Source organism: Engraulis encrasicolus, chromosome 22 (genome assembly GCF_034702125.1).
Source record: "Engraulis encrasicolus isolate BLACKSEA-1 chromosome 22, IST_EnEncr_1.0, whole genome shotgun sequence".
NCBI lineage: Eukaryota > Metazoa > Chordata > Actinopteri > Clupeiformes > Engraulidae > Engraulis > Engraulis encrasicolus.
This window is the reverse complement of record NC_085878.1, coordinates 18772362-18844133: the sequence shown is the minus strand read 5'-3', so window position 1 is coordinate 18844133 and position 71772 is coordinate 18772362. Positions and strand designations below refer to the sequence as shown.

General features: G+C 40.8%; 5 protein-coding genes across 6 annotated transcripts in view; 2 read left to right on the top strand and 3 right to left on the bottom strand.

The window, feature by feature from the left end:
* Positions 1–15173: 15173 nt before the first annotated feature.
* LOC134438772 (uncharacterized) lies at positions 15174–23925 on the bottom strand. The gene is made up of 13 exons (XM_063188422.1): positions 23745–23925; positions 23370–23569; positions 21526–21663; positions 21293–21431; positions 20999–21197; positions 20449–20590; positions 20053–20208; positions 19900–19955; positions 19594–19769; positions 19098–19498; positions 18884–18980; positions 17792–17960; positions 15174–17536 (listed from the first exon to the last, which is right to left on the bottom strand). Exons 1-13 carry the CDS (start codon positions 23865–23867, stop codon positions 17367–17369), a joined length of 2166 nt encoding a protein of 721 aa, XP_063044492.1. The 5' UTR covers positions 23868–23925; the 3' UTR covers positions 15174–17366.
* A 2488-nt stretch (positions 23926–26413) lies between these two features.
* Positions 26414–36285, top strand: arfgap2 (ADP-ribosylation factor GTPase activating protein 2). 2 transcript variants are annotated; one of them, XM_063188397.1, is made up of 17 exons: positions 26414–26518; positions 27713–27831; positions 27992–28064; positions 28214–28345; positions 28973–29053; positions 29443–29554; positions 29670–29717; positions 30176–30220; positions 31010–31062; positions 31339–31475; positions 32426–32557; positions 32796–32924; positions 33049–33204; positions 33407–33533; positions 35248–35341; positions 35573–35697; positions 35901–36285. In XM_063188397.1, the coding sequence occupies exons 1-17, from the start codon at positions 26447–26449 to the stop codon at positions 35919–35921; spliced, it is 1656 nt and encodes a 551-aa protein (XP_063044467.1). In that variant the 5' UTR covers positions 26414–26446; the 3' UTR covers positions 35922–36285. The 2 variants fall into 2 exon arrangements, with proteins under 2 accessions (XP_063044467.1, XP_063044468.1); XM_063188398.1 differs by lacking the exon at positions 30176–30220.
* Positions 36286–37250: 965 nt separating this feature from the next.
* si:ch211-71n6.4 (para-nitrobenzyl esterase) lies at positions 37251–42957 on the bottom strand. The gene is made up of 9 exons (XM_063188396.1): positions 42704–42957; positions 41567–42318; positions 41100–41207; positions 40714–40910; positions 40223–40422; positions 40059–40117; positions 39667–39834; positions 38695–38913; positions 37251–38536 (listed from the first exon to the last, which is right to left on the bottom strand). The coding sequence occupies exons 2-9, from the start codon at positions 42261–42263 to the stop codon at positions 38394–38396; spliced, it is 1791 nt and encodes a 596-aa protein (XP_063044466.1). The 5' UTR covers positions 42264–42318; positions 42704–42957; the 3' UTR covers positions 37251–38393.
* Positions 42958–43463: 506 nt separating this feature from the next.
* On the bottom strand, positions 43464–49568 carry pex16 (peroxisomal biogenesis factor 16). The gene is made up of 11 exons (XM_063188804.1): positions 49343–49568; positions 48993–49028; positions 48751–48827; positions 47508–47641; positions 45919–46019; positions 45725–45805; positions 45388–45537; positions 45033–45105; positions 44380–44499; positions 44088–44152; positions 43464–43993 (listed from the first exon to the last, which is right to left on the bottom strand). The coding sequence occupies exons 1-11, from the start codon at positions 49467–49469 to the stop codon at positions 43935–43937; spliced, it is 1023 nt and encodes a 340-aa protein (XP_063044874.1). The 5' UTR covers positions 49470–49568; the 3' UTR covers positions 43464–43934.
* A 12261-nt stretch (positions 49569–61829) lies between these two features.
* large2 (LARGE xylosyl- and glucuronyltransferase 2) overlaps positions 61830–71772 on the top strand; it is a 104665-nt gene continuing 94722 nt past the window's right edge. Inside the window, exon 1 of the mRNA XM_063189116.1 lies at positions 61830–61945. The gene's annotated coding sequence lies outside the window, so the exon portion shown is untranslated. The remainder of the gene's footprint in view (positions 61946–71772) is intronic.

Sequence of the window (71772 nt, the reverse complement as noted above, 5' to 3'; positions counted from 1 at the left end):
CTTGGGCCCGAATGATTTTGCCTTGCGCAGGTTACTCCAAAAACCTGACCATAAACGGCTTATTGATGCGCATAAACGGGCTCAGTGAGAGTATGTGTTTGAAATAGGTTCGTCTATTTTCCTCATTTATGTGCGCTAAATGACTGCGCAATGTTGACAAACTTTGATGGAGATGGACGTTCTTTCAAAAAAAGTCTGTATGCTCAAAACGGTAGGCTATGCTATGCCCGTCATGATACTTTTTTTCTAGGTGTAGTGCGTAAATGTGGTCTGCATTGGAATAGCGGCTACCATTGCGACATGTCCAAATGACAATGGAATGCTTGGATCGCTAATGTTTGGCAAGCCTAGTTAGCCTACACCCCTTGTAGGCTAGTGTGAGCTGAGTTCGTGGATTTTGGTCTACTGTTGATTGAGGGATGGTGTTTTGCGTCATTCCTGACAAACCACGTGTCAAACTGATTTCAGGGAGATGTTTATATTAGTTATGCTGACTAAACCAACGCGCTCTGTGAAAACCCCCAAACAGCCTCGCACAGGTTCACACAGCCTTTCTCTCTCGCGCGCTCCCTGTCGTAGCCCTTCTGCGTAATCGAATTCCACGCACGATGCGCAGGTTGTATTGTCTGCACGCTCTGGGGCTACTTAATCCCTACTCTCGGGCAGGGGGCAATTATCAATATCAGACTCTCATGAACTTCAAATACTTGGTGTAATGATATAAACCTGTGATTGGTCATCCTGAATGGTATAATTCCCTATGAGCTAGATCGGTGGCGCCCGTGCATTGTATAAAAGCCTAGTGTTAGAACATACAGTGTTCAGAGTAGTACAATGTAATAGAAACACAGTTGTGTACGCCTGTAATATGAAGTGCAACCAATTTACTATAAAGACCGTTCTCTTCAAGTACCGGTGTGTTTATTGAAGAACCCACAATACAAACGAAACATGGTGTCAGAAGATGGACTTGGGGAGAAACTTCAAAATTAACGGCAAGTTGAAGAGGATTGACTGAAAACGTCTGATGCTAGTCCGGACAGAGAACATAGCCAGCTAAGTCAACCAAATTGTTAGCCTGTTTTCCGCGGGAGTAAAAGAGCATAACAAAAGCAAAGATGCAAGCGCTTCAACCACCACCTAATCTGCTGCTGACAGGTAATGTAGCTGAGAATTGGAGGAAGTTTAAGCAACGATTTCAATTGTATGTATCAGCTATTGGTGCCGACGATAAACCTCCAAAAGTGAAGGCATCCGTATTTTTACATGTAGTGGGCGAAGATGCACTTGAGGTCTATAACACCTTTAAGTTTGATAATGATGATGACAAAATGAAACTGGACAAAATACTACAGAAGTTTGAGGATTACTGTATTCCAAAAAGAAACGTCACGTTTGAGAGGCACAGATTCTTTACATGTGTTCAGAAAACGGGAGAAACCATTGATCAGTATGTAACCGAATTGAGGAACAGAAGCAAGACGTGTGAATTTGGAGGGCTGACAGACTCGTTGATAAAAGACAGGCTTGTTTGCGGAATTCCAGATAACGTTCTGCGAGAAAGGCTACTGAGAGAGGAAAATTTGGATCTAACTAAAGCACTAACTCTGTGTAGAGCAGCGGAAACAGTCAGAACGCAAGCAAAAGCACTGGTCAGCGAGAGTTGCAACGTTGATGCAGTGAGGAGAGAAGAACGAGGAGCAGTCAGGAAGAAAAGCGGCGCTCCCGACATAAATCGTGAAACGAAACCGGCGCGCAGAGACGTGCAAGCAAACGCATGTAGTCGATGTGGCACGCAGCATCCTCCCAAGAAATGCCCCGCGTATGGTAAAGTGTGTAATAATTGCAACAGAAAGAACCATTATGCAAGGCAGTGCAAGAGTCAGGCACAACCAAGCAAAGTGCATACAGTGAATGAGAGTGACTCTGAGGAATTCTATGTGGATGTAGTAACAGAAGAAAATACAGACAAAAATGATTGGATGCTGAACCTAAAAGTGAATGACACAAACATTGTGATGAAATTAGACACAGGAGCACAAGCAAATGTGATTTCAGAGACTGTGTTTAACAAAATCAGACCCAGACCAAAATTACATGCAACAAAAGTGAAAGTGAGTGGATATTCCGGCGCAGCAATACCTGTTAAAGGAAAATGCATGGTCAAAGTGACACACAAAGAGAAAGAGCATACACTGGCGTTCATAGTAGCGGCTGGAAATGTGCAGACCATATTAGGATTAGCTGCCTGTGAGAGACTGAATCTAGTAAAGAGAGTGCTAGCAGTGGAAAATGCAAATACAAAATATGATGAACTGATGGAAGATTACAAGGATCTGTTTCAGGGTCTAGGCTGTCTTCCCGGAGAGCACACGATCCAAGTTGACAAGACAGTGCCACCAGTCATAAATCCATGCCGAAAAGTGCCATTTGCTCTTCAAAAGCCCATGAAAGATGAATTGGACAGGATGGAAAGGCTGGAAGTGATCGAGAGAATAGACGAACCAACTGACTGGGTGAGTTCACTGGTCATTGTGAACAAAAAGAATGGCAAGCCGAGAGTATGCATGGACCCGAGAAATTTGAACAGAGCTATAAAGCGTGAACATTTCAAATTACCCACAAGAGAAGAAATAATGTCACAGTTCGCCAATGCACAATACTTTAGCAAGTTAGATGCATCTTCGGGATTTTGGCAACTGAAATTGGACAGTGCAAGCTCAAAATTGTGCACGTTTAACAGTCCTTTTGGCAGATACCGATTTTTGAGATTACCATTTGGCATAGCCTCAGCGCCTGAAGTGTATCACAAGACAATTCATATGATCTATGAGCACTTGGAAGGTGTAGACACCTCCATGGATGACATAATCGTGTGGGGAAGTACAAAAGCTGAGCACGATCAGAGGCTGAAAAGTGTCCTAGAGGCGACAAGAAAAGCAAACCTGAAATTGAACAAAGAGAAATGCCAGCTGGGCGTGAAAGAACTGACATTTGTTGGAGATATACTGAGCAGTGAGGGAGTTAGGCCTGATCCCCGAAAAGTGACAGCAATAGAAAACATGCCAAGGCCACAATGCAAAAAAGATGTGCAGAGATTCAATGGAATGGTAAACTACATGGGAAAGTTTATACCTAATCTATCTGAACGCATGGCACCATTGAGACAACTAACTGAAAAGAAAACAGAGTGGGAGTGGAGTCATGAACATGAAAAAGCATGGAAAGACCTGAAGACACAGCTTACACTTGAACCGGTACTGAGATTCTATGATCCAGCAAAGCCCATCAAGATCTCGTCCGATGCATCACAAAGTGGACTAGGAGCTGTTCTCCTGCAGCTGTATGATGAATGGCAACCCATTGCATATGCATCGCGCTCTATGACAGACGCGGAGACGCGTTATGCAAAAATTGAGAAGGAGCTTTTGAGCATAACTTACGCAAGCGAGAGATTTCACCAGTTCATATCAGGACAGGAAGTAAGTGTCGAAACTGATCATAAGCCATTAATTGCACTGTTTAAAAAAACACTCAATGACTGTCCACTGAGAATCCAGAGAATGATGATTCGCCTTCAACGCTACTCATTGACAGTGACGTATACACCAGGCAAGCTGATGTACACCGCCGACACCTTGTCAAGAGCAGTTGACCCAAAGGAACCGGTGAGCAGTAACGTGAATGATGATGTGAATGCTTATGTGGATATGATCACAAGTGCCTTACCTGTTTCTGATACCAAGATGGAACTGATAAAGACAGAGACAAACAAAGATGAAACATTGAAAAGATTACGCCAAATCATTAAAGATGGATGGCCCAACACAAAACAAAATTGTTCACCCGACATCACAGAATACTGGGATTGCAGAGCAGAGTTGTCTATAGTCGATGACCTCATCTACAAGGGCAGCAGGATTGTCATTCCAAAGAGTCTACGACATGACATGCTCAAGAGAATTCATGCAGGACATCTTGGAATTGAAAAGTGTCGTAAGAGAGCTCGTGAGGTGATGTACTGGCCACAGCTAAATCAACACATCTCAAATGAAGTGTCTGGTTGTAAAATATGTCTGAAATATCGACCACGCAATCCAGCTGAACCACTCAACAGTGCCCGACAGACCATACCAAAAAGTAGGTGCTGACCTGTTTGAATGTGCTGGAAAAGATTACATTGTCGTGACAGATTACTATTCTTTGTATCCAGAGGTTAGTAGGCTGAATTCTACAACAGCAGAGGCAGTAATAACAGCCATGAAAGCCGTATTTGCGAGGCATGGAGCGCCAAGCGAGGTCTTCTCTGATAACGGCCCGCAATTTTCCAGTGACAGCTTCAGACGCTTTGCAGAGGACTGGAACTTTGTGCACACAACATCGAGTCCGCATTACCCACAGTCGAATGGCCTAGTTGAAAAGTCAGTTCAGACTGTGAAAAGACTGTTGTACAAAGCCAAAGACAGTGGAACAGACTACTACCAAAGCCTGCTTGTGTACCGCACAACGCCACTGGAGTGTGGTATGTCACCTGCAAGACTCCTCATGGGACGCAGACTGAGATCAAACCTGCCGATTCAGGAAAAGCTGCTGAAAACGAAGGAGGGAGGAAAGGTAAAGCGATACAAAGAACAGCAGAAAACAAAACAAAAGTTCTACTACGACAGAGGAACACATGACTTACCTGAACTGCATACTGGCGACATGGTGAGACTCAAAGACAAAGCCAACACATGGTCACAGAAAGCAACTGTCCTGAAAGAAGTTCAACCAAGATCATACAACATTCAGACAGAAGATGGCGCTGTGCTGAGAAGGAATCGCCGTGACATCCTGGGGCCAGCAAAAGCAGATCAACCGCCTGATGAAGCAGCCGAGCAACATCAGCAACCAGAGAATCCATCATCTGAGGCAACAGTTCCGGAGCCGAGTCCAGATCCTGCTCCGAGTCCAGGACAACCCCTCAAGAGATCGTCAAGGGTTATACGACCACCAGAGAGACTGATTGAACAGATTTAGTATTGCAGTTCGGTCAGGATGAGGTAACATTTTGAAATAAAGTTTTATATAGTTGGATGGATTTTCAGATTAAAGTAAGTACATTTCAATAGATTAAAAGTTAAGTTAAAGTAAGTTCATAAGGTTTAAATGTACATGAGCTACCATTTTAAAAGTATAATACTTTTATCTAAAGAAGGGAGATGTAATGATATGAACCAGTGATTGGTCATCCTGAATGGTGTAATTCCCTATGTGCTAGATAGGTGGCGCCCGTGCATTGTATAAAAGCCTAGTGTTAGAACATACAGTGTTCAGAGCAGTACAATGTAGTAGTAACACAGTTGTGTACGCCTGTAATGTGAAGTGCAACCAATTTAGAACTACTATAAAGACCGTTCTCTTCAAGTACCGGTGTGTTTATTGAAGAACCCACAATACAAACGAAACACTTGGCTTGCGTTCATGTGGCCACCACGGTGTCACCTAGACATGCAGTGAATGTTCATCTTATCTTCACGCCCTGTGCTATTTTCATGTAGCTTAATTCGGTCATGTCTTTGTTTTTGTTGCTTTCTGTTATCTTTTCAACTCGTACATTGTAATGGGCGTGTGTACACGCGAGTGATTTTCATGTATTTTAATTGACTACAATGCGAAAGTCGCGCAGTAGTCACACAGGCTATATATACTGTCCTGTCCGTAATAACCACTGGTTCTGTCATCCGTGGAGTCGAAATATGCGATGTGAACGTGGGCCTGCATGTAGCCAATCATGCGCTTGTGCCCTAAATATCATGTACCGGTAATTAAAGGGCGTTTCCCTACAACGGAAAGGCAGGGGTTATAGCACAGCCCTTAAACAATCTGTGGTTATAGGTAGACCATGGGGCCACGAGTAGGCTATCTAAAAACGTATGTCCAGTAGCCTATACAAGTTATATGAGCAATGTCCCAATGAAAATGAAACTTATCAGCTTGCAGCAAATGTCATGTCATTTAAAAGTATTGCTCAATTAATTGGTAATCACCTCCTCTATTTTGGACAGAGTGTAGTTACTGTACTTTGGAGTAGTATTGCCTCCTACTGACCTGTCTTGGTATGGCTGCTACATATGTAGCTTTCAGTTAATTCAATGTGGTAAAATATGCACCATGTTTTCAGAAATGCATTCTGGTGTTGAAATGTTGCATTGGTTCAATACCCACCTCAATAACTTTAGTGCAACATCACAAGCCTAGAATGCATTTCTAACTGCATACGTTGGTATTCGTTTTTACAGCTAGAATTGAACGTGGTGGTCAGTTTCTTTCAGCCAAGTGCTGTAGCCTACCAACAGGGAAATTATCTGTGTTTTCGTGAATAACACTATAGAAATAATGCAAAAATGAAAACATTATCTTAAATGTTTGAATAATGTGTTTGAATAATAATAAGGCCTACATTACGTCTCATATGCAGTATGTCCCGTCGTCCCCCGGCCCCCCCTCCCCGACCAGGAAAAAAGTTCAGGCTCAGGATTTTTTTTCACTATCACCCCTGCACACCACACTACACTACCCAGTCTGTTTTACCATTTCTCCTAAAGTGAAACTTACCTCAGTGAATTCTTTGGGTGTGACATGATGTTAATTGTATTGCTTTCGAGAAGAGGAGGAGAATTCTCTTCTCAAAAGTCACCTGACACATACAGCACATCTGACCTTGAGTGACATTCTGGACGTAGTCTTGATGGAAAAATACTGCAGGTCATGATTTGCATAAAACAATCTGTCAAATTTGCTCCCCATCAATTGTTTCTGAGATGTTTACTTTCATATGTATACCATCAACATATCCAAATAATTTATCAGAGAGTATCTGGAAATGAATGCATTCCACATTTTCAATATCAGCTTTTTGTGCCTGGCTAGATGTAGATTGGACTGTTTCTTCATTTTTCTCCAACAAAAATGTAGTACAGCACACTTTAGACATGCATCATGCATTGCAAAAAAAAAAAAACAGAGGTGCAACATTTTCGAAAACCAACATGTGTCATGAACAGATGTCTTTGTACTTAAACACAGCACAGATACTGGTCTTTTCCCCCAACGGATAATATAAAGTGAGTCACAATATGTGAAAAAGAAATAAAAGACATAAAAGAAACCAGATACATCTGTCATTTGAGCCTCCACCGCAGAATTTTGTGCAGAGTCAAGCCAGTATGTCTTTCAAGGCATTTCAGAAATCCCACAGTGTGACACGCTTCTTCTCTGTCATGAAGAGAAACAAGGACATACCTTGTCAATCAAGCACTGTTATCTCAAACACTTTGTCAGATTATATCCGTTTCATTTATCAGGTCTTTGAATGACATGTTATTTTTCAGTCTGGAGATTCTGAGATCTTTTGCAACTATTTGGCAAACAGTACTTGGCTGTTGGCTCATTCAGAAAACAGAAAATTAACGAATAACAATCAATTGTGAAGAAAATAAAATGCCCCGACCTTGTTCATGTTTCAAGGGTGAAGCCAAAAAGTCATGTGTTACAGTGTTTATCAAATATACCGTAGGCCTATGTCTTCCTATTTGTTGCATTATTGACCATTGCCTTTTCACCTGAACCACAGTTAGGCCTACAGTAATATAGGCCTACTTAATATGTATGTGTGAAGTATATTATATTCTGATCACAAACCAATGCAAAATGACAAAATAAGTGTGTCTAAGCCACTGAGAGGGTTTTTCACTGTTGGAAAACAATAATGTTGAATTGCCCATATTGCTTCTGTTTCATACCAATGCTTGTTCGAAGCCTAATGGAATGGGGTTTTAAATGGCCAAGCAGTGTTTGTCTTTATTAGAATAATTAGGAAAAGGAGGAGAGGAGTCTTAATGAGGGTATTGTATATTTATTATTAACCATTGGAATGCAATGACCAGAGTGGTACGTGACTGAGCGAAGTCGTAATTTATCTGATCTGGGCATAGGGCGGTGTTTATCTATAATTTTCATCTGTTGTTTTGAGGTGTGTCATCTTGATGCTGGAGGTAGGATATCATAACCATCAGATGGAAACTTACTGTAAGCCTAGCAAACAGGATTACCAAGCTCTACCCTTCATAGCAGAACTCTTCTCTGCATTGTGAGGCTAATATCAGGTCCACAAATTTGAATTATTATTCCCGACACATTATCTGCAATTGTGAGCAGACCAGTGTCTGTGCATCATCTTTATAATACTGTTTTGCCAACATGTTCATCTTATGTTCTTATCTATGTATTGGAAAAAATACATATTTTAATTTCTCCAGATTCTTTTGTCTCATTTTAGCCTGATGCAGCATACTATTTGACCTTTGGTGCCTGGAGTGACATACAGTATGGTACGCCGTATTCAGGCTCTTGAGATTTGAGGTTTTTTAGTCCTAAAATGTGGATATGTTAGAGCTGAATGAACGCATTCTAATTAAAGATGAGGGTCCAGCTTTTAAATGCAAATTATTTCATGTTTTAATGTGCTTCGGAGGCTGAGATATTTAGGTTTTAATAGGCAGAGGGCACCTTTTCCCAAAAAGGGCTTAGGCATTCAGCAGGTGTTTTTTGCAGGTGCCTTAGGATAAAATGGGTTAACCGCTTCGGGGTATATTCACACAAATATTAGAATTTGTCGAAGACAAAAAAGTATTTGTCACCAGAAAATTCAGTGGGTGGCACAGGTTCAAGGCAGAGGTCAACAGGCAGTTTACAAAGGCCTAGCAGTGAGGCATGCGGAATAACATAAAAGATTTTATTTCCTCTTTATTTAACCTAGTTTTCGCTTTCATCATAAAAATGAACTAACTCAAATATACCACACAAAAATAAATAAGTGATTCCATACATATAGTTTACCATTTCTGCAAACATGCCAAAGAACTGGTATGTTGAGTGTTCCTGTAAAGCGTTCCTTCATTTCCTTCAGGCTTCATGCCTTTGGGTTCGATGGTTGACGGATTTATTAAGTTATTTGTCAGGTGACGCCCTTTGGTTATAAGATGACATTGACTTCTATTTTGACAACACGTGAGGTAATTCATCATGTCATGGAATTGTAACACCATCAAACTAGGTCAATGGCTTATTGTTGCTATCTTTTGAATGTCAATTGCTGGACATTCAAATATGTTCCTGAATATAGCCATCTGAAGTATGGTCTTCTGTTTGGGGAGTATAGTCCTGTATTCCGCATGCAGTATGCTGCTGCTACAGTGATCACTATTTTCATGGCATTTGAGTTCTTAGGATTGTCATGTTTAAATCCATGTGGATTTACCTCTTCCTGTTGCTGTTTATCAGATGGTTAACATTTGCTGTTGCAGAACAGAATGAACCAACAGAATGCAGCCCCATTTCCTATGTCACAGCAGTCCTCTCATAGTAGTAGTTGAGCATTCTCAGCTCCTTTCAGCTCCTTTTCATTCCTGTTATAGAACTGTAACTAGAAATGCACTCAGAGAGTGCAGACCCCCGTCAAGTAAGCTGTTTGATAGAACATTTGACTATGTTACACCCTCATTTTTCTTTCATCTTTTAAGCCTAAAAAAAATCCTGATTTAAATTCCCAAATGTAATCACTTATTCCTTTTGTCACTTCCAACAAATTTCGTTAAAATCTGTTCATAACTTTTTGAATTATCCTGCTGACAGACAAACTATACTGAACATAACCTCCTTGGCAGAGGTAATTAGACAAACAAAAGCTTATAGTTTGTTTACAGATCCACCATGCTGACACATCAGATGTCAGCTTTCCATCCATCTTTAGTATTTTAGTTTTACAATAGTTTAGATCAACCTCCCCTATTAGAAAAGGAATATGGTTCCCAGACTACAGTATGTTTTTCACCTGTGTGATATAGTCTGGCGCAGGCTATCATTTTCAGTTGTAACAACAAATTAAAGTGTCCTTGCATTGGACCTTTTTTGTAACATACCAAATTGATTAAACTCTGGATATGCAGGGTGATCTCTTTCTCTCTGTCTGCTGCTATGATTATGATCAATGATGTTTATCTGTCTGGTCTGTGTAAGAAACTCTCTCTCTCTCTCTCTCTCTCTCTCTCTCTCTCTCTCTCTCTCTCTCTCTCTCTCTCTCTCTCTGTGTGTGTGTGTGTGTGTGTGTGTGTGTGTGTGTGTGTGTGTGTGTGTGTGTGTGTGTGTGTGTGTGTGTGTGTGTGTGTGTGTGTGTGTGTGTGTGTGCAGGGCCGGTTATAAGCATAGGCCGGCTAGGCGGTCGCCTAGAGCGCAATGTGAAGAAGGAGCGCCGAAATGGCGCCCTCCGATGCGGAATTTTGCGATATGGAGGTTTTTTTTTTTTATGAAGTCGCAATCAACAAAGCGTGGTGAAAGCGCCCCTCAGCCAATAGTAATATCGCTTTCAACTGTCTCTGGGAAGTCTGTGAACCAATAAACAGACAGTCCTGAGAAAGGGGGCGGGACGAGTGACAGCGTCCGATCTATTTTGAATTTGGAGACTCATTCGAGAGACGGAGGGCAAGCGCGAACAGCAGTGCTACTCTGCTGGGTGGAGAATTGTCATTAAACCAGTCATTGCATGATGCAGGAGTTGCAGAGGGTGTTTTGGAAGTATGTGATTTAATCAGCAACCGTTTGTGATAATGTAAAGCCTAATAGTTATGAGGCTACTGTTTGGAATTAGAGGGAAAAAGAGCTTTGCTTTTGATCTGAGAAATCGCTAGTTAGCATGCTAACATTAGCCAAGTATGCCAAGCAATGAAATCCAGTAAAGTAGCTGTTAGTAGCCTACTCACTAACACCCACCTGACATCATAATACTTGCTTAGGTTGACCAATGTAAAGTAAGACTGGTGCCATGTTTTAAATAAGTTTAGCTGCCATATCTCCTTCCATCCACTTGAATGAATTACCTGCTTGTTGTAAGCTTTAAAAAAAAACATTGTTTCCAGACCAGAATGACATATAGGCCTACATTAATCATGTAACAGAACCATGCACAGCATGTTTTCATGCCGAGTGATGTAGTATTGCAGACAAGTGAGGCTATTTACTATATTTTGTATATTATGAAATTCAAAAGCGTGACAGCTTTTCTCCCTTTCTCTCACCCTGTATCTCCAGTTCAAACACATAGATAGCCCCCTTCTCATTATCCTACTCACAAATGCACCACTATTTCCAGTACAGAAATGAAATTGGTTTGGAATCATAGACAGCACAAATGTGTAGCTTATTAAAATTGTTATGCTGCCATGCTTTGTGATGCTGTAGGTAGTGTAGATAGGCTATCAATGCAGACCTCCTTGGTAGGCCTATTGTCTACACATGCATTTGACATGCAAATGTACTGTACCACTCTCCTGGCATTTCAATTCCATTTTACAATTCAAACACATTGATAACCTCCCTCTCATCTGGGGTTGGGGGCACCACCACCATTACATCCAAGACCCACACCACACAGTGAAGGTACTTTCATGCGACTCAATCTGTGTTGTTGTAAAGAACCAGAAATCCATTTGATGCAAAACAGTTATTGTTCTTGATGCTATTTAGTTAAGCTTACTACCGGTAGGCTATTACTCTTGTGTTCTGTAAGGTAGGCCTATAAAAAGGGGGGGCGGGGGGGGGGCGCCAGAACTCAAACTCGCCTAGGGCGCCAAATAAGCCAGAACCGGCCCTGTGTGTGTGTGTGTGTGTGTGTGTGTGTGTGTGTGTGTGTGTGTGTGTGTGTGTGTACTGCACAAATCTACCTTTGTGAGGCCACTGCTATTGGAGCACACCGACAGGGTAGGGCCCTCTCTCCATGTGGGCCCCAAATCCTGGACCCCACATGTTTTGACACCATTTGCTGGGGTAGTTTTGTTGCTATTGGTAAAAGAAAAAGTGTAAAAACATTTCCTCACTGACAGGTTAAGGTTATGGATTGTTTTGGTTTGGGCACAGTTTAGCATTCTTTAGCTATTATTAGAGTAAATATGAATGGAAGTCAATGGGAGTGTGTGTGTGTGTGTGTGTGTGTGTGTGTGTGTGTGTGTGTGTGTGTGTGTGTGTGTGTGTGTGTGTGTGTGTGTGTTTAAACCTTTTGATATTTTGTCACACCCCTTCCACTCAATTTGACAACTTCACACTTAGTCCTCTAAGAGGCTGTAACCTGATAGATTAATATGTAGCCAGGTCACATTTCTGAATTTTTGTGGGTTTTTATTTTGTGGTTTATGTGTATTGTGTAAGAACACAACTCCTCGGTGGTGGTGACACTCCTTTGAATTATTTGTGTGCTAGTTGTAGGCCTATTCGTTCCCTCACTCTGACAGCAATGTCATCTGCTACATACATAGATTATTGGTACGAGCAAGGAATGTCAACAATTAATAGATTAAAGATTAATTGTTGATTAAACCATTAATCGATGAAATAAACTCGATGAAATAAACTCTCTACTGGCGTGAGACCCAGTTGAAAGGTTAATCAACTAATTAATTAATCAATAATTTGCATAGTGAGCTCATCGTCTTATAGAAGATTTCTGTTTGACGATGCTTACATTTTTAAATGTAAAAATTTGCGGTGTGTGTGAGTTCTTGCTCACATGTGTAAACAGACATCAATCAACAAGATTTGGTTCATTACCACTCAAACAAGCCTAGGCATTTGTCTTGAGGGGGTGTGACAACAATTGCTCTTCACTCCTTGACATGTGACTTTTGCCAAGTGGAGAAGGGAGGGGTCTTAAGAAGTAGGCATGCCCTACATCAGGGGTTCTCAACCTTTTCCAACTTGAGGCCCACTTGAAAATTTCACAAATGTCCGGGGTCAATAAACAAGACAACTCAATAAACAAGACAACGCAAATACACACACACACACACACACACACACACACACACACACACACACACACACACACTAGGGCTGCACGATATTAGAAAAATATGCGATACACGATAACATGACTGTATCGCGATATCGATATAACTCACGATATTTAATATATACATACTGTACATTTTCCCCTACTTGCCATTCTACACTTTATCATGTAACAACTGAGAGCAATGTTTTATTCCCAACATTATGTTTTTATTCTGAAAAATGCATGGCTAATTTACAGCATCAACTTAAAATGTCAACCTTTTTAATACCTTTTTAAAACTTTTCACCAAATTGGCTGTTATTAAAAAAGAAAAAGTAGGTATCACGATATAGCCAACTTGTGTATCGCAAGCCGTGATTTTGCGATATCGATACATTTTCGATATATCGTGCAGCCCTAACACACACACACACACACACACACATTATATTTTGACTTTCAGAAGATGATTTCAGGGCCCACTTGGAATACCTTCAGGGCCCACAGTTTGAGAATCACAGCCCTGCATCAGCCAGATTGCTGTACTGAAGAAGTTCTGCGGATTAGGAATGAGATGTCTATCAAGCTGAAGGAGAAGTTCAGTTGCTTATAAAATGTTTGGATTGTCTATCTGTTAATGTTACACATAACATCAAAATAAATAACATGATAATAAGACCTTATTTTCAGTGAATGAGTTCTGCGGCATTTTGGTTAGTGTTGTGAGATTGGGAAAGCTGAATACCAAACAAAGCAGTGAACTGCATATATCTCAAGTGATATTCTGTGTCCTGGAGATTGCACACTGGTGGACCCAGGTATGTGAAGGGTTTGTACCACCACTTAGCATTGTCTGGGTTTATTACTAGTTTATTACAACTTGTTTTGTTGACCTACTGTTGTTGTTACTGATAGATTACTGAAGTGGGGGAGGGGGGGCATTCCCCCTACAAATCACTCCTGGTCTACAGCAAATATATGATTATCTTTACGTGTATGAAATGAAATGCTAACAGATGTGCTTTGAGATAAAACAATGAAATGTTGAATGTCTCTGGTTTAGCGTTAATCTTTTCATGTATGACTATATCTGCTGTATAGCGTTGAGTGAGGCGTGTCATTTTGATGCTGGACACAGTCTTTCAATGCCCAAGTCTATGCACCTAGGTCTTGACACCATCATGCAACATGGTCAACACCAAATAAACAGGATTGCAGATCTCTCCCCTTCTCAACAGAATACTGTAATCTATTCTGTGGAAGTGTGATCAGTTCCATGATTTGTTGCATGACTTTCATAGAGCTTTGCAATGGCATATTGCATGTGCAAATTGTCATTTGAAGAAGAGGCTGGTAAAAAAAATCCTTTTGGTTTTATTATTTTAGTCTTATTGTGATGGGGGGCAGCTCTATTCTTCCGAGCTACAAATGGCTTGGCTGTGCCCAAAATTTCTTTCCCATGGTCTAGCATTTCTCGTGATGGCCGTATTAAGTAGGCCTACTTTTGCCAATAAGGAGTCAGGCGAGAGTGACACTGTGGAGTCAACGCTGATGGCAATCTGTAACTTTATACATGATCAGTGTACCATTGCCATCCGATTCTACACTGGCATCTGGTTATGTCATGTTCCCATGGTAAACAACATAATTTCTGTAATCTCATGCCCTCATTGTCATTCACAATAGCCCAAAAATGCCATGCTTGGCTCCCTCTTTGTGGACCGGTTTTATGTAAGAGTATCAGATCATTCTTAAGAAGAAGAAGAATCTTGATCACCTGGTAGATCTGGTGTGACCCTGCTTATTGTGGGAACCGAAACCAAAACATCAGCAAATTAAATATTTGAAGAGTGTTGTTGCAAAATGGTGTCCTATCCACCATTTTTGACTTTTGCATTTTATTATTGGAAATGGCTGTTCAGGTGTCTGTTCATGTGTCTTGCCATTCAAATATTTTGAGAGCACACTTTTGCATTTTGCAATGTAATGCAATGTCCAATACAAAAATGCCAATTTCCCAAAATGTTCCAAAATGAACATACACAGTTTTGCAATGAAACTCTTCATTTGTATCATGTCGTTGTTCTATTAAATGCTGTGTTGTGAAAAGAAACAAATGATTAGTCACAGTAACAATGTGAGGATGTATGACAGAATCGCCAAATGCAAAATAGTGTAGCACACATATGAAAAGGTTTGGGCATCCTTTTGGAAAATCATTATATTGGTTTATGTCTTGTTGAGCTTTTGAAGCAGCAGCTGTGGTTTCCACAGAAACCATGTGGAAAGAAAGAGAAACAATTAAGTTGTGAAATCATTTTAATAGGTAAAATTGTATCCAAGAAAAAACAGGCATGTGCATAAATGGGAATCCTAAACAAGGTACAGTATTCCAATATGAAGAAGAGCTCACTTTTGCTGATCTAATGGCCTTTGGATGCTTTCTATAGAACTTCCAGCAGTCTGGTACTGCTGAATTATTCTATCCAGAATTCAATCGCCTTGTATAGACAGCCTGCTTCAAATTAATTTATACATGTTCCATGATGTTAAGCTCTCAAGATTGGTGTGGCTATTTCAAGACATTGTAATGTTCTTTTGCATAAACTCCTTGTTGAACTTTGATCAGTGCAATACAATCAGTGCACTACGGGAAACTCCAAACTCGGCACAGCTGACAGACAGACCCAGGATGCATCATTTGTCAAATTTCGTAGAATTTAGTGTATCGTGCACACCTCCCATTGTAATGGCCAAATAACTATAATCCAGTCTCACCTGACCACAGTATGATTTCCCAAAATGCTTTTATGTCCAGATGTATTTTTTGTTTTTAAGTCATTAAACATGTAAGTCATTCTACGATTCGTGTGCGCTTTTAAGTCGGTGAACATTATTTGCCAATTCCATTAACTATTAACTGCATCCAATGATGTTTTGGACATTAGCACACATTTATCTGTCATATAATACAAACAGTCAAAACATAACATTACTTCCCTCAGCAAGAATGAATATTTAATACTAGTTTTGGGCGTTTTCATGCCGTCCTGTTTTCCAAATGTCAGATTCAGTTTTCGTATTAGCATGTAAAGAAATATGTTTTGGCCAATGTTGATTCACAATAATCATCACAATATGACAAAGCTGTCAGAAAGACCATTGTGCTTTGCATTATACATGAAAATTGCCATTTTGTGTGAATCTGAATTAGAAATCACATGTAGAAAAACACTGATAAAGCATACAAATACATGAATTGATTAAGGTGTTGTCAAAGTCTGTACCCAGACTGTCTCTGGTGTTGTGGGGGAACTTCTGAGGTCCTCAGTTAGCACAACACAATGAAAATGGCTGAAATGTCAAGCCGTGTAACCGTCAATGGTGTTACGCATCAGCTATGACAGTTGAGGAGGAGTATGTTTTTGCCAATGTATCTCCATATTGATAGACAAACAAACAAAATAATTAGTGTTCTAGGGAGATGGGTTTGTCTGCTGTTTTTTCTCCTAAAAAAGTGCCGACTTGTTCCCCTGCACTGTTGACCGTAACACAGTTGAGTAACACGGTTGACTGTTTTGAAAGTATTTTTGTGCTATTGATCCCTTATGTGTTGGAAAAATCCTATGAACAGACACTAGGGATTATCTCTGGAGAGGGAAGTCTTGTGTAAGGAGGGTGACTAAATTCAAATCAGACGTTACAGGGATTTATAATGAAACATGTGTCAGTCTGTATCACAGTGAATCATAAAATCCTACTTATGAAGCTCAACAATCACATTTTCTATATCAGTTGCACAGATTAATGACAACATTATTGTTAAGGCACTTTCAAACGTATGTTGTTTCAACTCTGTAGTATTTTTTATATATGCTTGAAATGACATAGTATTTGTCCATAACACTGTTGACAAAATAATGAAGCAAATGTTTGCTTTCATAAGAGTATTTGTTCAAATGATTTAAGATTAAGCTTGGCAATTTGTATGGAAACATCTAGCTCATTTATTTGAAAAAAAAATACTGATAATTTACATTTTGCGTTTGCCAAAAGCGCACACGAAGCGTAGAATGACCCATATGTCTGAATGAAACTACAGCAATTTATGATGGAATCTCATAGGGGTGCCCACAAATTATTCATACTGTAAAAATGCTGTTTCCTATTTTCTTTGTAAATGTCTGTAAATTATAACATCATACACGTAAAAAAATGGTGTGCCAAATGTGTCAGATGTCTTTGAAAGAGAACAATACAACATTGTGTGAAATAATTTTCATTATTGTTTAATATAACCAAAAAAGCATGAAAGCCAGTGTCACTGCATAGCAAATTCATAACAGAAACCTAAACCCATACGGTCTTGTTCAGTAGTATTTAACCATTTGATTTGTTTTCCCTACACAAAAACAAAAACCTAAACTTGTACAGAAGTTTGCTTTGTGAACCCCAAGCTATTGTAATGTATGTCAGTCTGAGACTCATTGACAGCCAGTGTGCTTTAAAACAAAAGGTTTTGCTGGCTGAGGCTTCTGTATCTCTGACGGCGGTAGAATATGACCGCCACCAGAAGCACAAGAGTGACCGCCAGAAGACTGGCGAGAGCATAGGTGCCGACATTTGCTTTATCACTGGAACTGGAGGCAGCCCTCAAATCCTTATCGACCATCCCTACAAAAGAGAATGATAGTGAGCACCAGAAAGATGCATGAGACAAACTCTATTGTGTGTCTTGTGTCAAACTTGTTTTATTGTCTTCAACAAAAATAGAACCACATGCTACACAAAGAAGCAACATGCAGCACAATGAGCACATAAAAATGGTGTGTGTGTGTGTGTGTGTGTGTGTGTGTGTGTGTGTGTGTGTGTGTGTGTGTGTGTGTGTGTGCGCGCGTGAATGTGTGTGTGTTTGCAGGAATGACTTACCTGGACTCTCTCTGCGCACACGAAACGGACCTTGAGTCAGAAAGTGGCTGGCTGTCTCCATTGTGCCCTCTCGTTTGCGCCTGCGAGAAGCATCTTTTACACAGCCCTGAGCACATCTGGAATTTGGGTTGTTTGCCTCACACAAAATCACTGAGCAGGAAATAAAGACCTGTCCAAGGGTAGACGGACACAGACATACAGAAGAGACAGAGACATGGAGTTTAGATTGGGCCAGAGGCAGAGCCATCTGGAGTAGGCTACCGTCTGTGCCAGAGCCCTCTGGAGACTGCTGCACCAGTGGATCCTATTCTGTGTGTCGGGATTCCCTAAGGGATAGCACAAACATCCACAGGGGTCACAGAGCCCATTTGATTTTTTGATTTTTTTTCTTCACTTTTTGGCCTTTTAATCATGACAGGACAGTGAGATCGATAGGAAAGCAATTGGGGAGAGAGAGACGGGGAAGGGTCGGCAAAGGCTGGAGGCCGAGGCCGGAATCGAACCTGGTCACCGGTGTAGCAGTGCAGTACCCTATCACTTGAGCCACGGCAGGGCCAAGCCCACTTATTTTTTTAAGGGCTTTGATAATTTTAATATGAAGCTAAATAAATAAGAAAGCACTAACAAAACCAAAAACTTCGAGGACCACATGAAACATCTATTTGTATAGATAAATAAGCTACGGTAGTCACCATGAAGAACGGAGTGTGTAACATGAACGCCTGTCGTGCAGCATGCTGTGGGGAGGTCACCAAATGTTTACAATGGTAAAAATATGGGTCCCTTAAGAAAAAGGTTGTTAACCACTATGCTATTCTATTGATAGTCATACAGTAGATAGAGTGAGGTATTGAACACTCAGAAGGGTTCTCATTCTTATGTAGGTACAGTAGATACATTAGATCAGCAAACATGATAGATAGATAGATAGATAGATAGATAGATAGATAGATAGATAGATAGATAGATAGATAGATAGATAGATAGATAGATAGATACATACATACATACATACATACATACATACATACATACATACATACATACATACATACATACATACATACATACATAGATGTTGGTTGTGCATACCTCATCAAAATCTCCAGTGAACTTGAAGGCTTGGATCTCAAAATCAAAAGTAGTTGAACCCCCTGGATATGTTTTCACGGTTTCGTCTTCAAGGCACCTTCAGGTAGAATGATTATTTTAGTATACGAAAGGGAAACATGTGAGCATTGTAATTTAATAACATTAACATTGGAACATGAAGAAGTACAATAGAAGTTGGCTTAAGAAACCTTACCCATTTTTGATTAGGTCATAGTAGACAGTACTCTTTGGATTGGTAGTGGGCGTGGCTCTGCATGAGTCCACAAACAGCTTGGTATCAGGAAGTGCAGAGTGCGACTTGATCCCCATGTAGATCATCTGCATCATCTCGTACTCCACTGGGTACGTCTCAGGGGCTATGGCAGTGCTAAAGGTGCTGTCCGAGAAGATCTCGAAGTTGTAGCCAAAGCTTCCAAAGCTGCCCTCTGTGAAAATGTAGTCAGATTTGGTGTTCAAATAATGGCTGTGAACGCTGGCCACCTTGGGGTACTGGCACTGGAAGTCGATCGTGACCCGTCGCCTTCTTGTGATGACTGAATTGGGGTTATTGAATGAGGTGATCATGTTTTTGAAAACAAGGAAATCACCTTCCTCCTGTGAAGAAATCAATATCAAGATTGTTGTCATACCATGCATGAATTGACTTGATATTCAGAGAGGAAGAAAGTAAACCAGTACTTGAGCTGTACCTCCATAACTGTCCCACAGGTGTTAATGGATATTGTGGCCATAACATGGGTATCGTTTGATGCCAGGGAGCAGGAAGGGTCATTCAGGCGCAGCCATTCCTGGTCTATGCCTGGTATGGACGCTTTGCTCACACTTACGTCGATTATATTACCTTCGCAAGTCACCTTTCCTATACCTAAAATTGAACAATAAGAACAAAATGAACAATAAACAAAAAACAATTTCCAGTGTTAAATCTGTCCTCTTAAAGAGACATTTGTTTTAGTCGCATATCATTTTAATGGCTCCACAGTTTAAAAACTAACCTGACAGGGGCAGAGACTGTTTTACCGTCAGCACAACACACCTCATCTCTGACTGGCTACAATGACAAACACACACAAAGAGGCATAGTGAGATAAATAGAGAGAATAACTCAATTGGAGGAAAAGCTAGGGTAAGGAAGTGATCCTTGTCACCTGGCCTCTGTGTCTGCAGTGAAGCACACTGGGATGGAGTGATGCAGATCACTCTGATGAGGCATCCATTCCACTGTTGCCACAGCAACACCATTCTCCTCCATGAGCAGGGATTTGGACATATTGCAAGGTCCACTAATCTGGAAGTCCACTATTCTGTTGAGAGGACAGAAGGCCTATTGTTAGCAAGATTTCTCAAGAAACTGTAGATTTTCAAAATCATAACAGTAAAAAATGTGCATTCAGATGCTTAAACATTTTTTTTTAAATGTAGGCACATTTACGCAAATTGTTAAATATCTTCACAGAAAGAATACACTACATTGAGCAATCAAAGCAATATTTTCAAATGTTGTTTTGTAGGCTATTGTCCCAACACCTATAGCATATGCTAACCTGCTCTCTGTCGACTGGGCTCGGATGCTCAGCTGGTGCATGTGGCCCACTGCTGTGACTTGAACTTCTCCATGAGAAGGTGTTGGAGTCAGGAACTGAGGCCTTGTTGCGCCACTCACACAGTTTTCAGATGGAGAAAGAACTAAAAGACCAAAGTAGTTTTAGATGTGTCACAAGTAACACTCACACCACTCATATGATATAAGGCTTTATCAAATCACCTTCCATAGTTACAATATTCTTATTTGTAAACCTGGTCAAGTTGCTACTTGACATCCGTCAGATGCAACATGTTGTTTACATATTATACTGTAACACTATTGCTTCGTAGCCTCTCAACGCACACCGTTCCACAAATGGAACGCTGTAATAGTCACTGGAAAACTTTACTACCATAGTACTACACCACTATGACAGTACACAGGGCCTTTAGTAATGCATTACGCCTTGATCATTGCCATGTTGGTAACAGCTTATTTTTAACAGGTGCCATGTCTTACTGGGTTAAAACACATTGCAGAAAATTGCAATAATATTTAAATATTATTACCCTCAAGTGTAAACTGCAGTGGGACCTGACTTATCGGTGCTGGATTTGTCATTGCACTGGCATTGAGGCTACTCTTGCTGAGAGATGTCCCATTGATGTTCATAATGGTGATGTCCTTTGTGGGATAATCTTCTAAGACCATCTCAAACACATGGGTTCCAATAGGTACAGAGCCATTCCCACGTAGAACGCAAAGCTCCTGTTACACAGATGTTATATCATACGGTTATGTCAGGTTCAAGAACAGAAAACAAGTTTTATGAAAATTCAGATTAAGAATGCTTTAAATTAGACCTCGTCCAGGTTGAAGTTTGGATGAGCGTGACAGGATGCACAGGCTTCTCCTGCCAGTCTGGAAAACTTGCATTTTACATTGTCGCCATCAGGGTCATGGGCCAGCAGTTTGATTTCCATGACACAATTCTGAGGGACTCTTCATAAAACAAATAAATACATTGTTAACATGTCTTCAGGTTGAGCAACATGCTAAACATTTTTATTTTACATACAGTATGTAGAGGGCATACCGCAGTCTTGGTACAGTCGCAGACACTGGTGATCTGTTTGGCTTGTGTGTATCTGACCGTGTTCCCACGTTCACCAGGGTATCTGCTGTCCACTCATGGGCTCCGTGTACATTTGAACCCCAGCAGCATCCTGTGTCCCTTTGAGAAGCAAATGGCACATTCAAGGGTAAAGGACTGTGAACTACACTTTGCAAAAGGAATTTCACAACATCAATGGTAATTTTAGGATCAAAACATTCACTGTTAAAACGTGTAGAGCTAATTGTCTTAATTTTGTTTCCACCACTCCATATTGAAAGTATTGACTATCAAATATTAATCAGTTAATCGATTAAGCTCTTTTCCAAAACAGCATACACTTATGCAATCCCGTAAAGTGACAGTTATGTTGCCTGAATTTTGCATTTAGTCAAAATCCGTTCACCCTTTCAAAAACTACAGCGCAAACTAAGAACCTGTGATGACACACAAAAGGACGGGCAAAATACAAAAGAACAGTACGCCTCTGGCACCTTCTGTAGGCAGAAGGATAATTATTCAGTATTCATTTTTAGGAAATAGGTAAGTGAGGAGTACTGTAAGTAAGTGTTACATATACCTTGAAAATACTGTGAGTTTTCATTCAAAAGGTGTCTGCAGTCCTAGCCTAATGGAGAACCATGACCTAGATGGGCCTGTATATCTCTGGACTGCTGAGGGGGCGGCAGCCATACTGCCATTAGTAACTGTGAGTTTTTTGTGTTAGTGTGCACTATTTACAGTGTGACATCACTTCTTCATCTTGTGCAAAGAAAGTCGTGACTCAATGTGTACAGCAAAATGGAGTAAATGATATAGAGTTGTACACTCCTTATCTTTGGGGTCAACTCATCATTGCCATTATACTGTCATTGTTACCTCTATGGCTTCCTGGCTAGCAGATTTGGACATTTGGGTGCACCTATTGTAACTTCTAAAAATAATAAATTATGAAAATGGGTTTGTCTGCTCATTACTCTTCACCACACCTGCAAACTTTGACTGGTCACGGACAAACCCAAAAGAAAGTAACCAAGGTGACACTTGATTTGACATTCCTGTGCCTGCAGGTGGAGCCAGTATGGGAGACCAGGCACAGGTCTGCTCAAATACTGGCTCCACCTATACCTTCTTGTTCGTCAACATTAATTGGGCTTGAGTAAATTTTAGTTGCTGAAATACTTAAACATGTGAGATTGCCTCTGGCATTAATTCAGAAGCACACAATGTGCTTTTAAAAAAGTACTACTCAAAATAAAATAGACTCACTGACTTTGTTGTGAATTTGAACCTTGTAAATGTGATCATTATGAGTGATGATGAGACAGCACTGCTCCAATGCCTCAAAAGTTGTGTGTTTAATGTGTTGATAAAAGACAGAAATAAAAGAATATCTCCTAGTAGTTAGGCTATATCTCTGGTAGCCATCCATACAACCACCCCTTCACTTTCTAGTTCGTACTCTTTGACCGGACACCAAATCACAAGCAGTTGGATTCAATGTCTCTTCTCTTCCATCATCACAAACTGTGAAGAAACATGTGACAGTGTCACAGGACTTGAGATAACTTGTATCCAGAGGCCCAAAATAAATATGCATCTCACCGTTATCAACAATGGAATAACTACATTTTTGTGTGACAATGTTCAGGTTTTTGAGTGTTTGTGTTGATTACACATGTTGCCATTATCTACAACGTCTCAACAAGGGAAGCGGTGTTAGTAGACCAATGGATTAAATAATCAATGATGGTTTTCATTACACAGCCGTTAGCCCACAATAGAGTAGCCAACTTTGTACAATGTCCAGCAGCGTGACATTTTACCTTAAAAGAAAAGTAGAATCAGAGGTCACTTTCCTTGTCATGTACCCATCAGACTGGCACCATGCATCATTGCCTGAGCTGTCTTCAGTGGAGAGCACGTCTGACTGAGTCTGAGCTCCACAGTCTCCGCTCTGACACAGCCAGTTGATGTGCTCGCTGCCACAGCTTTCGTTCCTGTACTCCCTGTAACGAATATTCACCTGCCAGCACACCAACATACATCAACACACACAAATACCATGGAAAACAGTCCTTCAAACTTTCATTGTGCAGAATATGATTTGATTTGAAATATGCCACACTGAAACATTGTTTGACACTAATTATTTTTAACAGAGCAGTAGAACAAAAATATAAAAAGTATATTACACATACCTCCAGGGAGCCATCAAGGTTCTCTTTTCCAACTGAGAAACTCAGTGAATTCCCAAGAAAGTCGCTGGCTTTAGTTTGAGTGGGTAAAAGCAAGAAAAGTACAAACACCAACAAATACGCCATGATGACTGGAGTGCTTCTGTTCTCGCTCTACAGAAAAATGTGGAGGTGGTACTCTTCAACAGGTCTGACAAGATTTCTGGTAAATGCGTTCACTCTCACAGTTTACACGAACCAATTATGTTCTGCATCTGAAAGTAAATAATGACATGGGAGGAAACAGTAAACCTGTTTTGTGTACAATACCTACGATGAACCTGGTGTTACTGTGTCACAAAAATGTAATTTGGAAACTGTGACAGATGTATAACAATCGTTTAAAGACTTAAAGTCGCTTACAGATATGACAGCACAAGAGCTTTTGCTCCATGGTCATCACAATCTTGAATAAGCAGCATCATTTGTTCTTGGGAATTGGTTCTTTGAAAATGCTGCCTAATGTAATAGTTTGACACACCCTCTATAGTCCCGTCCACCCATTACATTAGATATGTCTAAATTTAAATTTTAGTCATGTAATTGTGGTGGAATCGAACGTAATCCGGACAGGGGTTTTGATGGTTTGGTGAACGATAGTGGGATGAAAAACAATTGATCAATACCAAAATACAATATGTAAAACAGATAAGTTAAATGCGTACAGTTTTATAGCCAGTTTCCATTTAGGCCAATATATTGGTCTTAAAACGTTGTGCATCAAACCACACACTATAATACATATTCACTGGCAAAAATGGCAGGCTGGGTAAGCGGTAAGATAGTCAAAACTCCCGACTTGCCAGGTTGGTGGGGGGAGTAATTAATCAGTGCTCTCCCCTTCCTCCTTCATGACTGAGGTACCCTGAGCACGGTACTGTCCCTACTGCTCCTTTTCAGGCGCCATTGGGGGCTTCCCCCTTACACGGGTGAGGCATAAATGCAATTTTGTTGTGTGCAGTGTGCACTTGTGTGCTGTGTCACAATGACAATGGGAGTTTCCCAGTTGAGCTTTCACTTTCACTTTTAAAAATGTAAAATTCAAGACCAATTGGTTGATGTCAACTGATCTGTCAGTCCACAAGTGTTATTACACTCCTTCCCTCGGTTCAAATTATGCTTGTTTTGGAAGTTGCTTGGAACTATGCGGGAGGTGCACCTTTATGTCAGCTATCTATGAAGGGTCAGGTACCAATTCTACTATTGACGCACAGCCAATGTTGCTCGGCATGAACGGAAAAGGAACCCGGGAATTTCATTTGAAGTTCAAAGGATTTTAATCAGTGTGAAATCACGTTATGCGCTTCCTCATCCCTCTTGAGAAAGTCAGAGATGGCAACCTGTTCAACGCTGTGTCGAGGTCTTCCTGCGCAGCCCGCCACTGGGCTCGAACTCTTGACCTCCCAATCAAAGCTCCATTTTGGCATGGGAGCCACAGTACGATACTGATGAGCTAAAGGTCCAGACTCATAGCACAGTGTTACAGAGACTCATTTCGTTCTTCCACCACTCTACTAGTAGGTATCCGTCACAGCTGCATGGCACTTTTATGTCACGTCACGTGACACAGGTGTGTTTGTCACAGAGTATGTATGACACAATGCAGAGCTGTTGTATTATGTGGCTCTTTGTGTGTGTTTGGCTCCCCCTGCAGATGAGACAAACACACAGAGGCAAGGGTGGACAAACAGACAGAGACAGAGGGTCATGATGCGCTTGGGGGGCATTCCAAGAACATGGCCTCGTTAACCTAGGAAGTTGTAAACCTGCTAATAGGTAGGCCTACCCCTCAAGTGTCATTTTAGTTAAGAAAATGAGGACTCCATGGTCTTCTGTTAGATGATTTGTAGCCTCGGGCATAAGGCATAAGCTACTTCTACAACCCCCAAGCAAATCCACCCTGGGGGACAACTAAAAAAGCAAGTCAGACAACAAAAAGCAAATGTTGGTTAGAAAGCCACAATGGAAATGTTGGATGCAACTTACCTGTTGCCTGGTTCTCACGCAGACCCTAAGTCAGGGGTGGGGAACCTTTTTCATTCGAAGGGCCACTTCAAATTCATCCGAGGGCCGTACAAGTCCTCAGAGGGCCGAACTATGAACACAAACCAGGATTTCCCCCTTCACTTTAGGCCTGTAACACCACCTTCTCTAAGGTCCCTGAATAGGCCTATAACTTAACTTACCGTAATAGTAGCCTAGGCTATGCAAATGCATTTTCTAAGATTCCTTTACAAAATATGTCATATTTAAAATAAATATAATGTACAAAATGTATATATTGAAATTATATCGGGGGCCGGATAAAACAGCCTCAAGGGCCGCAAACGGCCCTCTAGACATATGTTCCCCACCCCTGCCCCAAGTGAATTTATGCGTGAGAACCAGGTTAACTTACCTGAGGCAACTTGCACACCTTCAGGGCCACAAAAAAGACAATTTATTTTACTCTGACAACTTACCACTCTTCCGTCTTGAGAAGAGGTTTAAAGACATGTGTGTTTTTTGTATTTTTCCTTTATTTAACTTTATTAACTATTGCTGCTGTAGGCTACATATTTGGGGCCCTTTGTCGCTGACGTGAACTGATGGCCATTGATAAACAGGAACATGAATGTACATTCAGGCTTCCGTAGACCACTTCCTAGTAGCAGAGAGTTGGCAAGATGGCGACCGACCCTAACAAGACCGAAATTCTCTCCATCTTTAAAAGGCTGAGATCAGTCGTCACGAATAAGGTAAGAGATTCTTGGTTTATATGACAACATTGTATGCTTATTGTGATGTTGACTATCTGTGTGTGGTCTCACAAATACGCTATATCTGTCTATATTCCTGGTGACAATCCAAACAAGCCGGTAGCGTTAGCCTGGCTAACGATTTGAAGGCCCCTGTTGCTAACCAGTTGGCTAACCAAAGGACTGTTTTACGCCATCGATCTTCTAGTAGCTAGCCAGGGGTTTGGGGTAACGCTAGCGCTATGCTATGTCAGAGCCACGTATGCTTTTCTCAAGTTAAGCCTTTAATGTTGGCTAACTGTATAGCTAACCATAGTAAGAAAACGCTGGACGAGAGCCCAATTTCTTTTCGACAGACGATGGAGGTATGGTCCGCCTAAGCCCCGTAGCTCTACGCACATTCACCGAGATGTCATATTCATTAATCCAAATAATTCGTCGTCAAGTCTATCATCTAAATACCGTATGGCTACTACAACACACGAACTGATCACCTAGCCAATGTAAATAGTATGGTATCTTCAGTTGAACCATACATTCGCTACATTCGGATTGTTTGTGTAAGTGTTTTCTTCTGTATGTGACATGACGTGTCCGTATGATGTCAAAGTTTCAGTAAAAGTAGCACTAGCTTTAGCGCTTGTGGGAGAATTGGGACTCGATATTGTTTCCCTGTTCCAGATGAAGGGCTGTTGGCAAACCCTAATGTGTGGCTGATTTATGCGAAGGTTTTCTCATCATCTGGTGGCTGAATTACAATGGATATTAATCAGATACATCTCGTTGAAAAGGCATCTCTTGACAATGATTTACTCAAACATGGCTAATAGCAATGGTAAACAAATACACACACACACACACCAACTAATTGTGACGCTGTTCTAACCTTGACTGAGATACCAACGTCATATGTTTGACGATTTTGGTTTACACCTCAGTACTCAGCTCGCTACATCAACAAAAACAAATAAACACATCTTGCGTTATTGTCGAGCTGTGTTAGCCGACTAGCTGAGATACTTCCCCTGAAGTGTTATGTAACACAGTACAACGTTGACATTGCTCAAAAACAATAACTTGACCTATGACTTAAGTTCAAGTCAAAGTTTTGATTATCACGCTGTGGTTTTGGGAATTGTGGGGTCTACGGGACAGGTTTCGATCAAACCCCTTGTTTTTTTGTTTTTTTGACAGGTTTGTTTTGATTGCTCTGCTAAAAACCCAAGCTGGGCCAGTATTACATATGGCGTGTTCCTTTGCATCGACTGCTCTGGCATCCACCGCTCATTAGGGGTCCACCTCAGCTTCATAAGGTACAGTCACTTTGGTTTTTATAGCTCTGCATGTCATGTACGTTTGTACATCAGAAAGAGCCCTTAAACCTTTTGACGTGATGTCTTGCTGGCATTAACTTCTTACAAAATAAGCAATGTTCTGCTGTCCTGGTAAAAGAGGTTGTATTGTGCATTTCAGATCCACTGAGCTGGACTCCAATTGGAACTGGTTTCAACTACGTTGTATGCAGGTTGGAGGAAACGCCAATGCGGTGAGTGTTTGCAAGTCTAGCTTACGTCTTACGTCTCTCCATTGTGCGTCCTGTTCCTGGCCCTGCATAATTAAGTTGGCTGGCCAGTAAGTGTTTGTTAAGTTAATCCACTTAACCTTTATTCTCTCTTTCTTTTTTTTGGGCTATAGACGGCATTTTTTCGCCAACATGGCTGCACCACAAATGACACAAATGCCAAGTACAACAGCCGTGCGGCACAGATGTATCGGGAGAAGATCCGCCAGCAGGCAAATGCTGCCCTCTCAAAATACGGCAATGAGGTACAGTAGGCCTTGGTGATAAAATCTAGGTGAAAACTTTTAAGTGGCATCCAGTTTTCAACACACGGTTGTCTGGAAGGCAGGAATTGATTGGCCTAAACACTTCATAGTTATTCTCTGAATTAAAGCGGGACAATCTGTGCGCAAACGACAACAATAAGGTATCTGAACAACTGCGTATGCATCAGTTCAGTCCTGGGGACATGCTGCAATTCAACCCTAGAGTGACTAGTGCTACATTGGCTGTGATCACTCAGCCATTATGATCCTTCTTGCCTGTCAGTGGCATTAACTTTAACACATGTCTTCTAAATTCTTCAGGGTTATTTTGGTAAATCCTGTCTTTCCATATTGCTGCATTAAAGATGGTCTCATGAAGTTATTGCTGTTTTGTTGGATTCACTTTGACCGAGCTGTGAGTCATTGCCAAGGGGCAAACTTCACTTGCCGTCAGTACGACGTGGTAACAGCTATTTGAGAGATAATTGCTTGCGCAACTAAGCAGGCAGTGCTGGAGTTGTGTTGTGCCGAGCACTAGAGTACTAAACGGTTTTGTTATAATTTCTAGGACGGGTCATGAAACTTTTAAGTTTCTGAAAGTGTATATAATTTTTTTACAATATGCAGATGTGGATTGATGCTTCGGGAAACACACAAACCCCTGCTCCTGAGAAGAAGGAGTCTGATTTCTTTGAAGAGCATACTCAGGTATACACTCATGATGTAATGTCTGTATGTACGTGTATGTGTTCCAGTCATGGTGCATGTAATGTGTGTGTGTGTGTGTGTGTGTGTGTGTACGTAAATTCATGTATTAGTTGGTCTTTACTGCAGTTTGTGTGTCTGTGTGTGTGATTATTGTCAATGTCTTATATACATGTTTAGTTTAACTGCACATTGGAGACTTATCAAACACAATTTTGGTCTTCTGTGTTATATAGATTTTTGACAATAAAGTACACTTTGACTATTTCAAGAATAGGGCTTAAGGTGGAGTATATATCATAGGATTGTGGCCAGTAGGAATCGTAACTATCCTGCTCATTGAAACCTTATGGTCATTGACTTCAACGACTTCTAATATTTGTATGTTGTAGCCTTCAAATACCTGGGAAATGGCCTCTCCCTCGTTGGCAGAACAGAATGGCGCAGATGCAGTCAGCCCTGTGTTGGAGCAAGAGTCTCCCAAGGAAACAGAAAGTCTAAGCCGTAAGTCTATTGCCCGTACATGATTTTCGTACAGCTAAAAGCCTTTCATACCTAAGTTCGGTGGTTGGAATTGGGAGTAAGATGTGTTTTTTTGTTTTTGTTTTTCATGAACCAGAGGGACCCAGCATTGAAGGTCTGGCCACGGAAGTCAAAACTACTATAGGTAAGATTTAAAGTGAGCAGGTTTTTATTTTAATCATGACTTCAGTTCATAGGAATAAAATAATAAAAAATCAGGTTTTAAACAAGCCTATTTGTTCAGGCAGGTACAGACCAGTCAAGGATAATATTTGAAACTGAACAGTAACGCATAGTTTCCAGCCAGTGCCTAACAGTCAGGGCCTCGATACATGTCATGTACGGACAAATCACTTATTTTCTCGTAGATGAAAATGAATCGGCTTCTATGGATTGCCAGTGTAATCTTTCAACTTGGTCATGCACTGACATTTTTTGTGCTCACCTGTGTTCCGACTTAGTCTAAACCGTGTCCACCCTGGAATGCAGTGGAGTGAAAATAAACTTCCATTGTGGACACTAAAGCCCTTTAACACACATTCCCATTTGAAGCGCACTAGATCACATCCACATGATGAGTGTGTCTTGTTTTGTACCATGTAGATGACTCAATGCGTTTGGCAGCTGATGAGCCTCAGCGGTCCGGAGGTGATTTAAAGTACTGTATATTGAACATATGAGCCTGTTCTTGTAGCTGATTGGCTGGCTAAATATGAGTAGCATGACTCTGCTCTTGACTGACACCACCTCACCCGAGCACCGCTCGCCTGCTTTGTCCCGCCCCCACTGCTCCTGGCCCCATACTAAAAACATGTCCCTGTCTAGAGCCTAATTGAAGTGCTTCACCCCTGTTAAGGTTGTCTTAGTCGCTCTTTTTGCTGTTGCATACTTTTTTTTAGAATTGTGTTTAATGAGCGAAGTAGTTTTGCGTAATTTTGTATATGTTGTGTAACTATGCAGCCTTCCGACAATGGATCTTGTCCGGTGTTTACTGTTCCCCAGCTGATGTGGCAGCTCTGTGAATCGGTGTGATTTGCTGAAGGGGACTATATTTTGTCTTAACCAGATTTGAGTTTGTGATTCAACCTGTTTGACTTGTCAGACATGCTGGTGTGAGGACTTCCCCCTGTTCTGTGCTTCATAGCAAAAAATGCAGTGTCGCAACTACTTCTAGTAAGGGTTTGCAAAGATGCCCCCTGTTTTTGTAAAGCAAATGCATATAAAAGGATTTTAATGTTTTATTATGGCATCAAACAGAGGGAAAAAGAAAGGAGCAAAAGTTCTTCCTGAAATGTGTTAGCCTGATTTTCATTACCTTGCACTCATGACAAGGGATGCACTACCAATAAGTCTTTATCACACCCTCAAGCATAGCAAGTATTTGATGGAAATGAAATAATGTAGCATTCAATATTCCTTTCAAATGTCTTGTTCTAGATGTCAAACCATCCCTCATCGGAAAGAAGAAGCCCACCACAGCAAAGAAAGGGGTAGGACACCTTTTTTTTTTTTTTTTTTTAAAACCAAAAAACCTGCTATTTCATGTGCCCAACAGCCTCTAGCCTCTTGGCCATGGGGTGTCACTCTTGCCACAGCCTTTGTAAATCACATCTCTAAATGCTCTGCTGTTTTGCATTGGCTGTTTTATAATGGCATTGGCAGTCTATAGACTAATGTGTGTCTTATGTGTGTTGGTGCCTCCAAGTCTGTTTGTAGACTCCAAGGCTGATTGACCACCTTCTAATAGCAGTGATGTTTGTTGACAGCTTGGCGCCAAGAAGGGCCTGGGAGCCCAGAAGGTGAGCAGCAAGAGCTTCACGGAGGTGGAAAAGCAGGCTCAGGTGGCGGAGAAGCAGAGAGAGGAGCAGGTCGCCGAGGCCAAGAAGCAGGCCGAAGAGTCCATGTAAGTAACTTTATCTGGACACCTTAAAAAATAAACATTCAAACAAAACTAGTCATCTTAGCAAAAGTTGTCATGTGGGCAGCTGTGGAGTAGGAGTTTGTTTTGGAATGGGAAGGTTACTGGTGTGTATCCCCCTCTCTAGACTTGGAAAGAGAATTCTGCAAACTCCCTACACCTTCAACCATGACTGAAGTGCCCTTGAGCAAGGCTAACCCAACATGGCTTTAGGAACAGAAACGTATACCCTGTCCCTAGAAGTCGCTTTGGATAAAAGTGTCAGCTTAGTGTAATGTGATGTAAATTATCTTAAACGTGTGGGGGAGACACTGGCAGAACTGCAGACGTTGTAACTTAAGGGTCATGAAGAGCAGGCCTCCTTTTGCTCCTTGTGGTTTGTTGTGTCTGCAAGGTAAAACGGATCATATTGTGTTGCATTGTGGCAATACAAACCAAACGCCAACAGGAAACTACTTCATCTTAAGAGCTGACAAGGAGCACTTGCCTTGTGATTTATTGCTATATGCTACAGTCAACAAAAGTATCAAGTATCAAGTGATTTGATCGTTTGTCATGTACTTTCTTTGAGGTTTTACATTTGGTGTAACTCTTCCCTTGACCAACGGTTCTGTACTGTATAAATATGCACAGCAGCTTAATGTTGGGTTGGCACTTGGATAATCCTCAAGTGATTCTCTGTGGCCACAATCAGTCAAGTCTTCAGTCAAACAATCTTACTAGATGTATACAGTTTTTGATGAACAACTTGAACCTTGGGAAGGCCTTCACTTACACTTACCTTTACACTCCATTATGGCACATAAGCAGAAAACAATTCGCTTTTTTGCAGGTTTCCTTGTTGCCACAATGAGAGACTTAAAATATGCATTTCAAGTGGCATCAGCGTGATGTGATGTAAAGTAAATAAAAGTTGTCCCCATATCTATGTGCAGTGTGACATCCATGCGTTTGGCCTACAAGGAGTTGGAGATTGACCGCAAAAATGAAGAGAAGAAAATACAAAACATGGAGGGGAAGAAGAAGGAGCAGGCGGAAAGACTTGGCATGGGCTTTGGCCAGAGAAGGTAGAAAGCTTGTGTGTCTTCTCCCCAATGAGCCAACACTAGGTTTTGTATGAATGTGACGTTTTTGGATGGGTGTGCACATCCAATTTAACTTTTGCTGTTCCACGGGGATGAAAACGTTGTATGCTTTTAATCACATGAAATTAAATATTTTTGGAAGTCCATTGTGCAGTTACCTTTTCCTTTTGTATAAATATGGCAATAACAGTATCTCTTGTCCCGTTTTTGTGTTTGGCAGTGCTGTGTCCCATTCTGTGATGTCGGACATGCAGGTGATTGAACAAGAGACTCCAGTTGGAACAAAGTCCTCTTCACGCTCCAAGCTAGACATGTTTGATGAACCAGGATTCACCTCTGGCCCTCCTAAGTATGTCCTCACGGATGTTTAGTTGGATAAATTGATTAGAAATAACTAATAGTAGATTTTCAGAGCAACAAGGTACGTATAACCATCTCCTGTGCTAATGGAATGAATGACTGCATTGTCATAGATACAAAGACAACCCTTTCACTGCGGGCGACACCTTCTCCTCGCGGTGGGACTCGGACAGTGGATCGTCATCTTTCACTTCCTCCTGGGCCCTAGAGAAGGAGGAGCCCAAAGAAAGCGAGGTCACCATATCCAGCATTCAACCTATTGGAGAGAGGTACGCTCACAGTATGTTTGGTTGCATGCATTGTGCTTTGTGCATTATAAAACAACACATCACCACCACTGAGTTGGTGTTCTAAGTGGATTTGTTTACTGTAATAGTATTAACAACATGGGCCACTATTTTTTGTTCGAAACAAACGTTGTGGCCGGGTGTTCACACACTTTGCACTTTGCTACCTTGCGTTTTGTCTCAGGTTGCCCAGTCGGCGAAAGCACGATGTGGCTGCCCCGGTGGCAGAGTCCAACGAGGCTCGGGACAAGTTTGCCAACGCCAAAGCCATCTCCTCAGACATGTTCTTTGGACGGGAGGCCAGTGCTGAGGTTTGTTTCTCTAATTTTCATGTGCAGTATGCATCTGATGCTGTGAGCGGATTGACATACCACGGCTTTTGTGTATGTGAAGCAGTTCTGAAGATTCTAAATCACTGGTATGACAGTTTTGAAGAATGGAAGACCTCAATGATGTTTCGGCTCCATATACAACAACTCCGGTGAAGTTGGGACGTTTGGTTTACGGTGAATAAAATCAAAATGCTATCATTTTCAAAACATCCAATCTATTCATAAGATGGAGAATAGTGAAAAGACAACATATTAAGTGTTAAAACAGAGAAAAAATATTGTTTTGGGGGACATATGTACTCATTTCTAATTTGATAAATGCAACATGTCTCAAAAGAGTTGGGACGGGGACAATAAAAGGCAGCAAATGTCGAGGAAGACTAAAAACAAAACAAAAGACAACACTTAACAGTTAAATACATTAACCGATGAGATGATTTTATATAAAAAACAGTGTTAATTCCTATCTTGGACATGATTTCACCAGCTTAAATGGTGGGTGTATTCCTTGTCATGTTTTGCAATGTTTTCCTTTCTGTAGTGCTTACAGTGTGACAGGTCTTGACCAAAAGCCCACCATTTTATCACCTGCTGGTCCTTATGATGGAGCCAAACTGTTAAAACATAGTAGAGAATGCAATTTGACCTTACTATGTGGCAGTAATCGAAGATCTCCCTTCAAAATATAATGCATGGGTGGCTTTTCATGCTGTTTAAAACCCATTTATACCATTCAGCACTGTATTTAACTCTACAGATGAGTGAGAACATCTTAACCAATGCACTACTGCACCCACATGCCATCATGGAGGCTGACTTTTGAAGTTAGCACTAACACAAGTTGGATGGTCCATTTTCACTGTAGCACAGGATGTGCAATGCTCTACTATTGTCAAAAAGAATGGACTTCTACAACTTCTGCTGACTTCTGTAAGCAAAGGACAGTTTCCCATGTCTTCTGGGTCTATTTCAAGTGAGCTCAGGTGCTTAGGAGAATATTACACCCCTGTATCATTTGCACGCATTAAGCATTCTTAATATGGTCGATTTTCAATAGCTCTAATTCCTGGAGTGCTAGAGTGAGACTACAGCCAATATATATATCATGATGTCATGAACCTATACAATGATTTTAATAACAAAAATATGTCTTATATACACTCAATCGTGGTAAATCAAAGGGAATTCAAAAATGTATGTAATAACTATGGTATTCCCTTTGCATCTTTAATTCTGAGTGACTCAGCCTCCCTGTGATGATCTTATACCTGGACACCTATATTGTCCGTCAGTACAATTCATTTTGAAATGTTCTTCTTTGTTGTTTTATCTTATTTGGATGTTTACTAAATTTCACTGATCCCCGTCCCAACTTATTTGAGACGTGTTGCATTTATCAAATTAGAAATGAGTACATATGTCCCCCAAAACAATATTTTTTCTCGGTTTTAACACTTAATATGTCGTCTTTTCACTATTCTCCATCTAATGAATAGATTGAATGTTTTGAAAATGATAGCATTTTGATTTTATTCACTGTTTACCAAACGTCCCAACTTCACCGGAGTTGGGGTTTGTAAGATTTAGACCCAGACACTGTTGTGGAGCAAATGATTCGATTTTGGGTTGTTTTTTTTGTTGTTTTTTTTACATTTTTTTAAAATGTGAAGGGCTAATGAATTTTCTCTTTCAGTATGAGGTGAAGACGCGTCTGGAAGGCATGTCCAGCAGCACTGCCATCAGTTCAGCTGAATTGTTTGGTGATGGGAGCAGTCGGCCTGCTGGAGGTAAGCTTCCAGAACCCGTTTCAAACATCTCTGGGATTTAAATTGCAGCTAGTTCTATGAAGCACTTGCTGCAAAATCGAAAGACTGATTATGTTAAAAAGGAGAACATTTAATGACCTGGGTGATTGATATGAAGAGGCACAGTGTTGCCCTCGCTCTGACTTTCTTAGGCCAGTTGATGTACAGTCGACTAACCTCTTGTTTTTTTTGTCTTTGTGCGTGTGTCTTCAGCGGGTGCGTCTGGCTATGACGGCGTGCTGCCCTCTGGACCGGATATTGCACAGTTCAAACAGGGTGTGAAGACGGTTGCTGGGAAGATGGCCGTTCTGGCCAACGGTGTCATGAACACCATACAGGTTAGCGCTGATATTTTGAGAAGTTTCCATTTGTGATGCCCCACCATCATTTTATATTTGAATTAGTGGGAACCCTGATTTTCACATTAAAGACCCACCATATACTCGCTATACCACATAAGACTTCTATGCATGACGCACAAAAAAATCTTGTAACGTAAAGACCCATAATTAATCTCTTGTTCGTTGCTGTGATGTTACAGGATCGATATGGAGCCTACTGAGAGGGCTCCTTCCTCCCCCAGAGCTACAGAAGACCATACTTCTGCTGAAAAGACCCATACAATGCTGACTGACAAAGGTCATGTGTCCATTCAGAGCAGACGTGGGAGCGAAAGACATCAGTCACAGGCATGGGATGACTGTTTCCTCCCCGTCTGCCTATCCTTACCTCTGTAGACATCAACAAAGATTCAGACAGTTTTTTTTTTCTTTTCTCTTGGAGACTTTTTTTCAGCAAGAAGCACTGTAATGTGGGGTATACCCAGATACTTTTTGGTCTTTATTTCAAACGTTTTCTTATTTTTTCCCTTACATTTTTTTAAAGTGTATTCTGTAAGTATATAACTAAACCCCTGTTTAGCAACACCATGGTATCATGGATTCCTTTTGTATTTTAAAACGGTATCATGTTCTTAATGGACAGCATTACAAAACATTCTTTTTTTCAAGCTTTATTTTTCGATTGTCCGGTTGTCAGTCTGGCATTTCAATAACATGACTGATCTATGCCTGAATATGAAATATTGTCAGTGACCTTGGTAAGTGATGGATTTACCATGATCTTTATTGGCGAGAGGTCTATAATTTAAAAAGACAAATATGCAATACATCTTGCTGATGGCTGACGTTTGAGTCATTGAATTAGGGTATCTTGGAAAAATGTGCTTGTGCACTAATTTTTTGTTTGTTGTGTATGTACGTTGTGGTCCTCTCTCCTCTTCCGACTAGTGAAGGGGAATGTTGTGTAGTGTGTTCATCAGGTTGTCCACTTTCTCACTACTGACAGCACGGTTAAAGTGAGAATTCATGTTTTGGCGGTAACCTGCATCATTATTGAGAACACGCACACAAACGCATAACCTCCAATGATCAGACCACTTTGTATTGGATTCTTGCAACAGTTTTGCTATTTTGTCATAGCAGCTTGTCCTCTCGTACAAACACACAGGGTGTTAGGAAAAGAAAGAAAAACACGGCAGACTGAAATACTAGCAAGTGTTATGCCCTGTCGACTGATTGGGATATACATTTTTCTGCATCAAGGAAGCACACACATTAACATGAACTGTCTTAATAGAACTCAAATGGATGTGGCAAGGACTCTTATTTTATGCATGTAAAATGATTCCTGCTTTCAAAATGAAAGGTGTTCTTATTCTTTTGCTTTCAACTAATATATACACATATATTTTTTTCCTTTGGATTTTGCCTGGCTATGACGGGGAAGGAAATGTTTATATTTTTTAATTTCTCCCAGTGGACAGGACTGACCTTCCTGTCATCCCAGCCCCACAAATGGAAAAACAACAATGACCATTATGAGACTGCCCTTTAACATTTTAAGTATTTATTGTAAAGCTGTCAAAACCAACATGAATAGATTTGTCAATAAAAAAAATCCTTCTCCACAAAATTTCATGTGTTTTGTCAATAACCTGAGTAAGCATTTACACATTTAGAAGTGAGGTCAAAACAATCAACACAGGCATCGTGACACTTTATTATAAAAATACAAAAACATGAAAGTGGTGGGAAAATAATTAGTAAGGCATTGTAGTGGAGCTGTAGCTCAATGTGCAACATATGAGCACAGCTTGCATTGACCTCGACATGGCTCAGGGAGACACAATAGAAAAGACCCAGAAGAGCTTTGATTTGACTGACCTAAAGGTTAATTCCAAGCTCTTTCATGCATCTCTTCTTCAATGAAGCCTTTTCATTACCTCACAATAATTAAAGCAGAGTGAAGGTTACCGTACTTTCCTTGACCAGTGGTTTACAGCATGAAGAGGAGAAAGCGCAAACATCAGAAGCTTGAGGCTTTGATTTCTGTTTCAAAACGGGTCATATTAAAATCTTCTCTCATTGGCTGCAATATGAAGTGCACAGGAAATACGGCATCGCCATGCTAAAATATACAAAACAAAAACACTTTAAAAAAAAGGATAATCCCTTTAGTAAGTTGGACACCTTGTCCAATCAGTGGTCCTTAAAGAGCTGTGTATGAAATACCATATAAAATCCCTGACAGTAGAAGCGCTCCGTAAAATTTGTTTGCACAGGCTCCCTCACATGCAAAAAGCCTCACACACCTTCGCTACAATCTCTTCATATATTAATTCTGTAATGGTCATCATCCCTTATATTTCCTACTAAGTGCAAACAGCTGACTTGACCAACATTTCCATAATTTCCTGACTCTCGAAACACACCATAAACTTCACTATACTCTCAAACACAAGATCACTTTCAGACACTAGAAAGATTATTTTCATCTCAAACATTTGCATCCATTCAACACACCAGCACTTAATTGGGAGATTAGGCTATGCAGTTAACCTTTCCTTTCGCCATCACTTCAGAAATACTTAAGCGGTGTTTGTGAAGATTCTCATTTATCCAGGCCGGTGTTACCTGAAGAGTTTAACGGTAAGCAGCTGGACTTCAAAACTTTGGCTGTGAAACGTATATCATCAGTTTATCCATGCGTAAGAAAAGAAGCCATTCTCTTCCCACAGTTTACAGTGCTCAGCTGAGGGGCTGTGGGCCACAGAGAAGTTTTGGTTCAACAGAGCGGTGCCTTCTGGGAATTTTGTCCATTCTTTGGGCATCTTGCCTACGAGGTGAGATATGCAGAGTTTAGAAAGGAAATCCTGTGGTCTTATTGTAGTTCTTTGTATTATTATATATTTTAAAAAATAAGTAACCTTCTGTAAAAGGTACAATGGGAACGTGAAGCTTAGGTCTTGAAAATATGTTTATACTTATGCTTACCCTCTCTGGCAAAGTGAAGGAAGTAGTGGGTAACCAGCTCCTGAAAAGCTATGTCTGATGGGGCCAACTCTCCCAGGGCAGCTTCTAGTCCTCCAAAAAATGCCAGGCTATCCAACAGGTGGAAAGAGAAACGAGCCGGGAAGGGAAAATCCGAAATGTTGGCTTGCCGAGATGGAGTGTAATTCACCAGGTAGCGATACACAGGGCTCTTCAGTGCATCTGTAAATTCAAAAATTGGATCTCTGAACTTAGTGTGTTCACCGTCTTCAACACAAATCTGTGTCTTGTCCTTGTGATCAGTTATGGTTGCCACCTAAACAATACATCTACATGTATGTCATCTTTACTAGGTTGTCTAAACCATGCGTTCCCAAACTTAACCATGACAAGGCCCCCCCAAATACCGGTATGTTCAAGCCAAGGCCCCCCTGAAATGGTTCGCACCACACTATATTTCTATACACCACCCCCTTTTACAACCGTAGTCTAGGTCTGTTAGTCAATGCCTCACTGGGATATATAAAATAACTTAAGTGTTCAGAGATGCAGTAGAGTATTATAAAAAAGTAATGGGAATATTGTTCATATCTGGTTCATTTTTTGTATACATTATTCAATTTATTTTGTTTTGCTATGCTTTTCCTGCCAACCTGCAGTGGCCCCCCAGGGGTCCCCAACCCCCACTTTGAAAACCACTGGCCTAAACAGAATACTAACATTTAGAGCTGAACTTAAAATGATTTCATTGTAGTATACGACAATACAAACCACATCAGTTGCCTTCAATTTGTGAATAATTTTGAATATTTCTCAACCCAAACCTTGTCCCTCGGACACAATGAACATCTTAACTGAAACTTCCCTGGAGCTGCTCAAATAACACATTCGTGTCTTAACATTGGCTTCAGACAGAATAACCATTTGAATTTACGTTAACTCTTCAAGCCATCATCCATTTTGGATAAACTGTACCTGCTGCTCTCTTGGCAAGGTCATTATTGGGGCAAGTGACCCTCATGTCTGATACCATGGTGGTGTAGAGCCTCTCAGGGCAGCGAGTGGAGGTGGGGCAGGGCGCCTTGCTGGGGTAGAGGCGGAGGGCCTCAGCAGTCAGATTTTCACCAAATGGGGTCAGTTTATCTAAAAAAATAAAGAAGCAACATCAGCATTTGTAAGGAACTTCATATGTCAAATAGAAATAGACATAGAGAATACAGTAGGTGTGCTGCATAAATTAGAATGGATCAAATACTTTTTTTTTTTTTTTTGAAATTCAGCATGATTACTAAAAAACAAATAAAACAATTCAATAATAACAATGCAGTAGCATAAAGATCTTTGTGTCTTTGTTGTGCTACACTTACTTGTGACATGCCAACTGTAATCTTCCCATTTCCACGTACTGATGTTATCATAAGGTGGGCTGTGTTGAAGGAGACAACAGTGTCAACATTACCTTAAGGTAAACTTGGCAGCTGATCAACAAGTGATAGGTAACAAGAAGTTTACTTTTCTCAAATAAAGATACCTGAAATCTATCTCCTGTTCTGTGGTGCCCACAAGGAAAGGAATATCATTGAAGCCTTCGCCACTCTCCCAGACCTTGAAGGGTGGGCCAGTTATGACTTGACCATCCACAACTGCCACAGGGCCGACAGACTTCCCCTTGACTGGAAGATCGACCAGGTCATCCGCTGCCCAGGAGGGGTAGTCCTGCCATGGGATAGCCTGTATGACAATGTTAGGAGAGGATATTTTTGCAGGTGAACCAAACATCACACTGACAGAGTGAAGTGAAATCCCAACTGGGAAACTACGACTCCCATTGTCATTGTCATTGACACAGCACTCCACAGCACACAAGTGTACACTGCACACAACGAAATTGCATTTATGCCTCACATGAGACAGCATATTAACAATTAAGTTACATATTTAAAAGATTGTATTGATTGTCATGCCAATAGTGTTTTTTTTTTCTCGTTTTGTTTTATTTCTTCTCAGATTTTGAACTCTTACCTTGAGAACCTGACCTATGGTCAATCCTCTCAGACAGACTGCATCTTTGCATTCTGTCCTCCTCAAGAACTCCAGGTTGTCCTTCTCTGCTGACTCTAGCGAGGCATCAAAGATATAGGAGCCACTCATGTCAATGGCACGATGGAAAAGACCCTTGGCCAGTGGCGACACCATCAGAGCCCAAACTGAGGTTCCACCTACAATGGAGGTAGTGAAATATTTTCAGTAATATGCAGGGTGAATTAATACTCTTTGTGATACGATTTTCCTGTATCCAGTCTGGTTCAAAAGTGGCACGGAACCTATTGCAGATGGTAAAACATTTAAAGCTAGCCATCATTTTTTTTTTTTAAATCTTTCTTTTTGTAGATCTGTATAGGAATTACCTGAGCTTTGACCAAATATGGTAACTTTCCCCGGGTCTCCTCCAAAGACGCCAATGTTTTTCTGAACCCAGTTCAGGGCTGCAATTTGGTCCATGAAGCCATAATTCCCTGTGATCATGTAGAGTGAGGCAAAGATAGATGACATAAAATCCTTATTAACATGTGAAACCACCTGAGGATGATGATCAGTTCAGGAATATCTGCATAAATAAGCCCTTTCCAGAAGCAACTTTCTCAAGGTCTAGCCTTTTAATTTGATTTAATATGACCAGTGCTTAAAATAAAATAAAAAAATAAATGAAATAAAAAAATTAAAAAAAACATATAAGCACAAGAAGCACTTCCATCTTACCCCCAAATGTTTCACAGAGGAAAACAACTTGAGAGTGATTTAACTTGTCATTTGTCCATAATTCAGACATTGATGCATCACAGGTGTAATGTAGAATGATGCCCAACTGACTAACCTGAGGTGTTGTGGGGCGACCCTTCTCTGAGCATCTCCAGGGCCATGAATCCAAACGCATTGAGCCTGTAGTTGAAACTCACATACACTGCTTGTGTTTGAGCAGCCAGTTTCTCTGTAGGGGAGTAGCCTTGCTCCTGCCCACTGAGCATGTGTAGGTAACCACCATGAATCCACACCATGACAGGTAGCGGAGCAGGTGGATTCAGACTGGGCGTCCACACACTCAAGTGCAGGCAATCCTCCTGCCCCATCACCTTCCCATCCTTGGTGAGAGGCCTCACCTGTGCACACATGCTGCGGAAGTGTGTGGCATCTCGGACCCCGCTCCAGCATTTGCCCTCCTTTTGAAGGTCGGCTGGGGGTTGCCAACGCCTTTTGCCCAGGGGTGGCACTGCATATGGAATGCCTTTGAAAGAGTAAGCATCATGCTTCCATTGCCCCCGCAGCCACCCACACGCGGTTTCCACATCCACCAGACCATGGGGTAGGGTTTGGGCCACATAGGCAAGGTAGCCAGCCAGAAAAAGCAGAGAGGCCACACCGAGTGAAATTAGGACTATGCACTTTCGGGAGAGCACAAGTAAAGGATTGACGTAGTTTCTTCTTCTGCAGTACTGGATCTCCTCTTCCCCTTCTTCCTGTACCAGATAACGGTACTCGTTTCCTTCTGGAACTTCAAATGCGTCCTCATTCATCCTCACAACTTGAACTTGGGAGTTATTGGGATTTCGACTGGTTGAACATTGGCCTCTACGTAGTTTCAAATGACAAAAAGATTCAGCGTTATTTGAAGCGGAAACCATTCTCACTCTGGTGGTAGTGATTTACGACTCAGCACTTAAAACGGAAATGTAAGCAAACTTTTCTTGGAAGAAAACGTGTAGCCTATTCTACTAACAGCGCAAAGACGCTTGTCTAGGCTAAATTATTTCACAATTTTCGTATGGGCACATTTTCAATTTCAGAAGTAATAAAGCAAAGTCCGATAGGAAATATATGAAGTTGCACAACAACTTGGCCAGATTTGAAGGCGTGGATAGAATTTGACACCGTGCGTAAAAGTAAAATGCATGGGCCAAATACCAAGTAAAACAAGCTAACGAATATGTAAAACACTCATAAATTCAGTACTTACCATGTGATTTGAACAACTACGCGAAAGCCTTGCGTAGGTTTTGTCAAAAACATTCCTTTAGAAAAATGGCTGACTTGTTTGTGTGACATAAAAAAAACTTAAAGGCGCACCAACAGCATCGAAGATTACGTAACGTGCGGCGCGTGCGTGGCGTCGTTGGACACCAAGCTGGACAATAATAATTGGTCTAATAATAACAACCTATAATCCTCATCATCCTAATCTAAATATGACCATGGACTGAGTATCAGATAATATTGTAAAATTGTGCAATAGCCAATAAAAACACAGTTGATGCAAAGTGCCACCGTTTTGTTTTGTTTTGTTTGAGGTCTATGTGAATTTATAATTCGGGCCACCACCATCAAAATGTTTTATTTACTCTGAGGGACGCCTGCTCCCAGATACAACTGCCATCAAATGTTATTAACAGTATGCTATATAATAATAATAATATTACATTACATTGCACTTATCTGACGCCTTCATTTTATTCAAAGCGACTTAATTATTATTTTTCAGGGTATTGGTTACAGTCCCTGGAGCAGTGTGGGGTTAGTTGCCTTGCTCAAGGGCACGAATCAGCCATGGTTGGAGATATAGGGAGTGGTCAAGGGGGATTCGAACCTGCAACACCTAGATTGAAAGACCAACTCTCTAACCACTAGGCCACGGCTGCCCAACATCATAATAATAATAATAATAATAATAATAATAATAATAATAATAACAAATTAATAAATAATAATAATTCAGAAAATTAAAGTCATTAAGAATTAGGTATTTTATTGGGTGAACTGATACAGAAAATCTAATCCATTGTCCATAATTATCAGTCAGTAGATAAATCTGTTGCAGGACCATTATAAAATACATTCACATTTTGCACATCTTTTTAAAAAAAGAAAAGAAAAGGAAAAGAGAAGAAAAAACAAAAATGATCATAGATAAATGTTAGGGACTTAACGCTCTGCGTGACCAAACAAACACAAACACAAAAGAACGTGTATGCTATGTGCAGTGATCACCACAAAGTAGCTTGAATAAAGCCAATGCCTACTTCCTCCTACACTCATCCAAGAGTTCATAGAAACATGAAACTGACAATGAAGTGACTGGCACAGGTGCTGTGTGGTGATTTCATCGAGACCTTGTGTGTGTCTCAGCAGCAATCTGCTTAGGGCTTCCCTATTCCACACGTGTGGATCATGACCCTTCATTTCCACCTCCTTCAGCCCCAGTTGTAGAAGTAGATCTTCTGCCAGACGGGGAGGTAGTCCATCAGAGGACCTGCACATGCAGAGAGCAAAAAGAGAAGATGACAAATCAGTTGTGTACATGACGTCATCAATGTGCCATTTCGCATAGCCGTGTTTGTACTTACGTGCAACTAGGCCGACTCCAGGAATATAATCTGCCAAAAATCTCAGCAGAACTAAAATTTTCGTCCTGTAGAAAAAAACAGAATTATCAGTGTTGTATTTTTCTACAACTTCTACTGCCAAGTCATGTAGCACCTTAAATATCTGCATATACCGGTACATTTGCATTTGCATCGTCACAAAACAACATAAAAGTCATGTACACAGGCTACACAAGTCGGCTACACAGGCTGTACACAGGCCAGCAGAGGATGGTGAAAAATATGCAACATGTAAATGCAATTGCGATCTTACTCTGAGTATCTGTCGTAGAAGGGGGAGCGTAGTAGGTAATAGAGCAGGAGGAAGGCTCTTCTTCTCAGCTCCGCACGCTCCCTCCGGTTCAGGGTCTTCATATCGTTCAATAAGCTAAAACTGCGGAGACAAAGTTCAGTGATTATATTGCAAACGATGTAAGACATAAATATAACAGAACAGCAACAGAAGTTATGCGTAGAGGAGGTGGGTTTACTTAATGGCTGTAACAACAATATTGTTGATATTACTGCCAGATCGATTTGAAAAACTTGGGCCAATCTGAACATTTCATTCAATTAGTTTTCAATAACAAGGATAATCCTGTCATTAAAAAAAAAATCTTCTGGGTGGACCCCTCTACTAGCTTAGTTGTCTACGTACTATTATAGAGGTTCTAAGAATATAATCCTTGTGTGTGTGTGTATGTGTGTGTGTGTGTGTGGGGTGGGGGAGGGGGTCAACTTTAATTAGACAGGACAGTGAAGAGTGGGGCAGGAAATGAGTAGGAGAGAGAAATGGATGACACGGGTCGGGAATCGAACAGTCCAGTGCCCAGCCAACTAAGCCACGGCTGGGCCCTAAGAGTATAATCTTATCCAGTCTCTCTATTATAGTGCTTGGTGTGAATGTTGCTCATTTCTGTATCTCACCTGGTTAATTCTAGAATTCCAGAGATGAACCACGGTTTCCAGGAACGCCTTCCACACACTCCAAGAGAAAGCACTGGGATGGGCCGTGTTAAAGAATAAATGGCATTTTCATGACATAGGAAAATAGCAAATGCACACATCAGGCGCCACAGGGGATATTCCATAAAGCTTAGTCATTTGATTAACTTAACTGGGTCTCTTATATTTAGAGGTTTACCACTTACAGTATTTTAAGATAATCTGTCTGAGTCAGACAAGAAACTGTGTTCTCAGGGGAAAACTGGCCAGAAGAAACAAGAATACAAAGGTAATTTCAAAGCGTTGTGTAAATGTTGTTCTCTTTGAGACAGGATACAGTGCACCAGTGGCCGTCCGATATAGAGGGTCTCGGCAATGGTCTCCTGCAGGCCTAGAGGTGTGGGGTTGGGGTGGAGGTCCTGCTTCAGCTGCATGCCCATCCACTCCTTCTCCGGAGATCCCCACAGACGAGCATGCATAGACGGAGCTAACAAGAGCACACAGAAGGAATAATTTGCTTACATTAACACTATTGAAACTTCTATAGTCAAATAATTGTGTTAAAGCTTTGAGATGTGTACATTGTGGCAAAAGGAAAAATAAGTAAACATTCAGTAAGTATTAATTTCCTAATCATTTAAAAGAAAAAATATAACGTATAAATAGTGTCTTACTTGAGTTTAATGTCCTGAGTACTCTCCCTGTGCGTTGACCCACGTAGAATTGGTCATTCCCAGCCTCTTCTTTATCGTCCTCTAAAGACAAACAATAATATTTGTCACTCATTCAGTTCAATTCACTTTTTTTTTTTTTTTAAGTCACGAAAGTCAAAAAACACTATTATGTGTGCTGTGGCATGCTCACCCACCTCTTTTGCATAGGTCTGAGTCTCTGTCCAGGGGTACGATGGGAGGGGACGTCTGTATTCCTGATTTATACCAGAACAATAACAGGACACGCAAGATAGCTCTAAAAACATATGGAGACACAATGATGAATTACTTTTATGATCTGAACATGTAGACAAATCACAAATAATTGAAACCCATGACTGTAAAAGGGTGCATTTGAGCAGTACCTTTGATATTCTACATGTAATGATGTACAGTACATATTTAAATGCTTGAAAGAGTGTTTACAATTCTTGTCTCTTATAAGTGTTTACTTAAAGGTGCACTGTGTAATATTTTTAGCAGTTTATTTCCAGAATTCATGCTGCCTATTCACAAATGTTACCTTTTTCACGAGTATTTGCCACCACCATCATCAATTTCTAAGTATTCATAATGACATGAAAAGGGGGATCTTCTCCATGGTCCGCCATTTTGAATTTCCAGAAATCGGCCTTTTTAGCTGCAAAACTTACTGTACTTTGATCATCCTGGTAAATATTAGTTAATGATTTAGTAAATATTCATTAAAAGATCCAATTTGGCAGTAGACAGCAGTTTCAATGAGCTGCATAGTTGCAATACCTACTCTGGCCACCATCTTACCCAGTGCACCTTTAATAAATGGAACAAACATAAATCTAGTGTTGGTGTACAGATGCATGTATGATATATAGTTGGACATGTCAAGTATGTAGACAGCAATGACATTGTGGAGGCACATACTTAATAATGAGTGAAAACATAACTACTGGACATGAGCTTCATGGGCTGTGACGATATTGAATCGAATCGTGATTAATTGTGATACGCAGTCACGATACTGAATCGCGATGCAAGGGAGCAGTATCATGATGTGTCCTTTCAATGAAAATAACCACATATGATGTGATAGTCCTCCCAAGCTTCAAATCATCATCATTATTGTTTTGAAACTTTATTATTAGCCTTTTGCTGATTCTACGTATAAACTATCATAGTTTTTATTTATATATTTGTATTGTATAATGTTGGCAAAGATGAAAAACTGAAATGAATTAAGTATGGGTGGGCATAGATTATTTTTTTAAATCTAGATTAATAGTTGGACATGTCAAGTATGTAGACAGCAATGACATTGTGGAGGCACATACTTAATAATGAGTGAAAACTTAACTATAGGACATGAATAAAATATGTTCCTTCATTGTCAAGGTGATCACCATCATTTGGCACTGTGTAATTTTAGCAGTTCCTTTTCAGAATCCATGCTGCGCATTCACAAATATGACCCTTTTCATTCATACTTATAATATTATCATAGTATGCATTATAACTGGGAACATTGCACTTTTAACACATGAAAAGGTGGATCTTCTCCATGTCTGCCATTTTGAATGTCCAGAATTAGACATTTTAGCTGCAAAAATGACTGTACTTTGGTCATACTAGTAAATAGTAGATTATGATTTAGTAAATATTAATGAAAAGATCAAATCTGCCAGCCAGTTTCAATGCGCAGCATAGTGCAATACATACTCTGGCCACCATCCTACACAGTGCACCTTTAAAAGTAGAGAGTCCTTACTTGGCTATCTGAATAAGGATGATGACCAGCCAGCGCCCGCCTTCTCCCCAGAGTTTGCAAGCACCCATCTCAGTGAAGACCTCCACATACTCAAGCACCGACAGCCACGTCAGAAGCTTTTGCTGAGACAGGGACTGGAACAGTGTAATAATAATAAATACATTAGGGATTTAGACCTTGACACAGACTGTCTTTGACTGTCATTCAACAACATACCAGGGGTGCATAAATCAAACAACAAGTAAGTTATCGCTGTGGTAGAGAAACACAACAAATACATACTGCAGAACTAGTAAAATTATCACAGTATGGTAGGAGAAGGCAATAGCGAGGCCATAAATATATATAGGGAAGGAAAATAAAATGTCAGTTATGGGAGTATAGTGACAAATATTAAGTAACAAAAATAGAGGAATAAAGTGGCATATTGAGGTCAGTAAACCTTCTCTAGTCTGGTTCTCCCTTAATATTGGTGTCAGATTCACACAAATGCAGTTCTGGGGTGCAACCTTGCTACTAAACAGGCACAGCAAGTATGATTGAAATCCGTGTCCGTCGGGTCCCAAAGTGTCTGATTTCATGTGAAATGACCCAGTGACAAATAGATAAAATATGAACATACAAACATTACGTAATTGCAATTTCCAGAAGATGTCAAGTGAATAGCCAAAATGCAGAAAGTGTCTGTTTCTAAGCACATTGTTTCTTTAAAAGGATGTGGGCTATGCTGTACTGCCTTGAGAATAGTGAGTAGCTTTCGTACAAATGCAAACATAAAAAGTCCAAAGTACACACCAGGGAAGCCATTCCTGTCAATAGCCCAGAGACACTTAGTTTCAATTTCTGCCTTTTTCTCACTGCTCGTTTGCTGTCCCATTTCAGGCCCTGAACTGTGTGTGGACGCTATTTACTATTACTATTATATTAATAACTATTGCTATTCATTCCTAACAAAAAAGAGTGCACCCACTGTAGCAATCCATGCCGCTTGCAGGATAATACAGTATTTAGTCTTTCAACGGTCAGTAGCCAGTCTTAATAAGTAAAATGAAAAACAGCATCTGATATCAGGCATTTGTTGAGAAAGTGTACCAGTTTTGTTTCATATACAGGGTGGTCCAAAAAGAACTGGACCATGCTATAAATCTCCTTTATCAATCTAGGCTAAAGGTGTTGGCAACTCACACAGCCATAAACATTTTGCAACATCTGCCATTTCTGCGTCACCCTGAAACCGACTCACCATGGGCAAATTTCGACAAAGTCCTCTTCTGAGAATTCCATCATTTAGTAGAACCAACAGGTTGGATGCTGAGTACACTTAAAAAACAAACAAACAAAGAAACAAAATTAATAATTTAAATAGTTAGCCTACGGTATATCAATTTTACTGCCATTTATTGTTAAACACAATGCACGTCTATCTGTAGTGACATTCCAGAGGGCACACAATGTATCCTTTGTAAACAATCCTCGTGAACTTACCCAGTTCTGACAGCTCATGGGAGTCTGAAAAACGCCCTGCAAAAAAGACATATTGAAGACATGTAGATTTATTTCATCCAGAATGCACGAGGCAATTCTAAGTGAATCCGAAAGGAATTTCTTCATGCACACCTGTTTTGTAGGATACACATGGCTACAGATTGAAACATTGTTTCAGCGTGCACATTGTCACGTCCACGTTCTTTGCAAGAAATTCGTTGCCAAGTAGGTCAATCAATGGGTCTACCATATTCTCCCAATATCTTAGAATGGCAATTTGTTATGGACCAACATCCTCTATGCAAACAGGAACCTTACTTTCACTTCAGAACTTCTTTGTTATTACTAACCTGCAATCAGGTAAGACAGTGTCCGAACTGTACTTTCCAGTTTCGCAGTGGCGCCAGGGTTCTGGGTTACATACTGCTGGTACCGGTCATAAAGACGGAACAGTTTGTCCAGATATTGTTTGGACATTTTGTGTTGTGTTTTTTACTTATTTTTCAATCATAATATGAGCCGTTTGTAAAAATCCGAGACACGAAATCCACAGGCAAATCGACTTCCTCGACAATATTCGCTTCCTGGGAGTATAGAAGCACTTCCTGTGTGACATATGCGTGTAATTTCAAAGTTTCACCACAAGAGGTGGTCTACTCCTACTATGTTCAGCTCTAGTCAAGTGCAGATATGAGTTGACCCCAAAAAAATTCTAACAAAAGGTTTCTCAGTGGTTTCCAGTTATATCAGATGTACTTAAAAACATACTCAAAGTCTACCAAAATCAACCTTCAGGAAAGGCCTCATTTTCAAGATGGCTGCCGCCAGGCCCTTAAAAGGACTGCGGCATGAGAATTAACTTGAAATGACAAAGAATAGTGGTGTTTCAAACATGTTTTGACCATGTAATATTGTAGTTAGTACATTTGCTTGATAAGTATGCAATTAGGAGTACAATTTAATATAAAACAAATTAATTAGGACTGTGTGGTACTGTACAATTGGTCAAAACAGGGCCACCATGTGTACGCTCAAACCCTTGTGTGTGTGTGTTCTTCTGTTGTTGTTTGTTCCATTTTTTATTTTTTATTTTTGTTTGTTTAATGTTTTTTCTTATTTTTCTTTTTTTGGACATTTGTTTAAAAAAAAAAAAAAACATATTTACATTGTGACCTGAATGTTGAACAGAAACATTTTGATGTATATTCTGCAGCTCTTTCCTATTATTTCTTTTTTGTTTCAATGACCTTGAAAAGATGCGCTAGCCATCACATTCTTCCTCCCACTGAGGCTTATTGCAATTGCCAACTTGACATGATCCACAAGCAGTAGTCCATATGGCTTATAACTGCACCGTTGGGTTTGTGCGGTTACAGTGGATCATCTTCATGAGACTATTAGGGGCAGCAGGCTTGCTGGTCATAGCTGACAGGAAGTGGTTGTCCACAAGTTCCCTAGTTCACTGGACCTGAAAGTAAGTTCTGAGTGAGAGGAATTTGGTGGAACATTCAGTCGGGGGCAGTCGTTCTGGGGTAAGAACAGATTTAGTGGTAACAAGCTTCCTGCTGAAGATGTGGTAACGCAGAGAAGCAAGTGAATCCGTACTCTTACCACCAAACCGCACTGCCATTGCCTTGGACCCATGGTCCTGCAGGGGCGCCACCAGAAATTTTGGGACCTATGAAAGATTCGAACTTTGGGCCCCTTAAGGGCCCCTGTTAGTGCTTTTGGGCACTCTTAAGGGCCCTTGTCAGTGCTTGGGCCCTTAGAATTTGTAACATCTTTCCCCCCCTAGCGGCACCCATGTGGTCCTGTATTGTGGTGCTGTCTTGATTTGTCATCAAAAACAAATTGGCACATGACTTGAGGGTAGAGTTCCCATCGACAACTTTGTGAAAAGCTGTCTATTTGCCAACACCAAAAATGTGTGATGTTGAATTACCTGTTACCAGAATGGCAATGCCCCAAGTCATAATGTATTACTAAAGGCCATTTGCACTGTCATAGTGGAGCAGTACTATGGATGTGAAGTTTTCAGTAACTATTCCAGCGTTGCACTGGTGGAACGGCGTGCATTAAGGGTCTACAGGAAACACATGGAATCTGTGGCCAAGTCAATTAACTAATTTAAGAGCTTCATGCCCATTTTAGACGCCATCTTCAAAATTACACCTTTGTAATTTTCAGATTTTGGTAGACTTTTACTATGCTATTAAGGGCACCCTATAGTACACAAAACAGCTAATAGAAAGCTTTTGTTTCAAATACTGTTTCGGAATAGGGTGTTTTGTCATACACACTCTTATTTTAAGACCCTGCAGTTGAAATGGGGTCATTTCGTGTGAAATCAGACACTTTGGGACCCGACCGACACGGATTTCAATCATACTTGCTGTGCCTGTTTAGTAGCAAGGTAGCACCCCAGAACTGCATTTTTGTGAATCTGACATCAATATTAAGGAAGAAACAGACTAGCAAAGGTTTACATGTGAGAGTAGGACACATATGCATTCAGCCTTGATTATATCAGTCAGTGTAAGTCACAAAAAGATGTCTGAGGTGTTGTTTAAAAGCTCTTTTCTGGCTCTACAAATTACTTGAACAGCATGGAATACAACAACCTTCAGAATATGAATTATGATGCATTGAAAAGTTAACAATTGAATATAAAAAAAATTTTTTTTTTAAATGGCTGGTTTCTTGTCTAAACATAGCCTGTAAGGTCATAAACAACACCTGAAAATGGGGTGTTTGGTTCTTTATTCATTTCAGAGATAATGGGACATAAAGGTTGAAATGAGTTGTAATGAAGTAGTAATAGAGTAGTGTCAGGGACAGGGCTGGACATGCCATCTGGCATAACGGGCATTTTCCCGGTGGGCCCTGCACCCATGTCGGTCCCTATACCAGGTAGGCCTACTCAAAAACTACTTGCCTTTGCCCATTGTCAATGGACACAGTGGAAGCTAGACCATTTTAAGCATTCAGAGAAGGCAGGGTTGAAAGAATAAGCTCAGTAAAGGATTTTTTAAAAATGTTCAAGCATCAAAGGGTATGTTGAAGCTGTATATGATGGCAACTAGTGCTAGCATGTGTTGAGGAATGTATGCCGAGCACTGGAGAGGTGAAACTGAACTTCCTGCATCCTCATGGACCATCTCCATCCTTCACATATTCCAATAGACATGCTGTCATGTGATATTACTATGGTATCACCATATTATTACTAGGTGATTTATATGATGCCATATTTTTTAGTCCCATTGTCTCTGAAATGAATAAACACCAGCATTTCAGGTGTTGTTCATGTTTAGACGAGGAACTGGCCATTTTAAAATATACGTTTTTTTGATATTACATTTTTAATTTTTCAATTTATGATAATTCATATACTGAGGGTTGTTGTGTTCCATGCTGTTTGTGTAATTTGTAGAGCCAAAAAGAGCTTTCAAACAACACCACAGACATCTTTTTGTGACTAACACTAACACAATATAATCAAGGCTGAATGTAATGTATAGTGTCCTACCCTCACATGTAAACCTTCGCTAGTCTGTTTCTGTTTGGTGTCAGATTCACACAAATGCAGTTCTGGGGTGCTACCTTGCTACTAAACAGGCACAGCAAGTATAATTGAAATCCGTGTCGGTCGGGTCCCAAAGTGTCTGATTTCACGTGAAATGACCCAATGTTTCTGATAAAAAAATCCTACAAAACCATCCAATTGTACTTAGAACCACTTATCTATCAAGGTAATATTGTAATTAGAATATGACATGGTCAAAACATGTATAAAAACACTTTTCGTGATCATTTCACTGTAATCTTATGTCACACAGTCATCTTACAGTAATTTGAAGGGCCCGGTGGCATCCATCTTGAAAATGAGGCCTTTCCTGAAGTCAGACTTGAGTAGACTTTTAGTATGTTATTAAGGACACCTAATACTACACAAAAAAGCTCAGAAACCTTTTGTTAGAATTTTTTTAGGGTTGGGAGGTGTTTTTCCATAACTGCACTCGACTACTGATTATGTTTGAGGAGGATTCAAACATGCCTTCAAACCTCCCTGACCGGCCATTGAGCAGCTGAAAGAATTTATTTAACTGACCCACCCAGGCAGGCCAGTGGTTATTGCTAGTCAGATCAGGTAAATACATTTAATCACTAAATCCCAATTTGACCCCTGAAAAACGGTCAGCTTTTTCAAAGTCATTTAAGCAGAAATGGGAAAGGTTGAAGATAGGCCTATTGGTTGATGCAGGAATATTTGTCTACAGTGTTGGGAACATGTTCAAAGTTCTGTTCCCACACATTTCAAATGAACTAGTTGGTTCATAGTTCATAATTGTTTATAGTTAATCGTAGGCTAGTTCTTTTTTTTGCAAGAAGTTGCAAGCTATTGTTCCATTGGGTGACGCCTGCTCCACCCCTTATGAAGCTATTGTTCCATATCATTTGCAAAGCCTATATAACACCATAGGCATAATAAAAAAAAAATTAAAAAAAATCAGAACAGTGAAAATATATGTGTTAGATGTCATCTTATACTATTGGGGCTTCTCAGTCACCTGAACTCGTTCATAGTTCGTTCATCGCTTTGACCATCTAGCTGCAGGAGCTGACCCCACCCCATCCCCAGGTCCTGCCCATGAGAGAGCCTGTTTACCCCCCATGCCTGTATCCCTTCTCCATCCATCTCCCGCCACTTCAAGAGCAATCTCGGTCGGCGTGCCTGGGAACAGAGAGTCAAGCGAACATCCTCCAGCATCTCCTCCCTCACAACACATGTACTCTATATTCACAGAAGAGCAGGTTAGAGCAGGACTGAAGCGCCTTAACTTTCTGCAGGTCCGGATAGCGTGTCACCAAGACTGTTAAAGACCTGTGCGGCTGAACTGGGTGAGCCATTGCAATATTTGTTCAACCTGAGTCTATATCTTGGTAAGGCACCAACTCCATGGAAAACATCATGCCTTATCCCTGTCCCCAAAAAGTCTAATCCAAAAGAGCTCAACGACTTTAGACCAGTAACCCTAACTTCACACATCATGATGACAATGGAGAGACTGCTGCTGCATACACTTAGACCCAAGGTGAGTCATGCTCTGGACCCACTATGTTCGCGTACAGGGAGAAGGTTGGAGTAGATGATGCCATCACATACCTACTGCACAGGACACACTCCCATCTGGACAAAGGGAATAGCGCTGTGAGAGTCATGTTCTTCAACTTCTCCAGCGCTTTTAACACCATCCAACCCTCCAGACTGGGAGAGAAGCTCCTGCAGATGGGTGTGGACACCCTCCTTGTTAACTGAATCACGGACTACCTCACAGAGCGGCCACAGTTTGTCAGACTGAAAGACTGTCTCTTGGACACTTTAGTGTTCAGCACCGGAGCGCCCCAAGGTACTGTGCTCTCTCCTGTCCTGTTCATCTTGAAAACATCAGACTTCAGTTACAACTCTGCCACATGCAGAAGTTCTCGGACGATACTGCAATTGTAAGTTGTATTAATGATGGGCAGGAGGGGGAGTACAGGAGCCTGGTGGAGCGCTTTGTGCATTGGTGTAAAATCAACCAACCACCTACAACTCAACACAGCAAAGACCAAGGAGATGGTGGTGGATTTTCGGTGGTCTAAGTCTCCATTGAGGGTGCTGAAATGGAGATTGTTACTGTCAATGGTGTTACAATTAGCTGTGACAGTTGAGGAGGCGTATGTTTTTGCCAATTTATCTCCATATTGACAGACAAACAAACAAAATAATTTGTGTTCTAGGGAGATGGATTTGTCTGCTCTGTTTTTTCTCCTAAAAAAGTGCCGACTTGTTCCCCTGCACTGTTGACCGTAACACAGTTGAGTAACACGGTTGACTGTTTTGAAAGTGTTTTTGGGCTATTGATCCCTTATGTGTTGGAAAAATCCTATGAACAGACACAGGGATTATCTCTGGAGAAGGATGTCTTGTGTAAGGAGGGTGACTAAATTCAAATCAGACGTTACAGGGATTTATAATGAAAAATGTGTCAGTCTGTGTCATAGTGAATCATAAAATCCTACTTATGAAGCTCAACAATCACATTTTCTACATCCGTTGCACAGATTAATGAAAACATTATTGCTAAGGGACATGAGCACTTTGAAATGTATGTTGTTTCAACTCTGTAGTATTTTTATATATGTTTGAAATGACAAAGTATTTGTCCATAACACTGTTGACAAAATAATCAAGCAAATGTTCGCTTTCATTAGAGTATTCATCAAATGATTTAAAGGGACACTGTGTGAGATTTTTAGTTGTTTATTTTCAGAATTCATGCTACCCATTCAGTATTGTTACCTTTTTCATGAATACTTGCCACCACCATCAAATTCTAAGTATTCATTATGACTGGAAAAATTGCACTTTTCATACATGAAAAGGCAGATCTTCTCCATGGTCCGCCATTTTGAATTTCCAAAAATAGCCATTTTTAGCTGCAAAAATTATTGTACTTGGACCATACTAGAAAATATTTGTTTATTACTTAGTAAACTTTCATGTAAAGATCAAATTTGGCAATAGGCAGCCCAGTTTCAATGAGCAGCATAGTTGCAGTACCTTTTTTGGCCATTTCCTGTACAGTGTCCCTTTAAATCTTTTTTTAAAATCTTTTTTATCTATAGAGCAACATGGGACATGAATTTCCCCTCTGTGATAAATAAAGTTCCAGTCTAAGTCTGTCTAAGTCTATCAGGCAGTAGGCCTAAATAGTGTGCATTTAGTTCATGGACTAGTTCAGGAAGCCTTCAACACCATTTGTCTCTGGAATTATGGTGTTACCTAGGGCTGTGACGATATTGAATCGAATCGTGATTAATCGTGATACACAGTAACGATACTGAATCGCGATGCAAGGGAGCAGTATCATGATGTGTCCTTTCAAAGTTATTCCAGAAAAAAAACACATATGATGTGATAGTGCTCCCAAGCTTCAAATCATCATCATTATTGTTATGAAACTTTATTATTGGCCTTTTGCAACTGATTACGTATAAACTATCATAGTTTTTATTTATATTTTTTGTTGTATAATGTTGGCAAAGGTGAAAGTAAATATTGCAATGCATCGCAATAATACATGTATCGCAATGCATCATGATAGTTTTGCATCGTGGCATTGCGTCTATTTTTGAATATATTTTGTACATTAAATTCATTCGCAAACATTCCTGTTTTTTTCCCAACAGATTTTCTGCAATATGTCTCCACTGACGTTGGCCTTCAACTGTCAGGTAGGCTATGTCAGAGGACAATTGTCTGTTGCAAAACATGAAATAGATTAAATATCAGCTGTCAGGTAATTTACATGGGATGTTTAATTTTGAATGAACAATTTCGCTTTGAAAGTTTCATCACACCGTCATCACTTCTAGTCTAATGTTCTACCTATATGGGCTAATTCCACTTTAAAATGGAATTACCACGCATGCACCATGGACGTATAATGCATGCTTATTGCTACGCGATGACGCAAGAGGCAACAAGATAGACCCAACGTGTGCACCCTTTGTCGAAATGCTTTCTGATCCCCGGACGTTCGTTTGCAATTAGCGAAAGTATTTAATGTAAACTCAACCGAAAATCATTTTAATTCCGACCTGTTTAATTCCCATCTATTTATTTGAAATAAAAAACATCATGTAAACATGGACAATATCAAGTTGATCTTTGGCATGCCTCTGCTTGTCAAAAATACCTTGTTCTTGTTTCTTGTTTCTTGTTACAAGAAAATGCTATGAGTAGTAACAGCTGCTTTAAAAAGGAGTTGAGTTGATATTTGAGTTTAAACCAATTGCAATTGCAATTAACCTAACTTGCCAGATAAACATTATTCCACAATTTTTATTTCACACTTTCCATTGTAAATGCATTCTTGCTTCATCATATTCCATTGACAAATCAGTGATTTTGACATTAATGCCTACGGCTGCGAAATCTACTAAATGTGGTAAAGATGAACATGAAGAGCACAGATTTTTTGTCTTATACCCGAATTCAGGCCTGACCCTTTTCAAACTCCACCCTCCTTTCCATTCATGCTAGAAGTAAGCATTTCATAACAAGCTTTCAAAGGAAAAACAAACCTGATGCATTTCACAACTGCAAAAGGCCATTAGAAAACAAACAAACAAACAAAAAAACAGAGGCCCTCTTATGTGGCCGTAGAGGAGGTGTCACAGGGGAGCTGCTGTGTTTGCCTGAGGCTTGCAGATTTAAAAGATGAAGGATCAAGGCAGTGATTTAAGCAAGCAGGTTGATGACATCTCAGTCCCAAAAGCACTCTGTTTGGGGTCGTCTGTCAGACATGACGGATGATCATGATTGGAGGGAAAAAAATCTTTGTCTTTTCCAGCTTCATGTGTGGAATGAAAAAAGTAGCGTAGCTAGACTTTACCTTATTATTGCATTACCTTCTTTACAATCTCTCACTTCACAGCTGACTGTCTGTCCTATTGCCTCACTCTCAGCCACTGGTCTGTCTTTTTGTCTGCATGCCTTGTCATCTCTTCTCTTCTTGTGTCTTCTTATCTGCCTGTCTCTTTTGACGTTGTGATTTCTCAGTTGACTTTGTGATGTAAACCCAGTGACATTTCTGGGGGAAAAGGACACAAAGTCATGAAGTGGTCGTGTGAGGACTTTGTCTTCCACTTGCAGCTTAGGTCTGAGTGACTCCCAACCCCCCCTGGCTTTTACACCTCACTTCACGGTCAATAGCAAGATGCAGCAGCTGTCTAACATTATTGGATGCACCCCCTAAACACACACACACACACACACACACACACACACACACACACACACACACACACACACACACACACACACACACACACACACACACACAGACACGCGCACACACACACACACACACACACACACACACACACACACACACACACACACACACACACACACACACACACACACACACACACACACACACACACACACACACACACACACACACACACACACAATTCCCCCTCTCCTCCTCTGGGGGTTAATTCCATAGTTCCAGAAACCCTTTAAAGATATATTTGTTTTAATTTTGGCCTGTTAAGTTTTTTTTTCAGTGACATTTTCAGTGAATACAATGGTATAGAATGAGTAGTCCAATTACATCTCTTAAATTTAAACAGAATAATTTGGTAACACTTAACTTGACGCCGGTGTCATATGCATTACAGTGTCATTATAGTGTCATGACACAGTCATAGATAAGTCATCAACGTTATGTCCATGTCATGTGTTGTCTTTGCCATAACCAAATGTCCCTTAAGTTGTCTGGCGGCAAACGCCAGACTAAATCACAAGTGTGATCTAGCACTTCGAAAAGAACGTGCAAGGCAGCATGGGTTCTCCAGTCATAAAATGTGAATGACATGGACATAATGTTTGTGACATGAACATAGCTGTGCCATGACACTGTTATGACACTGTAATGACATGCCTATGACACCGGTGTCAAGTAAAGTGTTACCAATAATTTTATGTCCTCAAATGAAGTTGTACGTGTATTTATAAAGATTGTTTAAAATATAGTATTTTTCAAATCACTTCATTACATGCATACATTTCTGAAGTGGTTTCGTCACTTTTTCATAATAGAAGAATCAAATATTTTCATGGAATTAAATTCAATAGTTGAGCCCTCTTCTCATCAGCTCCCCGATCCTTTTGCTTTGGTTTCCCCGGCTGATTGACACGCTATGCATGTAACCGTGGTGTTGATCAGCTGCTGATTCTATTTCACAGGGGGAAATGGAGATGGAAAAGCATGTCACATCTTTAGGACAGCCGCAGACATGCGTATCCACCTCGTGCTGTGCTGTGTGTATGTGTGTGTGTGTGTGTGTGTGTGTGTGTGTGTGTGTGTGTGTGTGTGTGTGTGTGTGTGTGTGTGTGTGTGTGTGTGTGTCTGTGTGTCTGTGTGTCTGTGTGTGTGTGAGAGACATTCGTCTGAAAAAGCAATCTCACGGTAATGAAGGTGGTTGCACACACATACCTGGCCAATCTGGCTGTAATAAAAGGCAGCATGCCTGCAGCTGGGCCTGAATACACATCACAAGATAGGAAGACCCGTCCACAGCAATGGGCTAAAGAAGAACTATTCCATTCGTAAATTCGTCATTGGTACACAAGCAGGCAGGACTGTTTCATTTTTCTTTCCTTTCAATAGTGAAGAATTTGAGTTATTCATCTCATTAAGATAATAGCAAAGCATGGCATATAGTAGAATAAAAATGGGAGGAAGGCATTTGAAAGTCTATGTGGATACACCATACAAGTTAGTTGTTGTTGCCCACAACCTGGGCCACCGAGTGGCTTTGGCTGGGCCCAGGTCAGAGTCGTCTGAAAGCCCCCCTCCCACTCACATGCATGGTATGCCCCCCCCACTCCTCCCTTTACCGGGGCCCGGGACAACTGACCCCTTTGTCACCCCCGTTGGCTTCCCTATCCACAATTATCACTGACTCGTCGCTTAAGACCACAGATTTCCTTCTTTGAACAATGTTTCATGGACAGCTGTTCAAACATTGGCTTTGTGAGGTCATGCAAACGCTACTGTATGTGACATTTCTGTGTTCCTGGCAACACAGACACCCTTTATTTATATGGGCGATAGCCAACCAAGTCCATCTGTGTTTCTGGTGATACAACACACAAATACACACACACACAGACACAGACACACACACACAGACACACACGCACGCACGCACGCACGCACACACACACACACACACACACACACACACAAACTAAAATGGGATGAGTTTGGTCTGTGCACAATTTACCATTCCTTAATTTTATTTTATTATGGGTTGGTTGTCAATGGGAATACCTCACACGTATAGGAATAGAATGGGTGTGTGTGTGCGTGTGTGCGTGTGTGTGTGTGTGTTTGTGTGTGTGTGTTTGCGTGTGTGTGCTCTCATAATTATTCCTTTGTTCAGGCCCTGCAGGGAAGAAAATAATAGACTTAACAGGCACCCCTGTGTCGCTCAGCCGCTGAGGCAGTGTAGAGAGATTTGCCTTCCTTTAACCACACAGCAATCACGACAACCCGAAAACCCACAGAACTGTCTTTTTCAATTATGATTAGCATTTACCATTTCTGAATCAGCAGGTGACAGATACGACGCAAATTGCATTGAGTAGCCTAACAGGTACAACAGAAAAAAATGATTGTGTTTTACATGACAAAATGACTCTCTCGCATATTGCCTTGACATTTTTGTTTCCATTTGATTTACCAAATATGTATGAAGCTGTCTGTAACTGTTGTTGAAGTATGAACGAAGCAGTTTCAAGCAGTTTGTCAAACAATGCCCACACGTTCACTTTCCCTCCGTCTTTTGAAGAGGCTGTCTTTTCTCTGGGTCTGCTCTGCTGTTGTCACCTCCACTTTACCCCCCGGGTGCAAGGTCAGCAGTACCTGTAGTCCACTTTCAGGAGAATATCGACGTGGACTTCAAGATGTTTTTTAGGGAATAAGAACCGCAGCACCTGTTGTTGTCTAAAAAAGGGCTGAGGCAGTGCTCTCCTTCACTCTCCTGGGACCTGATACTTTTTTATTTAGTATTGTGCAGCTCTGCTCGAAAGCCTTTAAGTCAAAGTCAGTTTGAGCTGGGCACTTTTATGGGGGCAGACGTGAGGAGTTGTGAGGGTGCAGCACGGAAAGGCTTGGCCTCTCTGAGCAATGGAAGTCCCATTCTTTGTTGTTATTAATCAAAGTGTCACTAGACCAGTCTAGGGCTTGCTCCCTCTCGAGGGTTAGCATCTTCATCTCCTTTTAAGGACATAGACATTGCATCCAGCACATGAGAGGAGAAGAAAGTACAAAAGGGCTATTGCACACAGAGGAGATTAGTTGAATAAGAGAAATTGACTTTAAATTGGGTTAGGAATCGATATCTCCTCCCCATCTCTCGATAAACTTGTTTTGCCATTTACTTCATTGTATCTGTCATACAATATTAATGAGATCTTTGCAGTGTAATTTTAGGCTTTCTTTCAATCATCTTTTCAATTATCTTGATTGATTACAATGGGTGAAATACATGCTGTATAATTGCCACAACAGTGCTGCCATTGTTATTTTTTTCATTTTGCTACTATTATGGCTGTTTTATATTGACTGGTAATGCTATCATTGGAAATAGAATTCAGTTAACATTGATTGTAAATTCTTCATGTGGAATTCCTGTTGAGCATCAGTCTGCCTGTTGTTTATTTATATGCTGTTTGACTGCTTGAGTCTGTGGCTTAGGACTGGTGATCATGTGTTTGTAAGTAGGCCTATTTCTGTGCATTTGTGCACAAGTCAGTTACTGAAAGGATCATTGGGCCTCACTGCATTCCACCTCTCCCCACTCACAGCTGTGTGTGGTGTATAATATATTGCTATTGTCCTCTCTTTTTTTCTTGCGCTCACTCAGTCTTTCTCTCTCTCCCCCGCTCTCTCTCTGCATCTTCCTCTTTCAGCAATATTTCCTCCCACTGTATTTGTTCTGTTGTTCTGTTTGTTTCCTTCTCAACTGCTCTCTCCTTACTTAAACCTTTCATAATGAGAACCAATGAGAATCAGAGATCATCCTGCCCAGCACTGTAGCGGTCAGGTCAGGACCAGAGACCCATGGCAAGCAAGTCCTTAAATTGAGTTTGTCTATGTGTTCATGTTGCTGTCCTTGGTCCTGATTTTTAAAAAAAGATTTATTTTGCCCTGTATTTCCTTTCCAGCTTCCAATTAGTGCAGACAAGATCAGAACACCTGCTCCTCCAGATGCCAGGAGTTTGGAGGCGAGAGAGGAGCCAGACCTGAACGGGGAGCTGTCTTTGAGGACCAGAAGACACATCTTGTGTGTCCACTCAGTTTCCCCCATGACAGACTGAAGACCAGGTAGGTGTCTATAATAGCAGTGATCACTGATCAGTACATGATTGTCATCAACAAAAAAATAGCCGTCATCATTGCTAACTCACTAAACTGGTAGAGTATAACTTTTTTTGTGATGAACACTTTGCTATGTTTTAGTAAACAAAAAACAAAACAAGTAAAAACAAACAAACTCATAACATGAAGACAAGAGTAGTAGAAAAAGGGGGAGATCACCCAGCGGGGCAGTGACAAAAGAAAATTGTACAAGGAGGGGTGTAACATAACTCAAGATTCACTACTAGGGAGTTGGAAGACTTTTTAAGGAGGATATGCTGATGGTCTATATGGATCTGTGTTAGCTGCGAATGTTGTACCTCATATCAAACCGAGAACTCTGAAGGGGGCAGCAAGGAAGAGGGAGGAAGATGAGATGGAGGATGAGGACGATAAACAGTTGCAACGACCAAATTAGAGCTTTTTTTGTTTGAATGGCTCCTATTCAGTGAAAACCTTTAGCCTGCTTGGCCTGACTGACGTGGTCACGAATTTGAGGCGCAAAATAAAAAACGAAATGCTTCATTCCATTTGATTCGCCGCGACGGCCTGATGACCGTTGATTTGTCAGAATGGAACACTGAATTTCGCCTCTCTTCGCTTCACTCGTTTCACTTGCATGTGTCCCTGCTTTAAGTGTTAGTCATTTGCAATGTATAAATTGTGTAGAAAAGGAATATAAGAAAACAAACAAAGGGGTATTAAGAAGTGAATGCGGTTATGTCCTGTGTGCAGCTCTAGACAGAATGAGCGCTCTTCAGTTCAATCTCGAAGTCAAAAATTTGAGGCATCGTAGTGCATCATTACACAGCTCCGGAGAAAACCACTCAGGAGCCTAGTGACTGTAGTGACTTATTTTTCTCGTGAAACAATATGATGTGTGTCATTACTTTCCGGAAGAAAAGATGCCTCCTCAGCATATGCGTGTGGATGTGGAGACCCGAGCTGATACCAGAGGGAGCTTGTCTTGTGATTTTGGAGTGATGACTGTAGGCTCATAAGTGCTGAGTAAAGTCCTCTGTTTTTTTTCTCCCTGTCCTCCATACCCTTTCATTCCAATTTATTCTTTCATATAAAATGTCTGCCATCAGTCAGCCATCAGTGTTGTGCTAAACCGGTCATGCAAGCCTTCTATGTTGCATGCTAACAAAGGTCCGTGCCAGCTTTAGTTAAGGTTGTGAGGCAAAAGGACAAGCTGTAAGGGTACATATGGCTTATGATATTCTACCATCAGCCATCGGGCTCAAGTTGCCCTCTTTCCACACAAAGTGAGCCTGCAGGTCATTCATCCCCACTAGCATTGTGCTTTTGAACGTTATAAAAGACTCAAATACTGTAGGTCTCTCTCTCCATTATTTTTAACATCATGACGTGCACAAGTGCACTTAACTAGCGTATGTACGGTGCGAGCAGTGGGTTTATATGCATACCCTGTCTTTTGGTTGTCTATCTTATGTCACAATAGTGTGCTGTGCTGTCTGCCGTGTCATATTTTGTCTAGTCTTTTCTGTCGCCTAGCCTTTCGCCTAGTCTGCCTTCTTGTATCACAGGAGTTGAAAGAAGACAAGAAGCAAATGTGGTATCAAAACAAGTTTCCAAAAGAACACATAAACATCTATCAATCTGTTTGTCTTATTTTACAATCATCAGTTCTCACTTTGAGCACTGTGGGGAGCATAGGCCTAATGAATGACAACTGGAAATTCAAGAGTATATGTGGCTTTAATTTGTGCTTATACTATTTAGCTCATTTGTGTGTAGCTGACTTACTTGGTAAAATTCCATGGATCAACTTGCATATGTATTTGCTGTCGGAAGGCTTTCACCCTTGAAGTCGCTGATTAGATGTCTGTTCGTGGACAATTTCAGATACTTCTTTTTAAAATTATTTTCAGGTCCTTTTAAGCCTTTTCTGATAGGACAGTGTGTGATGGTGACAGGAGGCGAGTGGGAGAGAGAGATGGGGGAGGACAGGGAAATAATCTCAGGGCGGAATCGAACCCGGCTCCTCAGTGTAACAGTCAATGCTTTAACCCTTTTTGAGTCACGTCTGGGGCCTTAGAAAATGTGATATATTAGTTTTATTCTTTCCCTCCCATAATACCCACTCTATTAGTATAGACTAACTCACATCTCTCATCTACAGGAGGGTGGAGGAGAGTTTTAAGGGACACTGTGCAGGAAATGGTACTGCAACTATGCTGCTCATTGAAACTGGGCTGCCTATTGCCAAATTTGATTTACATGAAAGTTTACTGAGTAATTAACAAATATTTTCTAGTATGGTCCAAGTAGAGTCATTTTTGCAGCTAAAAATGGCTATTTTTGGAAATTCAAAATGGCGGACCATGGAGAAGATCCCCCTTTTCATGTATGAAAAGTGCAATTTTTCCAGTCTTAATGAATACTTAGAATTTGATGCTGGTGGTAAGTTTTCATGAAAAAGGTAACATTAGTGAATGGAGAGCATGAATTCTGGAAATAAACAACTCAAAATCTCACACAGTGTCCCTTTAAGTGTAGATGACAGAATGCAACCTTTTCTACAACCTTTTAAATTCCTGCTTAGTGCTATTGCTTAATGCCTGCATCAAACACAACTTATGGTGCACATGGAATGTTTCTTTATTACTATAGAACAGTCACAAACTAGCCATGTAGTGTGATGGCAGTATGTTCAATATAAATGAACACTAAAGGATTGTCTTCCGGTTTTGATCTCAGATGGATTTTTGCTGCTGTCGATGTTTGGAAGTGGTGTCTCGGGTTAAAAAAAAAACATTTTGAACAGAAGTAAAAGCAGCCGTGACCTTAAACCCTCTACAGTGATGTATAATGCAGGGCCTAATGGAAGTATGCTGCCTCTTTTAAAAGTGTGTGTGTGTGTGTGTGTGTGTGTGTGTGTGTGTGTGTGTGTGTGTGTGTGTGCGTGCGTGCGTGCGTGCGTGCGTGCGTGCGTGCGTGCGTGCGTGCGTGCGTGCGTGCGTGCGTGCGTGCGTGCGTGCGTGTGTGTGTGCGTGCGTGTGTGCGTGCGTGTTTGTGCATGCATGTGTGCACATTTTAGATGTAGGCCTACTGCTCTTTGAAAGAAAAATATCTTCACAGGATTAAAGCAGTTCAAATGTCAACCTAAAGCATTCTATAAAGCATTCCTCCAAAGGCATTGGAGTTGGGAACATTACTGATTTTTAGTATAACCAAGACGGACAGTCTCTGTAAACTTGCTTTCAAGGACACACACACACACACACACACACACACACACACACACACACACACACACACACACACACACACACACACACACACACACACACACACACACACACACACACACACAGATATACAGACACACACACAGAGACACACGCACACACGCACACACATACAGCACACTCTTAAGCCCCGCTCTCTCTATCTGTGTCAGTCCCCAAGTAAAGCAAATGGGGCCAAATGCTGGAAGCAGAGCTGTCCCATTCAGCATGGGGTATTAGTGCTGTGGCTGTCTTATTAACATGCCAGTCTCTATCAGCATCTCCGCTGGGGCCCACGCCGCGCCGCGCTCCTCCCCGCTGTACCTACCTGACAGTCCCAGTGCTGGGACGCCCACCCCCCCTGCACCACACACATTTGTGTTTAACAGATCAGAAAAGAAGGCTCGGTTTGTTTCCTCCGGCTCAGACAAACTTCGTTTTATCCCCTGTCACCTAGATGATGGATAGTGAGGAGAAGTTGTGAGCTCAAAAGAAAACTTTTTCCAAGCACGTTTTTTTTTTTTTCTTCAGGGGTTGGAAGTGTGGCGCTAGATAAATACTCTCACCTTGTTTGGCTCCAATTTGCATTGAGTGAAATGCCGGCCTCGAGTCGGCGCATATTAAGGCTTTTAAACACTCACCTTTTTGTTGAATCATCTCATTCGCTGATCTGTCAGGCTATTGGTCACTTTTTGTGATGTAATGGAACAGATTTAGTTCCATTAGCAATTGGCAGCACTTCTTCCCCCTGTGAAGCAGTCGCAAAGGAGATGTGGAGATATTTAACCGTAGCTCTGACTTTCAAAATGGGAGGGCAGAGACGACTAGAAATTAAACATGGTCAAAGTGAGGGATGGTCAAATGGTCAAAGTGACATAGTGAAAGTGGAAATAAATTGTAAATTGGGCAATCAATGCATTCACACTGAAATTGTCAGCTAAATGCTCTGTTTTATTTTATGGGATAGAGCTTCTGTCAGCTTTTGCTTGGCTTGCTTGGATTTTTTTTGTAAAATTCTGAGGCCTACGTTAACAAGCTAATCAGGAAGTACTTTCCACATTACCAAAGATTCACCCACTCCTTTGCTATATTAAACCACCCTTTCCTTCACTTACTACTCCCCAGTACTATGTGTGTACTTTGTGTACTATAATATGTATATAACGGAAAAGTCTATAGAAAGGATGCCTAGTGTTGGGTGGGCCCATATGACCAGATTTGGCAAATTTGCTGTGGCTTTTGTCAATAAATGTCGTCACCCCAGAACACAGAACTGATGTACAGTGCCCATAAAAAGTCTACGCACCCCTTTTCAAATGGCAGGTTTATGTGATGTAAAAAATAATGGAAAGACAAATAATTTCACAACTTTCCCCTCTGTAACCTAAACTATTATCCTGTACAATGCAATTGAAAAACAAACGTGCATCCATGTATGAATGCAGGGACATGCCTGTGGTTTTGTGTTTCTGTGCTTTTGTGTGCACAGCGCATGCATGTAATTCAGGTGTGTTAGTGTTGATGTATATTTTTCAGAACAGAAAAGCGTGGGTGGCAACACTCCACACATAATTAAAATGAAATACAGAGAGAAGCACATCTATCTCTCCATCTAATCTCGCTCTCTTTTCTCTTTTCCTTTATGTGTCTCTTTCCTTTCATCCCTCTGTTGAGCTGTTGTGTGAAATGTACATAATAATTAACGCCTACCATGTGAAAGATGACACGGGCAGAGTACTCATGCACAAAGAACAATCAGTGTTATCACATGATCACAACACACACACACACACACACACACACACACACACACACACACACACACACACACACACACACACACACACACACACACACACACACACACACACACACACACACACACACACACAGGACAGGTCACACAAAAACACGGTGCATTACGGTGCACATACAAGCACACACACAAAGGACACACACACACACACACACACACACACACACACACACACACACACACACACACACACACACACACACACACACACACACACACACACACACACACACACACACACACACACACACACACACACACACACAATGACAGGTCACACAGAAACACAGCACATTAGAAATACATGGTAATATACTGGCCTGGTAAATGTGCATGCAGAGCCCTTGTCATGTTTAATCAGAGGCGTGTTTAATCAGCTGTTTGTACAATCTGTATTTAGATATTTTTGATATCCAAAGCACCCTCTGTGATTCTCATTATCACATTGTAATTTACTCAGATGGTCTCTCAGAGCTGCGTCACTTGTCACACATTGTCACATTCTTCTTTTGCTCCTTGGTCTCTCTGTCTGTGGCAGAGCAGCAGACCATGATGACACCCCAAAAACTCTCTCTCTCTCTCTCTCTCTCTCTCTCTCTCTCTCTCTCTCTCTCTCTCTCTCTCTCTCTCTCTCTCTCTCTCTCTCTCTCTCTCTCTCTCTCTCTCTCTCTCTCTCTCTCTCTCTCTCTCACTCTCTTACTCACTCTGTCTCTCTCTCTCACCCTCTCTCTCTCTCTCTCTCTCACACACACACACACACACACACACACACACACACACACACACACACACACACACACACACACACACACACACACACACACACACACACACACACACACACACACACACGTGTGCATGCATAATTAAGCATCCATCCTGACACATTGACACATATACACACTTTTACACACGCTTTCACATTTTATATCTTTTTTAGCTTTCAACCTGACAAGCCAGCACACACACGCACAGGCACACCCACACGCACATGCACACGCCTAATATGTTGTCTTCGCACAATGCCCCAGCTTATTAACGGACTGAATGTTTTCAAAATGACAGCATTTTGTTTTTATTAAAAAAATAAGCGTTCCAACTTTTTTGGAATCAGTTTGTATAAAAGGTCCATGCCATTTTCAGACGCACTTTATCTTTCATTTTGTTTCAGAGCAGGTTCAGCTCTGTAATTAAATCATCCTCTCTCTGCTCCTGAGCCAGAGCACGTGCATACTGTATGAGGCAGGTGCAAGTATTTTGGGAGAGCAATGCTCGACATGGCAGCTGCCTCTGCCAGCGCTGTCAAAGCCTGCGTGCACTGCAGAGAAGGACTTATTCCTATCTATCCACTGTGCTTTTCACCAAGGTCCTCTCACACACAGCTCACTAGGCAGGGAATGCCTTTTCCACTTGTAGCATTGGTGGATAATTGAAGAGCTCTTTTCCAAAACGCTATATCCACCATTTTTTACTTTTTGCATTTTAATATTGGAATTGACTGTTAAAAAGTTCTATCATCTATGTGTGAAATCTTGCCATTCAAATGTTTTGAGAACATACTTTTTTAACCTCTATAAAATGCATTTTGCAATGCAATTCAATGGAATGCCCAATACAAAAATGTCAATTTCCCAAACATTCTATCAAATGGATATAATCTTATTTTGGAAAAGAGCTCTTCAATTACTGTATGAAGACTTACCTTCCCCTTACACAAAGAGATCTTGTAGTCAGTATTGTTTTCCCACAAGGGTTCAACAAGCCTCCTGTTGCTATAGGAGACTGTCATGAAGACTATTTTCAAAGAAAAGGCTCACAAAACAAATTTTCAATCTGATTTTCACTTTGCTTGCTCTGTTTCCCTAAGCACACCAGTTCCTTGACTATAGATGAAAGCCTCAACTTAGTGCAATTTGACATAATGTAATCAAGGTCAGTAACGCTATATGTTGCAGAATGTAAGAGGTTGTAGGTATGTCTCTCATTCTGAAAACAAATGTTCTTTTCTGGAACCATCTAGTATGTAGTCTCCATGTTGAAAACATTTGAAAGATTAAAGCTGAAAAAGAGAGATATCAATTTTTGCCAACATTTCGAATGGGTAACCAGAAATCAGTTGAAAGCATAAAGGATAAATGTATCTAGTGATTGGTTGAAAAACATTCCATTTTAACTGCACACAGCTGTGTAAGGCATAAATGCACAATGCGCCGGGCAACATTTTGAGTAATGTTTGTCTGCAACATGACTAATAGAGACTAAGTGATGGGAAGATGATGATCAACTCTTCACAACAACCTTATCTGAAAAAAAGAATAGCCACTTATCGCCTTGCATGACAGTATCACTCAAAATGTTGCCCTGTGTATCATCACTTCCAAGAGAAAGTGAAGTTATTGGGGTGAAAGAGATCAAATGCATAGCAGTTTTGTGTGTGTCTGTTGAGACTTGCGAATTGGTTGATAGGGATTTTTTGCGTCTCACCAGCAGATGGTGCCTGTCACTGTTTTCTCACCCATCGCAACAGAGAATTATTAAGAGAGATGAGCGCAATCAGCTATAAGTGTTAGAAATAACACTTATGAAATCACTTTTTAAGTGGCACTACGCATACTCTTAAACCTTTCCCTCTCTCCATAACAATGTGCTGTCTTCCTCTCCCTCTCCTCTCCTCTCCTCTCTTCTTTTCTTTTCTTTTCTTTTCTTTTCTTTTCTTTTCTTTTCTTTTTTTCTTCTCTTCTCTTCTCTTCTCTTCTCTTCTCTTCTCTTCACTTCTCCTTCTTTCCCTCTTTACTCTCCTTCACGGCTCCTCTGCTCATCTCATAGTCAACCTCGCACCTGGACAGGGACGTGCACAGGAATCTCAAAGGGCAGTTGCTCTAACCTGAAGAAAGGGCAAATCCCCTCCCCCCCCCCCCCCCCCCCCCCCCCCCCCCCCCCCACCCCCCCCCCCCCCCCCCAAAAAAAAAAAAAAACATCAACAATGAACGGCCTTCAGAATTTTTAGGAAACTTCACCATGGGTATTATTATTTTTAGTAGTAGTAGTAGAAGTAGTATATTATTGTCATAATTATTAATAGGCTATTATTTTATTGTACAGTATCTTGAATATGCGTACCATATAATATAACATGCTAGTTTTTAAACATGTAGGCCTACCTATTAATCATATCAGAGATGATCAGCCTTATGCCCACCTGCCCTAAATGTCTCCTGATCCACATTTCCTCATGTGTGGTATGTGACTGCCCCTAAATTAAATGAAATTATGAGAAAAAGCCTTGATAGTTTTTAAACTTGTATCAGTCACAGAGATGATCAGTCTAATGCCTACCTGCCCTATGTGCAGAGGTCTGTGGCTCTGAGTCATCCTCATCTTAAATGAAATGAAATGATGAGTAAATGAATAGGCTAAATATGAGGATACTTAATCAATTAACCCACTGTCATCTTTATAATCCTTGTAGCAGCCAAAGTATACTTTAAGTTATAATAAATAGAAATAGCTTAAAAATGGTTAAAAAGATCATTTAATTTTAATTTGAAATTTCATTAATAGGCATATTCCATGATTAAAATGATGAATATTATATAGGAAAGCTAAAACAATAAGAATTCACAGGTTTAGGTCATTTGTTGGATCTTTTGTAGCCAATATTAAAAATGTGTACTGTCGCTTTAAGAATTGACGAGCCGGCTTTCATTTCAGATCGCAAAGAACCGTGGCGTGGGAGCAACCAGTTCTTATCTGTTGCTCTGCAGCTCCGAGCTTCTCGCAGACTTTATAACCTTTTATTTTCATTACAGATATTTTAGTTAGTTCATGCACATTTTGTAGGCCTAAGTGTCTTGAGAAGAACAGTAAACGTCAGTTATCATGTGGAGTGATTTATTTCAATTACATGGACATTGACAGTGGAAACAGTAGGCTAGCCTATCTTTGGGTCGGAGAATATATCACCGTAAGAAAAAGCACTTTCCTAGCGGTCTCACCAAGATCAAACCTCTACAATCCTGAAAAAGATTCTCTGCCTCACCTGCACCTGTTCATTTTTTCGCAGCCAACTCTGCAGAGATGTGCTTCCTTTAGCTAGCCTACCCCCTTAAGTTCTCTCTTGCTTGATAAAACGACATGTCATCTGCATGTTTCTTAGTTGGGTTAGCCTTCCACAAAACAACCTGAGCCATGTAAAACGTTGACTGCAAGCTAGCTGGCTGTCGTTTCCCCCTAATATCTGAACGTGGCACGCCGGCTGTCAGATTATTTAGGATCACTAAACGTCCTAAACTCGACATCGGCTTTAAGAGACATTAATTGTGATCATGTAGTTTAATACTGTGTAGTCTGCTATGTTTCAAGCTCACCTCAGGCCGTCAGGGCAGTCGCTCTACTCCCTGGACATCTTCAACATATTTTGCGTCTCTGCCCTGGTCGCATGCATGCTTGCTCCCCCCTCCCTCCCATGTAGAGCTGCGCGTGCCCCCCGCAACGCGCATGCTGCCCCTCAACTCAATCTCTCGAGGTGCAGGTGAATCTGAATTTGAAAACTTAGTTTAGGAAGCTTCAATCAAAAATACGAATGGCAAAGCAAATCAGATGAAACATGGAATCTTAGCCTATTTTTCCGAGGCATATCTACAGCTGGCTGTCGGGGTTTTTTGCTACCTAAACGTGGCGCTGGCTGGCTGTCAGATTTATGATAACTAAAAGTTCTCAACTCA

Bases quoted from the DNA above. Each gene is read 5' to 3' on its own strand.
- LOC134438772 (XM_063188422.1), bottom strand. From the start codon at position 23,867: ATGGCGTATTTGTTGGTGTTTGTACTTTTCTTGCTTTTACCCACTCAA. The intron at 19,770-19,899 runs GTTAGTTTTTAA...GTTCAATTTTAG, and splicing joins ACAGTCTCTGCCCCTGTCAG to GTATAGGAAAGGTGACTTGC. The intron at 18,981-19,097 runs GTAAGGTTTCTT...TTCTACCTGAAG, and splicing joins TATGACCTAATCAAAAATGG to GTGCCTTGAAGACGAAACCG.
- arfgap2 (XM_063188397.1), top strand. From the start codon at position 26,447: ATGGCGACCGACCCTAACAAGACCGAAATTCTCTCCATCTTTAAAAGG. The intron at 27,832-27,991 runs GTACAGTCACTT...TGTGCATTTCAG, and splicing joins GTCCACCTCAGCTTCATAAG to ATCCACTGAGCTGGACTCCA. The intron at 31,476-32,425 runs GTAAGTAACTTT...ATCTATGTGCAG, and splicing joins AAGCAGGCCGAAGAGTCCAT to TGTGACATCCATGCGTTTGG.
- si:ch211-71n6.4 (XM_063188396.1), bottom strand. From the start codon at position 42,263: ATGAATGAGGACGCATTTGAAGTTCCAGAAGGAAACGAGTACCGTTAT. The intron at 40,423-40,713 runs GTAAGAGTTCAA...ATTGTCATACAG, and splicing joins CCATAGGTCAGGTTCTCAAG to GCTATCCCATGGCAGGACTA. The intron at 39,835-40,058 runs GTAAGTGTAGCA...TTATTTTTTTAG, and splicing joins TTACAGTTGGCATGTCACAA to ATAAACTGACCCCATTTGGT.
- pex16 (XM_063188804.1), bottom strand. From the start codon at position 49,469: ATGTCCAAACAATATCTGGACAAACTGTTCCGTCTTTATGACCGGTAC. The intron at 44,153-44,379 runs GTAAGATCGCAA...TTTTTTCTACAG, and splicing joins TTCTACGACAGATACTCAGA to GACGAAAATTTTAGTTCTGC. The intron at 43,994-44,087 runs GTAAGTACAAAC...CTGCATGTGCAG, and splicing joins TGGAGTCGGCCTAGTTGCAC to GTCCTCTGATGGACTACCTC.